The sequence below is a fragment of the Prunus avium genome, chromosome 2 (assembly GCF_965620075.1).
Source record: "Prunus avium chromosome 2, drPruAviu1.hap1.1, whole genome shotgun sequence".
Taxonomy (NCBI): domain Eukaryota; kingdom Viridiplantae; phylum Streptophyta; class Magnoliopsida; order Rosales; family Rosaceae; genus Prunus; species Prunus avium.
In genome coordinates this window covers 12761114-12832953 of record NC_142285.1, presented here as the reverse complement: position 1 = coordinate 12832953, position 71840 = coordinate 12761114, and the positions used below count along the sequence as shown (strand labels likewise).

Sequence of the window (71840 nt, the reverse complement as noted above, 5' to 3'; positions counted from 1 at the left end):
ATTCCTTTGACATGTGGCGCAATTTTGTAGGGTGAAAATCTTATCCGAAATTTGAAATTCAGATGAAATTTATCTGAAATTTGAAATTCAAATGAAAAGTTGAAATTCAAATGAAATTTATCTGAAATTTGAAATGCAGATGAAATTTATATGAAATTTATCTGAAATTTGAAACAAAAATTTATTTGAAATTTGAAATCTTATCCGAATATTTTATCACAAAATCTCATCCGAAAATATTATCCAAATTAATTGTTTAGGTAAACAAATTTGTGAAAAAAACAAAAAATTGAATAGTACTTACCCTTTACCATGGCAATTACTAGAAGTGCTTTTTACAAAGGAAGATACTATTTACGTGAATAGTATAGTGTCAGCCCTAAGCCCCCTTGCCATGGCAAGGGTTTGACTGATGGAAGTGCCCTGAGGATCTTGGTGTGTGTTTCTTAATTTCTGATTTTCGTTTTCTGGGCTTTACACAATTTCTTAAGAAAAAAAACCGACAAAACAGTGTTGGGGTGAGTTTTGGGTAGAGCAAAGATGGGTGTCGGCCTATCAGTTCTGATAGGGTTGAAAGCAGCAGTGCTCTTCTTCTTCTTCGCAAACCTGAGAAGGTTAGGTTTCACTCTGCTATCAATTCCATTTTTGTATGCCTCTTTGGTATCCATGTTGGTTTCCATAGCTTCTCACCCATCCATAGACCTTCCCATGCTGTTGGGCAAGAACCCAGATGGGAGTTTCCCAATTTGGTCAATCATTATGTTCAGCCCATATTTGTATTTTGTCCGATTCTTCTCGGCATTGCGAAGATTGCTCAGTGGAGAGGCTCCTTATAGTGAAATTTGCGAGGGTTTGTATGTCGGCGGATGGCCTTCTTCCCCTGATAAACTGCCACCAGATGACCCTGCCATTGTTGATTGCACCTGTGAGTTGCCAAGAAGGCCGGAGTTTTCAGGGCATTCTTATTTGTGTGTCCCGACATGGGACACAAGGGCTCCTCAGCCGGCCGCCATTGAATCCGCTGTCAAATGGGCTTGTCGAAAGAGGGACCAGAAAAGGCCTGTTTTGGTCCACTGTGCATACGGTATGCTGCAAAATGAGTTCATTTTTGTTAATATATCATGCTGATGATGAGAGCAACTTGTTGTTGCAATGCATATTTGATAATTCTACTTCATTCTGAGCTCTTCTTGCTTTAGATATATTATATAAGAAGTGTCTGGTATTTTGGTTTTAGATATCTATATAGTTCAGAAGGGGTATTTGTGTTGCAATGCACATATAAGTTGGCCTTGGAATTAAGCCCTGAGGACACTGTCTTATCGTTTCAGTCACCTTCATTCAGCCAAGAATTTCTTGCCTTCTGATCAGCCACTGCTCCTGCAAGATAAGAAACGGGGAATAGTTTATGTACAAAGCTTTTTGAATTCCTTCACAACCTTCTCTTTTTGTGAGACAAATTACTCAACACCTCTTTCTCAATGGACTCTTAAGCTTCATTGAGCCCAACATCCCGACACTTAGGACACCCATCATCCACCAATATACCAAGGTTCTCATGTTTCATTCAAGTAGCTAAAACCTAAAATAATTAGGAATCTTAGCTGACTCCAAGAGAGACATAGGAGGACAATAATTTGACATAGTTTTGAACAGGTTTCTGATAATGTCTGATATAAACCCCATTGCATACCCATCTCCGTAACAACTCTTCCACCCTGTATCAATCATCTCCGTAACAACTCTTCCAGTTTCTCTGCCGTTGGACCTTGTGAACTTGGGTCCTGTGAATCCAAATTAATGATAGGCTCCCTATCAATCCATTGCCTAAAACCTTTCATTGTGCTTGTGGACACACCCCATTGTTCTCACTGCTAAAATGAATTCCATTAAAAGTATCCAGCCATCACCTAAAACAATGAATGGCTCTCAGAAGCCTCAACAAGGAACTTCCACAACCCAGTTCTTTAAGTAGGGCAGGGCTATCATGTGCAATGCAAAAAGCCAGTTCTTACCACTGCGTAAGCAGTGCTTACTGTGATGACATGTTCATTAGTAGTCATGATCTTAGTAGATACTCTTCTGACTTCCCATAATATCCAAATACGTCTTGCAAAACCACTGGCATCCTTTGCTTGAGCTTTGGGAAACTCCTACTTGTTGATCATTGTACCAGTTTTATCCTTACTTATCCAAGGTTCAAAAATAGCAAACACCTCCATTTCATAGTACTTGATCACCTCTCTACCAGAGGCCAGGAGCGTTTACTGCCAGCACAGCACCCTGCACATTCCTGCAAACTATGTTCCTAAAGACAAGGAAAGCCAACAGGGTAAAGACAAGGAATCTTATGCTTCAATCATGGCATATTTCCGAGTGGGGGCCTCATAATCATAGTCCTCATCATTTAGGTCCATATCAGTGTTGATTATCATGAGAAAAGAATGGCCCTGCGTCTTAACCTTCCAATTTGGAAAATTGTTTCTGTTGGTATCTTCTTCCACTGCCAAAGGGCACAGCCCCTCACCCAAAACTATGTTTGATGGTTCGTGCCCTTTCCTAGCAATCTCTTCCTCCATAGAATTGGAAGGACATTCATAGAGAACTTACCAGGGCTTTGTTTAATCATCTGAACTTTATTAGGCATATTATCCTGAACCCCCAGACTTCCTCTTCTCAACAGCTTTATCTGATATCCCTTAATTTCCATGGAAGGTTACTGAGGTGGGAAACTTGCACCTAATACAAAACATTTGTAACAGCATTGACAAAGTTCGTTGGTTTACCACTTTAACAAAAAGCTTAAGCTTTTATATTCTCTAATGGCCCCTCACATATGGGTCTGTCTCCACTGTCTGAGATCACTATGTGGACTCAAACTTATATAGGAACAATGCAATTGCAGGGATTCAAATTCAGGATCTCCTGCTCTCATACCACGATAAAGTTTCTAATTAGCACCCTTATTACTGTCGTTGAGCTAGAAGCCCTCTTCTAGCTCCTTGTACCTTGCTCCCTCTGGTACCTCATTCTACCTATCCAAACTCAAGCCACTAAGTTTCCAACCGAAGCAACCTCCCTGTTACCTCTTTGTAATTATCTTTCCTTCTTTAATAAAATTATGTTTCTTTGCCCAAAGAAAGAAAAAAAAACTAAAAAAACTCTATCCTCTATTGTTTACCACTTCCTCACTTCCCTCCCCAAACCCGATGGTATTCTAATAGCATAAGTTCCACCTCTATGCCAGCTATGTGAAATTTAATTTCCTTTGAAATGTTTATACAACGGAAGTGTTATAATCCACCCCTGTTCAAAAAGAGGGTGAAATGATTCACACTGCTTTGGGTTCTCGATACATCTTTGAAACGCTCGACGCTATGAACTTGTGTATTATCTTTTTAAAAAAATATAAAAAAGAAAACTTAATGGGCATATCATATCGTATACTTTTTTAATTCTAATTTCCTTTGAAACTATTGCGACTGTCTCTCTTTGAAGAGAGATACAACCTTGCCCAGTCATTTCTTTTCGGAAAAAATGTTGCCACAGCTTTTGGTTCTGCAGTACATGATGCAGGGCAGCTGCTATAAGCTACTGGTCAGTGACCCAAACATACCCAAAATACAGGGAATAGAAGGATAAAGCAATGAAATAGAAGAAGGAACGAAGATAATTGAGTTCTAGGGCAAAATCCCATTAGAAACTCTATAGACTTAAGTCTGAAATTATATTCATCAACAAAAACTGAATACAAGAGTCTCTTAATAGCCTATTTATACTAGAATACATAAAACCTAATTTACATAGGAAATTAAAAACCTAAACAGGAAATCAAGCCAAATCCTAGTTAGAATAGGAGAACAAAAGAAGAAACCAGAACCCTAGCCCAATTGACTAACGGCCCAAGTACTTTTAGAGAGCCTTGTAGATGCTCCTGCATCAGTACATCTCACACACACACTTATTAAATGTAATTTTTGTACTTTTAAGCATGTAATTGTGATTATAATGAATTGAATATACCCTGATATGGGCAGAGGACTATGCAAACACACAAACAGCTTTTTAATTTTTCAGCTTCTTGGTGAGGTCTTGTTTCATTAAGATATGGGTTATATAACCTGGTTATTCTAGTATAGTAATACTGGAAACGATGCAATTAGACTGAGATTTGAGAATAATTTGGCTAGAAAAACTCGAACAAGATGGAGCTTCCCAGATTTCTAGTATTTGGATCAGCCATTGCCAAACATGCTAAAGATGCCGAGGTTGGAGATTTGGGGTGATTTTGAGGGCTCGTCCCTACATTTAGTCCTTTAGACTGTAATCCCTAACTGTCTGGTTATAGAGTTTTTTGCAGTCAGGATGCTTCCATGTTCACCAAGGAGTCAATAAGAAAAAGAAATTCTGCAAACTGGATTGGTTTTTCTGGATTCTAATCAATCTAAATCCATTTCCCCCAGATGAACTGAAATCATTTTGAATTTTTCTTGTCCATCCATAACTAACAGTATCAAAACAGTCTTTTTATGTTCTTATATTATTTTATGTAAATACTTTAAAGTAAATTGTTATATCTAAGTCATTTGATTTAAATACACAAATCCAAATGGAACCCTAGTAAAATTTATGCAAACACCCATTCTCCAAGTGGTGGAGTTTGAAGATTCTTTTCTCAGAGAATCATTTATATTTCTCATAACAAATCCTTATGTGTTTGCTTTCTCTTAAATGATGTTTGATGGCTGATGGCTGATGGTAGTGAGTTGTAATTAGCAATTCTCTTTTATGTTGTCTGTTTTAGGTCATGGAAGAAGTGTGGCTGTCATGTGTGCACTATTAGTTGCTCTTGGGGTGGCAGAGGATTGGAAAAATGCTGAGAAATTAATTCGAGAAAAGCGTCCTTACATAAGGATGAATGCTCTACACCGCAGGGCTCTGGAAGAGTGGTCAAAACATCGGTTGTCTCCTTCTCAGAAGAAGGGATAAACGAATGTAACTTCAGCCATTGAATCTATTTTAGTGCAAGAAAAAAAAAACAGATTGATAAGACATAAGATGATTTCTTATTTCTACGTATTAAATTGCGCAATGATTGTTATTGTTTATCCCAGATTTCTGTCAGTCTTCTAACCCTCATCCTTTCCCTCTTTTGTTCGTTCCTGATTTCCTGGTCTGTTTGCATTGCTGTTGTCGTAAAAATTGGACATATGATGCACACCCATTTTGCTTCTCAGCTTCAGAAGAATTATTCATGCCCCCCCTACTCCATTCTGTTGATGACCTCTCTCCTCTCAAACACAGATTGCCACTGAGCTTTGCTGCATGGTATTAAATTTCCAAATTATTGGTGACTTGTTTTTCCGAAGATTGGGGAGTTTATTTTTTATTTTTTATTTTTTATAATGCTCTATGTTGGCAATAGTAAAGGACTTGTAGCTCAATTCGTTAAGAACATTTACCTATGCACCCAAACCCTATTAAGGGCCAAAAAATTTCGGGCCTATATCACGTGGGTCCTATTATGAAAAGAAAAAATTCGGCAGTAGTGAGGCAGGTAAATAGCTAAATTCTTTAATTTTTTATATATATATATTTTCATTTATAATATTTAATAATTAAATTTGTTATCTCTATTTTATTTGCATTAAGAAAATAAAAGCTCCATGTCGTCCATGTCATCAATTAACGGATTCTCTCATCATCAACCTCATGGTAGAACCACATTTTAATATTTTTTGAAAACACGAGTACTTAACTGTTGAAATTGAAAATATGTACACTAACATATCTTATGAATAAAAGTTCATAGTGCTACTAAACTGTAGTTAACTCAATAGATAATTTGGGATAAATTCAAGAGTGGTATCAATAGTTGGATGTAGTCCTTTTATTTTGGCTTTTTGATTTAAATCCTTTGACTACTTTGCCACATAAGATTACATTCCTCCTTTTATTTTGGCTTTTTGATTTAAATTCTTTGACTACTTTGCCACATAAGATTACATTCCTTTTGTAGTAGGCTCACTGGAAATTATTATTATTTTGTTCCCATACTACCCTTTTGGTTGAAAACGAGAGAGAATTGCTTATGACTATAATGATTTTTTATAATTCATTGTTTGTTTCTTTTTTAGTTTTTCCATTCAATTAATTGCATTCATGATCAAATTAATAACATTCTATGATCGTTTTGAATTAAGAGGAGGACTATATAACGTTGTCCTTTTTTTTTTTTCTTTAACCCAAAAAACTCGTTGGCTTTTTTTGGCCTTTGGGTTATTAAGATTGTAACCTGTACACAAGGTACATTATTTTGGTGTCAATTAATTTTGTTTGTTTGTTTTCTTCTTTGATAATACAATTCCTCACTTATATGCTAACATTGTTTTTATTTGTTATTAGGTTTGATTTTGTTTTTTCGTTGAGCTCACTTTTCCTTTTCACGTTTTTCTTGCTTGAAGTTCATACGGTCTAATGTTCTATCTCACTTTTACCAATGCAATTAACCACTACATAGGTTGTTATAGCTTTCTTCCCCACATCATTTGTGATTCGCTTATTTCTGCACGGACAATTATCTTTTAATTTTCCTCATTTTCCCTGTCTTTGTTGTTGCCTTCGTTATGGCTTGTTGGTTGTATTGATGAAAGATCGCATACCACCTGTTTATCATGTAAATTGAAAATAATACCTATATGTCAGATACATTATCTGTTAGGACCAATTTTCTGTTACAAAAACATAGGGTAGGTCTTTGCGTGTAACCTACAGTTTTCAAGTGCCGTTCTACTATCCTGGATCAGTGTGGCTCAGAGACAATGCCAAGGTATGTTTTGCATCCATGCATTCATATTTGCATATTTGTAAGGTCATCAAAAGTGGCTGTCAGATGTACAAGACTGATATATGGTTTCAGTCTTACATAATCTAGTGCCAGACATCAATCAGTTTTTAATGATGGTTTTATAATCTTTAGTTTGATGTTTATTTAAGCAAAAGGGTTCTTTTGTCTTTACCGTTGGGTTTTTAATTAAGTGGCTTTATTTGTTTTAAAGAAATAATTTATTTGTTAAAAAGCTCATTTTTGCTAAAAGCCTTTTTTGGTCTCTAACCTAGTTTTTAAGCGTGTAATTTAAGAAAGGAACTTAGCCGTTTTGTTTGGTGTGTCTGCAACGTTGAAAAAGAGAGAACGACAAAATATTTGCAGAGAGGTTTTTTGAGAGTTTATATTGAAAACTCATGTGGCCGTTCCTTGTTAGCCTCCATGAGTGATTAAATCATTATCTTTTCATATATGTGTGAGTTCATGAGCATTATGCATGTTGGTGATCAACAATCGTGCCTTGAGGTGTGAGCAGCCGAGATCAGAGTTGTGCCATCCCTTGTTGACGAAGGAAGACCAGATCGCTGATTGAGTTGAGTAGCAAAGGCCAGTAGGCAAGTCTGCCTTGTGAGCGTTAGTCTTGTGAGTTGAGACTTGTAAGACCTTTTTGTATTCTTTCTCATAGTGATTTGTTCTCCGGTATAGTGCCCGCAGTTGTTTTCCTCATCTTGAGGTTTTTTACTGCGTCAACATATCGTGTGTCCCTTGTGCAATTGTTTGCGTTTTTATTTGAATTTATTCCGCTGTGTATTCTGGAGTTTTTTTGTTTACAGGATTGTTGCAGTACTTCAATCCTGCTGTGGTGTTTGAGTATTAAGAAACAGATTGGTTGGCCATTCTAGGGAATTTCATTATCTCATATTACCTAATAGTCACGTATATTATTTCATGATTTCCTAATAATTAGGTATATTATTCTATATTTATCTACTAATGAGATACATAATCTCATATTTACCTAGTAATCAGATATCTATATATAGGGGGCGGATCCATGGCACCATATTTTTGACACAAGTTTTGACACAATTTTTGAGCCATTAGATTACTCCACTTTTAATGGTTGAGATTAAACCTGACATGGCAAAACAATTTTTTTTTCTTTAATTAATATTTATACATTGAGATTAAAATTCTGATACCATATTAATTAATAATTCATTCTCTCTCATCTCATTAATTATCTTTAATTAATTAATTCTTTCTCTTCTAAAGAGAATTGAAGCCTCCTCCTCTGCCTCTGCTTCTTCTTTCTCTCTCTCTCTCTCTCTCTCTCTCTCTCTCTCTCTCTCTCTCTCTCTCTCTCTCTCGTCCCATTCTAATCCCCAAAGCCACCCTCACCACCACCACCACTCCAACCCCTACCCTACCTAAACCACAAATCACAGGGACTCTCTCTCTCTCTCTCTCTCTCTCTCTCTCTCTCTCTCTCTCTCTCTCCGGTAACACCATCGCTTCTGGACAAGGAAAGAGGGATTTTGAAGATTGCTGATCTTGGACTCCATCGTGCCTTCACTATACCTCTGAAGAGTTACATGCACGAGACTGATTTAGCTGACTTTGTCTTTCTCAATTCCGTTATGAACTTTGTAGCCTAATAAAACAAATATTATAAATAAAAAAGTGCAAAACGATATGTTTTTCTCAATTCCTTTATGACTCAGTTTGGCTTCATGTCAGACTTCTGGCCAGGTTGCCCATTGCTGTTTGTGCCTGATAAATCACGGCCATAAGCTGGCCGAAGGAGCCCCTTCTCTCGGCCCTGGCACTTGTTCGTAGAAACTGAAATGCAGCGTTTCGCCAGGGTACTTTGCCTTCCTAAAGATAAAAGAAGAAATGCTAAGGCATGATCATCTCGGCCTCAAGCGCAGGCCGAGGCCGAACAAAATCGCGGCCAAGGCATTAAAGGCAAATCATCACGTGACAGCAGGGTCCCAGGCTTCATTTAATGAAGTAGTGCCTGTTTAATGCAGCAAACTCATTGGCCACAAAAAAGCATTTAATGCATGAGGGAAGGTGGGAAGTGACTGAAGTCAGGATTTGGTGATGAGGATCAGAGTGATTAGACGTGGACATTCTCACAAAAATTCTGACAGCCTGAGATATTGGTTCAACAGCTATCCAGGCCATAAATGCGTCTCCATGGCCAGAAGCTCAGAACCCACGATCAAGAGCGGCGGCCGAGCTTCACCGGGATTTCTGGGGTCACACCACCATACTTCACGATCCCAAATGTCGATTGGACACCCACTTGCGCTAATCAGACTCCACTATGCGTAAATTCAGCCTCGATTACTCATCCAGGGACTCTTCCTATAAATACAAGAATCGAGCTACATTCAAAGGGTTCAACACCAAAACAAAGCCTCCCACGGAGCAACTTATTTTTTCCTGTAATGCACTTTCAATATCTTTACTTGCTTTCCTAGGAGTAGTGTTAGATTGTAAGGAAAATCCATTCATCAATATATCATACGACCCTTGATTTTCAAGGCGCCGGAGCACCATCCTTGTTGTTCGTTCACTCACCCCATATATCACACAACCGTCGCTCCCTGAGCAGCGCGCCGGAGTACTGCCCAAAACCCACCACCAACACCATCACTCAACGGCCTTGTAGTTCAGGCCGTGAACCTAACAGCCGAGACCAGTTCCTCTCTCGGCTACAATCGTTTGATTAGGAAGACGAGTTCAAACAGGCGTTGTTGCTTTGATTCAGCTGCATCAAAATGGATTCAGCTGCATCCTCAACTTGTGATACTCGCAAGTGCACGAGCCGTTTGGTAGTATAGCATATGTAAGTGCGAGGTCGATCCCACGAGGATTGGTGATTGAATGATCCAATTCATTTCCCCTACACAAAACAGAAATGAAAAAGAAAATAAATAAAACAAGAACAAAGGAAATAACTCAAGCAAATAAGTTCCCAAGTTCAATTAGATTAACGGATTGATTCTAGCTAAAGTATGATTAAGCCATGGTGTTTGGTCATAACCTTGTGTTCCTAATTCCCTAATTTGATCATTTGTTGTCTAACCTAAAATTAAGCATTAGGAACCCATTAAGCATAGAAGAACAATTTAAACAACCAAGCATGTATCTAATCCCTGTTGTCGAATGTCCATACATACTCTTCCTATTCATAGTTCAATTCGAATTAAAGCATGGTGTCTACTCTTAATTCAAACCAAGATAGCTAACATGCAAGCCTAAATGGTGATCAATCATTCAAACTAGCATATTAACTTATAAGCATAATGAATAAGAACAAAAACCATAATTGAAACTTGGAAACTAATTAAACTTGAATACTTAAGAAAGAATGTACATTACAAATAAAAGTAAAGTGGAACTAAGAAAACTTGAAGGAAAATTTAGTAAACTCATTTTGTTACAACAATTGACAAATTGAAAGGAAACTAAGAGAATTTGAGGGAGAGAAGGGAAGGGAGCTCTAGAGAAGTGTTTGAGAGCTCCCCCCCTTGGGGTGTGTTTTGAAGCTTGAAGGCTTCTCTATTTATAGGGCTAAGAGGGAGGAACAACATGATGAAATCCAACACCACCATTCCTCTTTTAATACAACCCATAACTCACACTTCATCTTGTCTATGTTAGTGTGGTTGGAATCAATCTCATCCCATACTTCTTTTGCTGCACCTCAAGCTTTCTTCACATGGGATCAAAGGTGATCAATTGTGGCTGCCTTTTCCTGCCAACCCATGTGGTCTTCTTTTGGTTGTTGAACAAAAACGAGTCTTCTGAACCAGACTTGGTGTAGGAAGGCCAGAGGTTTCAAAACCTATCCAATGGGGCTCAAATTTTGATATGTTATAGTAGACACCCATTGGAACAACTTCTATGAAGAAAGTATTCCTATAGGAGCAGTATAAGTGTGCGTTTTGGGCCTTGCAAGTTGGCAGCCGAACAGAGACTGGAATTGACTTCATTTCATTTCTTTGCTTTACATGCATGCACATGCTTTCTCTATAATAACTCCAGCATGTACCAACTTGCTCCTTTAGAATTTCATAGCTGGAATGCCTCCCCACTTCACTCATTATGTTGGATCCAAAGTCAGTTGCAGCATGGGTGAGGCACATGGCTTAAAGGAGGAGACAAGGCTCAAAGCTGGCAGCTACAAATCCTCCTGAGCATGGTTCAGTGTTGGACGGGCTAAGGACTCCACATATGTTCAATTGGGCTGAATTTTGGATATGTTATACTAGACACCCAATTGAACAACTTCTATGAAGAATGTCTCCTCATCCGAGTTGTGCAGATTGCTGAAATGAGACCTTCAAGGTGACTTACGAAACTGGACTGACAAGAAGTGTGGCCCAACTTTGGTTTTGTCTTTAAGCTCTTGCTCTTTGCCAATCAGCCCTTAACATGCATGGATTGCATCAAATGTGATCTCTTGCTATCTTAACCTACAAAACACACAAATAGAGGTAAGTGACTCAAAATAAAGAGAAACTAAGCAAAATCACTAAGTAAAGAAGGCAAGCAAGTGTATGAAATTATGGACTTATCAAAACAGAAAATGGATTAAAAGCACAAGTTTAACTCAATAACATAACCAAATCATAAGCTAGAAGGGTACAAAATGATATACAATTATGAACCGATCAGGCGCACCACTTATTCATCCAACACTCATCAACACATCGACGCACGGTAGACCATGCTGGCACGCCCGCGCACAACCGCACCTCACCCAAAAGCATGAAACCCCGTGTTAACGCACATCCCCTCGGCCCGGAACTCCAGGCCGTGAGATTTGCGCGGCAGACAATTGCACTGTAAATTTTACTTTTACTTTTTAATTCTTTCAAATCCTGTCCCTTAAAATAATTAGGCATGGATTTTATAATATTGGGAGGGATAGTTTGCATGGTAATATCAGCACGACTGGATGCTTAATTATCATGTTCTCAAAACTTTCTAGGAACTAATATGCTAGATGAATTGTACCTATATGGAGAGAGAGAGAGAGATTACCAAGAAAAAAAGATATTACCAAGAAGAGAGATTACATTTCCAAGAAAAAAGGGAGGAGAGAGAAAATAATTCTATTTTAGTTTTATGAGAGAGAAAATAAAATTAATTATTGCTTATTTAAAACATTAAAACTATTTCTCATGTCAGATTTAATCTCAACCATTAAAAGTAGAGTAATCTAATGCCCCAAAAATTGTGTCAAAACTTGTGTCAAAAATATGGTGCCACGGATCCGCCCCCTATATATATATATATATATCATTGAGCTTCTAAATTGAGTTTCCCATTAGCCCCCAATTTTTAGAGTTTGAGTTTTCTAAAAGGTGAAAAAGATGGGGTGGGAGGGAGCTACGAACTGGGCAAAAAATGAGTTATCTAAAGGTGATTGAAAAAAAAAAAAAAAAAGTGATTTTTAACTATAATTTTCAAAAATCAATGGAGTGTTAGTTGGATTGACCCAGGTTTTTATGTCCCAAGTAATCCTGAGTTCAAATCCTCATAATACTTGTGTGTGTGTCCTCCTCCCCTTCCTAACTTTGAAAAAACAACAAAAAAAGTATAATTTTCAAAATGTTTGGAGAGGAAAAAAAATTTAAAAGGTTTTTCTTTTAGGGAAGAGAGAGGAGACAAAACAGAAATTAGAATATAATGACTGCATTTAAGTAGGATGTTTCGAGTTCAATTTTCTTGTGCCCTCCTGTTTCTTTCTTAATATTTTGCCACATGTTCCCATGCTAAACCTAGAGATAACACCCGTTAATTCATGGTTCAAATTTCAAAACAACAAATATTAAAAATGAAAATAAAAAAAGTTTTTTATTTTTATTTTTTAAACTCTTTGCAGTTTCACAGGCTTATTGATCTTGTTTGGGTCTTCATTCACATTAACAATTTCCTTGGAAATTAGGTCTGTTTCTTTTCTTCCCTTTCTCCCAAATTCTAATTATCTTTGACTTGTTTTGTTATCGAGAAACACGAGGAACATAACAGAGTTGATTAATATTTTTTGGATTGATCTTTGAAGAATATGTTATGCGTTTCTTCAGCAACTAAAAGAATTACTAATTTATTTTGGATATTAGTTTAGGGATTGAGAGGGATCAAAGGGTTTAAGTGCTAGATTAACCCTTGAACCAGATGCGTAGGCTACAATCCCCTGAAGGTGGAGGTGAAGACATCGATATGGCGAGGGATCAAGACGATGGAAGAGTGCCAATTTGGGCTTTATTATTGTTTCAACTTCTGAAAGGATTGGGAGGTGTTTGAACTTTGATCGATGGGTTTTTCTCGTTGGATGGTTAGAAAGCCAGAGGAAGAAGATGAAGAGTACATTAAAAACAAAGTTTTCTTTTCAATCTTTGTTTTAGAGTGCTGCTAAACGAACTCTAAAATTAACTGAGTACACCCTACTATCAAACTATTTATTGAGTTACTAATTTACCCTAATATAAAATGACCAAAAAGAATATATTGAATTGTAAAACAAATGAAATTTTAATAAGTACACCCTACTCACCATATTCAACTCAACCTCTCCAAACCCTCCCCTCCTCCCCCTCCCATCCAAATTCTCTTTATGTGCTCTAAAAGGTTTGCAATGAGTCGGAATCTTCCATGTGTATGTTGCTTTGGTCCATTAGAGTTGGTTTTCCCAGAAAACGCATTCAACCCACTCAAAACAATAATCATTTTATGTTCATCTACGGTGTTGGTGGTTTCAATACAATCTATTTCTTCTTTGAATTAGATACCTTGGGGTTGGATAGCAACCTCAACAGTCTAAGAAACAGTGCCGGTCCTGAACTTTTCAGGGCCCAGGGCAAAATTAAAAATTAAGCCTATATATATTTAAACTTAATGGTAAAATTAGGCCCCAATTTTAATACTTGAAAGAATAAGAACAGCTTAATCTGGAATTTGAGAAATCCCTCTTTGAGAAATCCCCCTCCACGGAAACAAACTTGATATTTCCAAATTTGCAATCAATTAGAACTTAAAAGAATTCCTGCAAAGAGAATATGTAATTGCATGAGTTCACAAATCTACAAACAAACCAAAAAAAAGATAAATTCATATTTCCCTTTTCAATTGATATCAAATCATAAAAAATTACCTTCAATTGATATCTACAAGGACCAATTTTGCACTGAATAAAAGCCCACACTTTGGATTTTGGAATCTCCCCAATCTACCAATAGAAATAATTTTAACCTGTAACTAAAAGAAGATGATTCACAAAGACCAACTTAGATGGAGGCTTAGGATTTTGGATTCACAAATCACAAGGACCAGCTTAGATGAGGCTTAGGAGAGGATTCAAAACTCTGTAGAAGAAGAGAAAGAAGAAAAAAAGACGAAGAAGAAGAGAAAGAAGAAAAAAAAGACGAAGAAGAAGAAGAAGTAAAAGCGACCTGGAGGAGTGGAACAGGAACAGGCGCACAAAAGCATTCTTCTTCTTGAGAAGTGGAACAGACCAGATTGTTGGTCTTTTTTTTTCCTCTTCAAAATATTAAATAAGTTAATAGTTATAATAATATAATATAATACTTACTAAAAAAAATATTTGGGCCCCCCTGAATGATGGGCCCAGGGCAGTCGCACTGACTGCCCCTGGTCAGGGGCGGGCCTGCTAAGAAACGAACCCAATTTGGCATTTTCCTTCGTCCACCAGTTGAAGGGAGATGGGTTCCAACATGATATTCTGCGCTTATTAGAATCTTATGTTCGTGGGGTCTGGGTTGGCTGTCGGTAAGCAAGGGAAGGGTGAAGTTGGGCTGTGTTAGAGAGAGAGAGAGAGAGAGGGAGAAGGGTGGAGTTGTGTATAGAATGTATTAGGGTGTACTAGGGGTATTTTTGGTAGTTAAATAGGGTGTACTTAGTTAATTTTACATTTTAATTTAAATATTAGGGTGCACTTAGATTATAGGGTATACTAAGTTAATTTTAGGGTTCGTTTAGCAACACTCTTGTTTTATTATTCAATATCAATTCGAGTTAACCTTCGTGATCTCTCTGTTAAGTATGGGACAGGTGGCGAAATATTAAGAAAGAAACAGGAAGGCACAGGGAAATTGGGCACAGGAAAATTGAACTCGGATGTTCACAACGTAGACATTATAAGATGCAATCTCAACCGTTGTTTTAATCTAATGGTCTACAAAGTGTGTTGTAATGTGTGTCAAAAATGTATGTCCCCCGATCCTGCACCTGCGTCTTCCGAAGATTGCATCACATCTGCACCTGCGTTTTCCGAAGAGTATCACATCTGCGAGAATGAGGAAAAACCAAAAGAACTTTAGTTTCCGAACTTATATACAACATATGCATTTCCTGACTTATACACAACAGATGCAACAGCAAACAAATGTATCAAGTAATTTGTTTCTTTTCCTAATGAGAATTGCAAGACAATTGAAGTTGCTCAAGAAATGCAAGCAAAGGTGATCCAGACGTTTCTCAAACATCATATATTTTGGCCTATAACACGTCATTGTTTCAGAATCAACAAACTAAGGGCAGAAACTTCTGAACTGTTTCCGGAAATAGAATTCTAATCGACAGTCCTTCAAAGGAATTTCAGTTCACAGCTCCTGATTCGCTCCACAATCACAGTTGCAGTTGTTTACTGAAAGTCCTATTGATCAAGTATCTTAAACGCTACAATGTGACAGTTTCAGTGACTTCCCATGGGGCAGGCAGATTTGGTTTTCCTCTCACTAGACTTCTATTTTTCAATGACTTCCCATTCTTTTTTAGGTGAGACCCAAGGGTATCCACCGCCGACAGCAGTGACTAATCCCTTTCGCCACGGGAGCTCTCCCAATGGAGGTAAACGGCTGGCCACGAAATGCACTCCATTCCCATGGGCGGGGATCGAACCCCCAACCTCATGGTTAAAGAATGAGGTGAGCTACCACCACACCACATCTCATGGTTATGACTTCCCATTCTTTACTCACTCCTTTCCCCAATCTCCAAACAACTTCACATACATACATTCATTCTAGGTCTGAATTGGCAAGTGTGTTAAATTGAATTGGGGTATTGATTGATTGATTTATTATTATTATTATTATTATTATTTTACTTTGGGCTTGGCAAGTGTGTTAAATTGAATTGGGGTATTGATTGATTGATTTATTATTATTATTATTATTATTTTACTTTGGGCATCTGATGATTCTCAATCACCAACATTACAAAAGGGAAGTTGTAACTTGCAATCTCTGTATGTTTTTTCGGCTCGATGATTTACTATCAAAGAGTTGTTTATTTTTGGCAGAGATCATGCTATATATTGTACGGTTTCAGTCGTTGATTAGATGCTATATGATTCTAATTTATTGGCAAATAACACAAATTTTAGGATACAACCTACTGAGTTCGGGAGCATTTTTGCTTACCACTTTAACCCAAGGTGTACCTGCACCGCCCTTCTCAACACTTACACATGTCCATTGACATAACCATAGTTTCATAAATACAAAGCAAAGAGTTAACTATGATTATATCAATGGACAAATGTCATGTGTTGAAAATGATGGTGATGGTATACCTTGAGTTAGAGTACCGAGCAAAAATATTTCCATTGACTTCTAACCTATTTTTAATTCTCATGCTTGTAAAATGGTTTGTTCTACTAATAGATGTATTCTGTTTCTCCCTTTAAAAGCATGTAGGGGTAGTTACCATCGTTTTCCCTCAAGGGTACCATGAAGGGTCACGAATAATGCATTAGAAAACACTATGGATCATTGTTGCAATAGGTCCACATGATACCGGAGGCTCAGACGGAAGCACAAAGTTATACTAACCACCCAAGAAACGCCAATGGAGACCATCAAGGAGATAGAGAGTTTAAGAAAACTCACAACCCAATGGAGAGGCCACCAAGGAGATACGAAGTTTAGGGATAAAAGTTCATAACTTTCATTCCAATGCTCAATGCCCCAGCAGAAACAAAATGGGGTGTTTTAAAAGCAATAGATCCTTGGAACAACCCTCCAAGATAGGTGGCTTTCGGCATTCCAAGACAATGATAACTGAGAAATATGCAAATGGGAAGACTCTTTTTCTGGACTCTCGTGTGCGTCCAGACAGCATGCAATACCTTCACTTAAATGACGACAAATTCTTTTAGAAAATTCCAAATGGGGCTCCGTAAAAAAACTATTTCTAGACAGACTTGGCTTCCAAATTAATCATGTTGGCAATTAAATTTCAGCATCATAATCCCTGCTTTAACTTCAAAATTCGGACCCTGGTACAACCCCTTGAGATTGAGTGATTAATGTAAGAACTTGGAATTCCTTTGGGGCTGAAATTAGGAGCTGGTTTCCACAAATTCCGGTGTCACCACATCTACAATACTAACCTTGGCGGTTGCACTAGATTATTAGTACAGATGTAATATTCCCATAACCTTGACATCAATGTAAAAGACTGTCAAAGTTCATTCGCAAACGACTGTCAAAGTTCATTCGCAAACGTCATATGTAATATTCCGACAACAATTTCAGAGGAAAATCACATGCTAAGCAAGAGCTGGTGTGCAATATCGAGACTACCAAAAAATATAAGAGGTAGAATAGTACAAGCATACAGAAAAACAGAGCAAAACTTCAAAGACCCCAAATCAAGGGCAAAAGGTTCCCTCCATTTGGATGAGGGAAAATAACTCGGAATTTAGCTAAAAGTCGGGAATTAAAGAGGAGAAATTGACAAGTCCCTTGTTTGGCAACTTAAGCGTGGAATTTATTAAATGACGCGCGGAAAAAATAGTGGAAATTGGGGCATCAAATTCCCAAGTTTAATTTCCACCAAAATATGAATTATTTCACAATTTCCATAGTGCCATTCACAAAATTCTGTCATTTACAAAATTTGACATACATAAATCCAAACACTGAAATTGAAATTATGGAAATCTAAATTCCGTCATTTTAGAATTTTATGTAATTTTCAATTCCTTCATCCAAACGGACCTAAATGGAGTTTTACACCTAAATAGCAGTCATCATCAATCAGTAACAACATGAGCTTTTCTAAACCCAACTTTTTTTTTTTTTTCTACCTTCAACAACTGAAATGGACAAATTCCTGACTCAAGTACAATAGGTTGCAAAGTTTCACTAAATAAGTCAGATAAAACTGACTCTGATTTTTATTTAAATACTATAGATACTTTGAGTTTTAAGAGAGAGAAAGAGATAGCAATACCTTTTTGCATGTTGTTAAGCTGCAGAAATTGCTTTGTACCCTTCCTTTTCTAGTACCTCTGCTAAGGAGATGTTGCCTGTCTTCACAATTTTCCCATCCTCCTATGAAATCAATCATTTAAACAATTAAATCCAAACTGAAAGTGAATCTAGATAGCAGATGTTTATTTATTATTCTGTATAATTTCTTGGCAGTCAACCATATTGAGTACCTTTTCTACGCCTTCTAAAACATTAAACTTTTCATTTAACAAAAGAAATAGATTTTGTTTTTCCAATTCTAGTAAAGTAAGAGCATGTAGCTCCAAAGTTACGCTCATTTTATATATTTCCTACGCTACAAGCATCTGGGGCTTTTATAATAAAACTCTCTAATTTTGCCCTGTTTACTAATTGATAAAAATAAAAATGAGAGGCAACTCACAGGGAGGCATTAACCAAGCCCTATTTGTCAAAAAAGAAAGCCACTAAAAAATTCCCCAGCATATTATAGGGCAAATTATGTGTTCTTCTTTCCTGGGGGAAATAATAATGGCGTCCATTATTGTATCAGGGGCATCTGACGGCATTCTATCCACTCGACCTATAGCGCATTTGCTTACAAGGAGCCATAACCATTCAGATAGCAAAGCAAAAATCTAAACCATGTGTTTAAGTAGTCCTAGATGATTCACAATGTCATACCTACTTTAAGGAATTCCTTTTTACTTGTTCCTTTTGTTTTCTAATTTCATGCAACAAAAAACATGAACTAAGACCCAAACCTTTCTCATCCATTTATGTTTTTATTTCTTCCAATGACTTACCATAATATGGATGCACGTTGGCTTTATAAATTCTAGAAGTCGTAGATAATGAGTAATCATCAATACAGAATTTCGTGGAGTCAGTAACCCATTCACTGCCTTTGCTACATCTCGAAGTGCATCAACATCCAACCCAGAATCAATTTCATCCAATATAGCCAATTCTGCCCCCAAAACCTGCATTAAGACGACGCATATGAATACGGTAAAGACATGCAATGAAGAAAGTACAGCTTAAAGAAATGTGAAGGGATGACAACCTATTAAAATCTTACTACTATATTTTCCAAGAAATACAAATATCGTAACTGCACTACATATGCAATAAGCACTAGGCATTTTCTTAAGAATAAACTTTTGTTTTATCAAAATCACGTAAGCAAGAAGATTAACTACGAATGATAGCCATACCGCCAGTTGTAAAATCTCATTGCGCTTCTTTTCACCTCCACTAAAGCCTTCATTAACATTTCTATTGAGGAAGTCGGTCTTCATGTTCACAAGATCAAGTTTGGGAAAGATATAAGCATAGAACTGCAATGAGGATAAACAAAGACATGAATGAACATAAACAAGATCAAGTTTAGGAAAGAAATAAGCATTCGAACTACAATGACATAAACAAAAATATGAAAGAAGCCTTAAACCACCAGAGTCAGCTGGTTTGAAAACAGTGAATGTTTTAGCTACCTCAATTGGTCCAAGCTCAGGCAGTCCTAATTTTTTTCTGCGGGCATTGTAAGCCATGTTGAGAAAATCAATGTTGGTGACACCAGGGATCTCAACTGGAGACTGGAAACTCATAAAAAGCCCAGAAAGTGACCGGTCTTCTGCTGCCATTTCCAGCAAGTTTTCCCCTTTAAACACCACACTGCCTCCTGTAACTTCGTATTCCGGATGCCCAGCCAGAACCTGAACTAGTGAATCAATGAATGAATGTACGGATGCACATTTTCATTTTCTTAATTTTATCTTTTATATGAATTAATTGATTAATTGTTCCGAATTAATTCCAAACAAGACAAAGACAAGGCAGGGCTAATAGGTACCTTGGCAAAAGTGCTCTTCCCTGAACCATTCTTTCCCATTATGGCATGAACCTCTCCTTGGTAGACGGTGAGGTTAACGCCCTTGAGAATCTCCTGTTTCGATTCGGTAATCACCGCCGTTAAATCCTTGACTTGGAGTAGCAGCTTCTTCTCTCCTTCCTCAACTTGAATGCTATTGCCTGAACCTGAAGTTTCCACGGCGGAGGAGAGGCTGCCCGTCACCTTCACAGGCGTCAGAGACCGGAGCTGGTGGTTGTGCTGGTGGTGGTTTGAGCACCAACGGAGAGGGCGGAGGAGGACAGAACTTGTAAATACTGGAGAATTGGAGGGCAAATTATATCTAATAAGAAAAGAAGGAGAAGAAGAACAAGAAGAAGAAGATTGTGGTGGTGGTGAGGGAAGAGTGCAAGAAGGGTGATTAAATGGCAACAGAGCCATCGAGTTGCTTATCACTGCAAGTGCAAACCCTAATTCAAATTCTCTCTCTGAAAGTGGAAGCCTGGAAATTATGAAGATTGGACTTTGGAGGGAGTGACGATAACTATTAATATATATATAAATACTCCTCAACTCGACCCCATTCAACTGAACCCACCGAACTAAAAAATCAGTAAATTTAGCAAACCTATCAAAATAGTCAATTTGGCTCTTATCGTTAAGTTTTTCAAATTTCATCCAATTTTCCATTTATAATAAAGGTAAATTTGTAATTTTGACTAAAATAAAAGTCAAATACATAAAACTAAATAAATTTTTTTTTTTTTAAAAAGTTAAAATAATAAAAACCCAGCCCACATCCCAAAACCTTCCTCCTTCAACCATCGATCCTAAGGAGAGAGGTTACAACAGCTTCATTGCAAATGAGCAATTTCAGTTATTGTTTACCCCGAAAAGGACCCGTCGGCCATTCGCGTGGTGTTTGGCCGTGGAGTTTGCTTGTTGCGATTGCAAAGGCGTGCCACTGTTGGCAGTGAAGAATTCCAACAGACTGAAAATGATAAGATTGGAAAATGCGCACCGATATCGACTTTAATCAATCGATTGTGGATTGGGTGGGGAACTGACCCAATACAAGGTTCTTTTCTATGCCTCAATTAAGAGGACTTCAATATTCATCCAGTGCGAAAATAATAACTAACAGAAGTTGAAATTGAACGGTAATGGAAATGACAGAAGTTTTGGAACCCTTTACTTTGTTTAGCATCTTTTCTCTTCCCTTTTGCAGAGAATTCCTACGCCCCATTCATCAATTGCATCTGCTCAACTCCAACTCCAACTTCCCCATAGCTGTGTGAGCTCCTCCATAGCCAGTTAATCCATTAACAGGTAACTTACTATCACATGCCAAATTCTTTATCATACTTAAATTTAAACTGATAACAACAGGCCAATTGATGGCCTTTGAATTATTTTCAGATTTTAATGCATTTTTTCCTCTCACAGCCATGGTCTGCATATATATATATATATATATATATATATATATATATATATATATATATATGTAAAACTTAAACAAATGGCAATAGGCCAATTAGTGGCCTCTCAGTCATCTTCAGCAAAATCTTCACGCCATTGACATCATGTACTGGGATATTTCTGGATATAAAGGCAACCCATTGAGTGCATTTATATAAATGCATTAGTTGAGGCTAACAAACAATTCTATCATATGCAACTTGATCTGATGTGCCTTCTGCATGAATAGATATGAATAAATATATTGGTGCACCATATTGTTGAAGCTCAATTATGTATTGTTGAAAGGGGCACCAATATGTATTTATTCATATCCGATGTACAACAATTAAATAGATGCATTTATATTGTTGAAAGCATTCTTATGGGTTATAATTAATTGCTGTGAATTTTCAACCACACTCAAACATTGCCCCCTCGATTTCTTAGCCTTTAGTTGACAAAAGGGGAAAGGAATCGAAAGTCAGGAATTAGATGTTGGTCTTCATGGATTTATGCCAATCTCTGGCATATTTTTATCTTGGATTGAGTTAGATTCTAGGGAGGCACTACCCATCAATCTTGAAGGAACTCTTTAGCTCCTAACTTTAGGAAACCCAAGGTATTATACATACCGGTTTGCCTTCAAACATTCAATTCCCAGTCAAAACTTCTGAAAGCCCGAGTAATTCCAGTGTTCTTAGCAATTTTCGTGTTTGCCATTATATGCTTTCTGATCTAGGTATTCTTGATGTTTGTAGGAGGATTATGGCGCCAGACCCAGTCACATCTCATTTGGCCAAATTGAAGAAAGCCATGGATGAAAGTCAAAACCAACCCAAGGAATCATTTGCCGTCCGACACCAAGAAAACTTATTTGTTTTGGGCCCTCTTTACTTACTTCAACCGCCGGATGATGTGGTGGTGATTTGGGCTGAACAACATGACGACCAGCCACCCTATAAAATGAAATTTGAATGGTCGAAGACTTGGGAGAAAATTCGACCTATCAAAGGTTGGCCAAATGTGCCGATCTCTAATGCCGTCACCACTGCTGGAACAAAGTCTAAGGTAAAGAAAAATAATCCAGGCGGCGATCCCAAAAGAGATTGGTATGATTGGTTCAAAGCTCTGGAGCCAAAACTGAAAACCTTCTGGCATAAGATTGGGATTTATGATGCCTTGGTTCTGTGCGCCACCGGGACTTTTCCTTGTGACCACTCCCTTCTCATAGCAAGTTTATGCTTTTGGTCATGCTCCACCAACTGCATGAGGCTCCGATTTGGGATGATGACTCCTACTTTACTTGATTTAGCCGCAATTGCCGGCCTCCGACCACATGGAAAGGATTATTCAGCAGCTGGCCTTCCAAAATCTACTTCGAAGCTATCCTATAGTAGGACCAACAAATATTTCAGCAACTGGGTCGAAACTTATTTTCGCTTTGCCAAGTCCTCATCCGGAGCTCCGAGGAATGGGGTATCTTATGAGGAACATGTGGCCTTTCTACAGATGTGGTTGTGCAAGTTCTTGACTTGTTCGAAATCTGGCCAAATTACCCAAGAAGTTCAATCTTTGGCTGAAGTTCTTGCAAATGGCGAAACAGTGGCCTTGGGTCCCATCTTCCTGGCATATCTCTATAGAGGCCTTCACCAAATGGTGTCGCCTAACCCCGTGTCATGCAATGTTTCAGGTCCAATATGGCTTTTTCAATTATGGCTCCATATTTATTTTCCGGAATTGGGACCATCTGAGGTCACATTCCAGAGCGACACACTTCTAGGCTTGCCAATAGCTCAACTTCCTTTACAGAAGCATCACGTCGAGGATTGCTTCTATGAATGTTCAGAAAGGTCACCTAATGTTTTTTCCATCGGTCTTGATCGTCGTTACCCAAGCTATTTGGCCATGGATCTTGCCACCCCAGCTACTTTGGAGAACAGAAAAGAACGGCAAGAGCTTTGGGCTAGCATTCTCATCAACCGAGACCTTCCTTATGGTCTTGTGGTAGGCGAAGGAAGCCAATATCATTGCGGTTGCGAGATCTACTACCCTGCCGCTGTTGGCCGCCAATTAGGTTTTATCCAGGGCGTTCCAGCTCCCATGATTGACTCTCTCAACCATTTCTCTTCGTGGAGAGTATCTTTCAAGAAAAAGGATGAGGTGACTTCCTTGGTGAATGATAATCGTGAGTTAGCCGCACCTTTTGTCTTTCCAACTAGGGACCCTCAATTTGGTTTTACTGATTTCTTCAAGCCCTGGTGGGAGAGGATGTCATCCACCTGGTTCTCGCTACCCTTCAAAGCTGATACTGCAGGGATCTTCCAAGGTTGTCCTTGTTCATCCTCCTACAACCAGTGGAAGACAGGTAAACTTTTAATCTTCGCTCAATTTCTCTTATATTGACTATAAGTCTTATCGATACTTTGTATCTTTTGCAGCTAGAGCTAGAGAGATGGGGTCGATAGCTCTTGCCGACTCCAGTTCCAATCAAGGCGAGAAGAGGGCACTTTCTTCTGACAGTGGTAAGCCGATTTCTGTTGAATTTTAGCCCTTTTATTTATTTTTTATACCTCCTATATCTTTCAGGGACAGCGGAAGATGGGCACCTCTCCAACCATGATATTGAGTTTCCACCAGCCGACAATATTTCACTCGCTCGACCGCGAAAAACCAGAAAGAACCCACATCCTATAGGCTTGGGTGTTGAAGACTCAATAAGGTTGGTGGAACTACCCAACCAATTTCATTCGACTGTGATTGCTCAATCAGCTGTTTCCTCTTCAATTGCTCCAGTGAGTTCATCTCTTTCCTCGTGTTTCCTATTTAATTTTTTAGCAAGTTCCTTAACTTGTAGTTTAATATAGGATTCTCACGCTTCCACGCTTGAGCTTGATCTCGGTGGGCTGACTACGACTTCTAGTCATGGAATTGCGGTAAGTTTCCTTTTATCAGTTGGGCTTTTTATACTTTGCCTCATTCTTACATTCCGTGGTACTTTCAGAATGAGGTAGCTGTCGACGACATGGGAGGTGTGTGCGGGGCCGCCCTAACATTTGGACACTGCACTACTGAGGCCTATCATGAGGCCACTCAGGTAACCTTGAATTTGTAATTTTTCGATTCTTTTAAAATGTCTCCTGAACCTTTCACCAAAATCCTCGATTATTCAGGGTACAGGGTTTGGATGTGGCAACACCCCAACCGCTCAACCGGCTATTGAGATAGAACTTCCAGCTTCTTTGAATTCAATCTCAACCCCACAAAGAAACCCAACTGATTATTTCATGGAGACGGGGATAGAAGGTCGACCTCCTCAGGTTAGTCTCGACACCACTCCACTTGTCCTCTGATGATTTTGCATTCTTATGAACCACCTTTATATATATATATTGCAGGCCGTCGAGGATATCTTTGCCTATCTGGATCAATGGGCTGCCTCAACTTCCAAAAGTGATGCTTCCACCCGACTAGCTACCTCATCTTTAACTTTTGGGATGCTACGAGATCCTGGAGCTGAAGCTTTAGTTCGAGCCTACCTAGATCGGGATTATACTTCTTTTGCCGACGAGACTGAGCGAGCAAGACTCAAAACTTCTCTTGATAATTTGGCTGCTTCTGGCTTTTTTCCTGGTCGGATCACAACTAAAGCAATCACTCATCTCTTTGAAGAAGCAGAAAAGAAAATTGCCCGCTATTCTATCGCCCAAGCGGAACTAGAGGCAGGTCGAGCCCTGAAGCATAAGGTTTCTTCGGCCAGCGCCGTTATTATGCGGAGGGTCGAGTTGGGCCGAAAGAAGCAGCAAGAAGTTCTGAGTATTGATGGAGAGGTGGAACGATCTCGTGACAAAATTAAGCAACTCCAGGATCAAGTTGAGCAAATCCAAAAGCACATTGAGCAACTTGAGGAGAAGAGGAATGCTATCATCACTCAGGTTTCCGAGGATGTTCGGAATCATAGATCGCTTCAGGCTCAACTCCAACAGGATTCAGAAGTTGCAAGGTGGTTCGGGGAAGACGAGACGAGCTTGCTAGCCATCATAGCAGACGGGAACCGAGCGTGGGAGAACTTCACGGGCTCCCTCCGTGACTTTTTCCCTAATGTTTAGATTTATGTTAGGCTGCTAGCCGGCCTGTTTTATGCTTAGCTAGACTTGTCTTTATTGTCATGCCTTATTACACTGGTTTATGTAATTTGACGAACTCTTTGACCGTTGTTCGGCCTATCGTGTGATGACTCTATTTTGTAATGAATGTATATGATGTCTCTTGACAAATCTTTTCATTGGTCATACACATTTTCTCATCGTTAACATGACCGTGATGGATCATGTCCCCATCATCTCCCAAGAAGTAGGGTAATATTTTTTCAAAAAACGGCCATTGATGGGAGAATCATGGAGACGACCATTCTCATAACTCAACCTATATGCTCCTTTTCCTAAAACTTGGTTGATGAGGAAAGGTCCTTCCCAGGTTGGAGACCATTTACCAAAACTACGATCTCTCGTTCCTAATGGGAGAATAGTTTTCCATACTAAATCTCCAACTCCGAAACTTTTGGCCTTAGTCTTCTTATCATACGCCCTGGCCACCTTTTCTTTTTGGGCCTTTAATTTATCCAAAGCCTCAAGTCGGACTTCGTCAAGATCGTCTAGCTCTTGAGCCATCGCCTGATTATACTCATTCTCACTCCATTCAGCATGGCGAGTCACCCTTAAAGATTTTACAGAAATCTCGAGAGGTAAGACGGCGTCATGGCCGTATGTGAGTGCGAATCGCGTCGTCCCCGTGCCGGACCTTTTAGAGGAGTATGCCCAAAGGGTATTAGAGAGGAGAGAATACCATTCTTTAGGATTTTTCTCAATCATTTTTTCCAAAATCCCTTTTATTACTTTGTTGCTGGCCTCAGCTTGACCATTTGACAAAGGATTGTATGGGGTGGACTGAACCATCCTAACTCCCCAATTTTTTGCGGCTGCTTTGACAGCTTCTCCCACGAAAGCCGTTCCTCGGTCAGTCATGATAGACTCTGGTAATCCAAATCGATGGATGATAGACTTCTCAATAAACTCTATCACCTCAGCTTGGGTAACTTGCTTGAGTGGTACAGCCTCTACCCATTTTGTAAAGAAGTCCGTGGCCACTAAAATGAACTTGTGACCCTTAGATGATTTCGGGTGGATTTGGCCAATCACATCCATCGCCCAACCCTTGAAAGGCCAAGCCTTCACAATAGGATTCATGGGTCCGGCAGGAACATGTTGAACTGGACCATGCCTTTGACAACCTTGGCATCCTTTGGCGTAATCAATGCAATCCTTCAAGATGGTTGGCCAATAATACCCATGCCTCCTTAGCAACCATCTCATCTTGATGCCTGCTTGGTGAGCTCCGCATATTCCTTCATGAACCTCAGTCATAACCACCATCTGATCAATCTTTCCTAAACATTTCATGAGTAAGTCGTCAGAGCCAATACGAAAAAGTTCTTCATCCCTGAGCACATAACTTATGGCCCTTTGCCGAACCTGCCGGCAATGCGGATCACTTGGACATTTCAGATACTCTATGATGTCGTGTCTCCAGTCATCTGGAGTTACAGTCAATGCCATCACCTCCATTGGTATTCCTCTTTCAAAAACTGAGGGCAACGATCGTTTTTCAACTTTGAATAACTCCTCAGAAAGCCCTTCAGAAATCTGAACTCCATAGGCCAATTGGGCCATTGCATTGGCCTGTGAGTTGCGCTCCCTTGGTAGGTGAGTGAGTCTCACATCATCAAAACCTTCTATTAATTGGCTGGCCAAGGCATGATAGCCAAGCAATGCTTGGCTGGTTACCTTATAGTCGCCGGATAGTTGTTTCAGAACCAACATCGAATCTCCTATGATTGACACATTATTTATTCCAAGTTCTCTCAAAATCTCCAACCCAATGATCAAGGCCTCATATTCGGCCTGATTGTTGGTACAATTAAAGTCTAATTGAAATGAATAACGAGTTCGGAATCCTTGGGGTGATTCAATGATGACACCTGCTCCCCCCATATTTGATGTTCGAGATCCGTCGAAATAGAGACGCCATGGGAATAAACTTATCATGTCGACTTTGAAGAAGTCCATATCTTCTATTTCAACACAAGGGTGAGAGGCCAAGAAATCAGCCAAGGCTTGCCCCTTGACGGCCTGCTGAGGCACGTATCGGAAGGTGAATTCTGCTAATGCTATCGTCCATTTTCCAATCCGCCCTCTAATGATTGGGCGAGTGAGCATGTACTTGATCAAATCAGTCTTGGCGATTATATGCACCACGGAAGGCAACATATAGTGCCTTAACTTGATTGCGGTGAAGTATAAGGCTAAACAAAGTTTCTCCACCGGTGAATACTTTCTCTCGATGTCCGTTAAAATTCGGCTTAGGTAGTACACTGCTTGCTCCTTTTTCTCATCGTTGTCTTGGGCCAAAAGACTTCCGATGGAATTTTCTGCGGCCGAAATATATAACTTCAAAGGTCGGCCTCGCTTCGGCGGGATTAGCACAAGTGGCTTGGTCAAATACTCTTTGATGGAATCAAATGCCTTTTGGTGAGCTTCTTCCCATCGAAATTTCTCCTCATCCTTGAGTTTTAGCAAAGATGAAAAAGGCTCGACTTTCCCGGCAGAATTAGCTATAAACCTCCGGAGGAAATTTATTTGGCCTAGCAAACTTTGCAATCCTTTCTTGTTTTTCGGGGGCGGCGCCTCAATGATGGCCTTAGCCTTATTTTTATCAATTTCGATCCCCCTTTGATGTACCAAAAATCCTAGGAAATTCCCGGCGGAAACCCCAAAGGCACATTTCTTTGGATTCATCTTCAATTGATGCTTTCGCATTCTCTCGAAGGCTAACCGAAGGTCGTCCAAATGACCTGGTCTCGATTCCGACTTCACAACCACATCGTCGATATAAACTTCTAAGTTTCGACCGATCATGTCATGGAAGATGGCATTCATCGCCCATTGATATGTGGCTCCGGCATTCTTTAGGCCGAAAGGCATCACGACATACTCAAAGGTTCCAATGGAACCAGGACATCTAAAGGCTGTCTTGTGAATATCTTCTTCGGCTATGAAAATTTGGTTATAGCCAGAGTGTCCATCCATGAAGGATAAAATTTCATGCTTGGCCGCCCCATCAACTAAGAGGCCCGCCATAGGCATGGGATATTCATCTTTGGGAGTTGCGAGATTAAGGTTACGAAAATCAACACAAATTCTTATTGCTCCCGTTTTCTTCTTTACAGGTACAATATTAGAAAGCCACTCCACATATCTTGCTGGCCTAATAAATTTGGCTTTAACAAGCCTTACAATTTCTTCCTTGACCTGTAATTCTACTTCCGCCGACATTCGGCGAGGTGGCTGCTTGAAGGGCTTGAAATCCTCCGTTGTTGGCAGACGGTGCTCGACCAAGTCACGACTTAGTCCAGGCATCTCAGTGTAATCCCAAGCAAAGCAATCCTTGAACTCTTTTAAAAGCTCTTCCATCTTGGCCCGAAGTTCTGGCTCCATCAGACCACTGATGTAGATTGGCCGACGATTGTCTTCCGTCCCCAAGTTGATTTCCAACAAAGGGTCTTGGACTTCCGCCTTCGAATCATCCATCTGAGTTGGTGCCAACTCCACTTCCTCAATTTCAAGTGCATCATCTTCAGGGCCTTCGTGGAGGAATTCCACCAAATGAGCGGTAGACCCATGCTCGGCCGCTCTCTCGGCCCAAAAACCATATAGCCGTCTCAAGGTGTCTTCCACCGTGGCTCTATTCTCTTCTTTCGTGGTTGTATCAATCATTAAGAGAGAAAAAATCAGACATCGTGGGGCGCTCCCCATCTTCTTGGGCATCGTGTGCCCCCAAGTCTATCAACTTCTTGGCCGAGACTCCCGTAGGTCGGCCGTTCATATCTGACCCTATAAAATAAAGAGGACCAAGATCATCCTCGTAGAACCTGGCCTCCACCGCGTTGGCTGAAGCCATGAAAGGCCGTGAGTCGGCCTGAACCAATTCCACGCTCCCATCCTCATGCCAAAACTGTAGAGTTTGATGGAGCGAGGAAGGGACACACATATTTCCATGAATCCAATCTCGACCTAACAACGCGGTAAAGTGAGCCGTTGTTTCCACCACAAAGAAAGCTGTTGCCCTGACCTTTTCTCCTACTCTGACTTGGAGTGGGATGATTCCTTTTGATATTGTGGTGTCTCCCACAAAGCCACTGACCGTTGTCTCAGTTGGAATTAGTTCCTCCGAACTTTTCTTCAATTTCCTCATCACTGAAGCTGGGAGGATATTCACCGTGGCTCCCGTATCAACTAGAACTCTGCTCACTGGAACCCCATCAAAGTGAGCATTTACGTATAAAGGTTTAAGGTGGGAAGACATCTTCTTGGTAGGCATTTCAAAGCACACTTTCTCTGGCATTTCCTTCTCCGCACTTGGCATCACAATTTGAGGTTGAGTTACCTCTACCTTCGGAATTTCCCGAATTGCCTCGATTTCCTTTGGTTCTCCCATCTGAACCATGGATTCGACATCATCAAAAACATCTCCCTCCATGGAGTTTGGTTGACCTGGTGATCGGTTCATAATTGTATATCATTTTGTACCCTTCTAGCTTATGATTTGGTTATGTTTTTGAGTTAAACTTGTGCTTTTAATCCTTTTTGTGTTTATCTTTCAGTTCATTGAGCTTTAGGTAATAATGAGGGCTTTGGATAGTAAATGATGCAATCCATGCATGTTAGGGCCTAATTTGGATGAATGGATGAAGAGCTTAAAGACAAACTCAATTTTGGCTACAGCCCCCTGCCAGTCCAGTTTCGTAGGTCATATTGCAAGCTTTGTTTCAGCAACCTACATAGCTCGGATGATGCAACATTCTTCATGAAAGTTGTTCCAATGGGTATGTACTATAACATATCCAAAATTCAGCCCCATTGGATAAATATGGAGTCTGTTACCTAGCAAACACAGTGCCATGCTCAGGATGGATTTTATCAGCGCGCAAAATGAGTTAGCAATTTGTTTTGGCCTTAACTTCCTCCTCCGACCTTGGATTGGCCCAAATGATATATGGCTGGAAAGAAGACATTCTGAACTTCAATTTCGAGTGCTTAAAGTCCTAATTTGATTAAGATAAGCCCAAGTTGTAAGCCCTTGAAGTTTCTGGTCATGCTGACCTCAGCATGTGCTGGTTGGATGCTTGGTCATGGTGAGCTAGGTATGAGCTATCATTTCTGGTTGGAAGCTTGGTCATGGTGACATGAAGATGAGCTAGGGCTACTGGTGGGATTTATTAGTGAAGTGCATCAACCATTTCAGATTTTATAATGGAAGTGTTGTATGCATTAGTGAAGTGCATCAACCATTTCAGATTTTATAAAACAAGTGTTGTATGCATTAGCCATACTTAATTCAGATTTTCAGCTTCCTTAGGCCTATATATAGTGAGGTTTCCCAAGCTTGTAAACACACCCCAAGGGGGGGAGCTCTCAAACACTTCTCTAGAGCTCCCTTCCCTTCTCTCCCTCAAATTCTCTTAGTTTTGCTTTCTAGTTCTCAATTCTAGCTTTCTTTAATGTTTTCTTAGTTGTAATTTATTTTTCTTTTAATGTACATTCTTTTCTTTAGTTTCAAGTTTGATTAGTTTCCAAGTTTCAATTATGGTTTTTGTTCTTATTCATTATGCTTATAAGTTAATATGCTAGTTTGAATGATTGATCACCATTTAGGCTTGCATGTTAGCTATCTTGGTTTGAATTAAGAGTAGACACCATGCTTTAATTCGAATTGAACTATGAATAGGAAGAGTATGTATGGACATTCGACAACAGGGATTAGATACATGCTTGGTTGTTTAAATTGTTCTTCTATGCTTAATGGGTTCCTAATGCTTAATTTTAGGTTAGACAACAAATGATCAAATTAGGGAATTAGGAACACAAGGTTATGACCAAACACCATGGCTTAATCATACTTTAGCTAGAATCAATCCATTAATCTAATTGAACTTGGGAACTTATCTGCTTGAGTTAGTTATTTCTTTCTTCCTTGTTTTATTTATTTCCTTTCTTTTTCATTTCTGTTTTGTGTAGGAAAAATGAATTGGATCATTCAATCACCAATCCTCGTGGGATCGACCTCGCACTTACATATGCTATACTACCAAACGGCTCGTGCACTTGCGAGTATCACAAGTTGAGGATGCAACTGAATCCATTTTGGTGCAGCTGTATCTACACAACAAGTTTTTGGCGCCGTTGCCGGGGATTGGCAACATAGTTTGGTTCTATTTCTTTTCCCTACTTGTTTTATTTTTATTTTTCATTTTCATGTTTTTCTAGACAATTTCAAGTTTTAAAGTTAATGACGTTAATGGACAAGTTGTGTTTGTAGTCCAACAGAAAAGGACAATTGCCCAACAAGAAAGAGAACTGGGTTTAAGTCCCAGCTTACACAAACCATTGGTGCTTGTTGCTTTGAAGCATGGAATTGGATGTGTGTTAATTTTCCTTTTCATTTTAGTTTTTATTTCCTAATCCTTTTAATTCCATTTCAAGTTTGTGTGTTTGTTTTAGCAATTTATGATAGCTTAATAAAAATGGAGAGAGATGGCAACCTCAATCATAAGAATGGGAAGTGTGGAGCAATGGGAGAAGTCGCGACCTCCAAGTGCATCACATTCGACCTAATCGCTTCAAGGGGGAGCATTTCAATCCTTTCTCTTCTTTGAATTATGTTTATTTACGTCATTGTTTTTACCTTTTGGTCCACGTTGAGTTCTTTGTTTTTCTGTGCTGAATCCAACCATATAAAGAACGTGAAATTTGGACTTACGGTTGGAAAGTTATAGCCTAAAAACTGAACACAGGTCGAAGCTGAAAAACAGAGAAACGAATCTGTCCAAATGGTGATAAACGGGTGATAGAAAGTGCTGTTTGTGTTTTTCTTTGGTTTATTGGTTTGTTTCTTTTAGTACAACAATTTATGTTGTTTGTTTGAATTTGTTTAGAGTACTTAGTTCATTTTCGTTTATGGTTTGTTGTTCCATTTTATCTTAATTTGTTTTTGTTTCTTATCTTAAAAATTTTAAAAAGATTTTTCATATGAGCTGACTTATGGTAACTCCAGTGAGCACTTCCGTCAATACAGTGTCTAGGAGTTCTATAGGCGACACCTTCGGTGTCTAAGAAGTTTGGGTTTTAAGCGGGACCATTGTGACCCCTCCAACCTTCCCGGATCCCCTGGCTGTGTTTTCTGAGGCCCTTAACTGGTCATCCGTGAGTTGCTTGTATATTCGTGTGTTTTTAAATTAAGTTTATTTTTATTTTCTTTGTTTTCTTTTCTGTTGAGTCTTTGTTTTTGATTTGTTTTTGTTTTTGTTTCGTTAAGTTAGTTTATGTTTTTATTTACGTGGTTTGGTTGGTTAGTTTATTTCTGAGTGTTAAAACACATTTTTATTTCAAACATTGCATAAAAAAAAAAAAAACAACAAAAAAAAAAACAACAAAACAACAAAAACAAAATAATAAAAAAAACAATAAAAAAAACAAAACAAAACAAAACAAAAAAAAGAAATATTCTTCATCTTCTTCATCATCATGGCTTGCCTCTATTTTCTCGCACTTGTAGAATCTGCAGCAGCTCCACATGGTCCTCATTTTTTCTTTGCAGTGCTTCCACGTGCTGATTGGCACAGTAGAGCCGCTTCTGCAAGTCCGCCACCATAGCCTTCAAGGAAGCTATTTCCTCGCTCATCGCGGCACACTCCCTTGTCCTCGCTAGTAGGCGCATGCCCAAATTGGTAGCGGAGACCGCGTGGAGCACAGTTAAATTGTGGGACTCCTCTACCGCTGCCTTGTCAGACCTCTGTGCCACATGCAGATGATCTGTCGGAGTGAGCTTGCTGCTAATCATGCCTCCTAGCAGCACTGCTCTGTTCGGCAGTGCCTCAGAAAAGTTCGGTATTGCCTCAGCAAAGTTTGAGGCCGTACCGTGATGATATATGGAGTTTGGGAAGACACGGTTTGGAGGAGCCCTTATCTGGGCATTCGGAGGTGCAAGGGACAGCTCAAGGTCGAGATCATCAAGGTGAGTGCATGAGGATGCCATTTTTTTGTTTCTGGATTTTTTGATGTTTTTCCTTGAGTTTGCAGGAAGAAATGCTGGGTATCATCCGCTTGTAGAGGCGTGCTTTAAATAGACATATGCTGATGAAGGTGCCAACACCATTTCGGATTTCCCGGGCATGCTCGACCTAATCGCTTCAAGGGGGAGCACCTTTACTTTCACTTTACTTTTCTTTTTTCCGTGTTTTCTGGTGTTTTATTGTTTTGCCCGTTACTTTCATTTTCTAGAGCTTTGTGTTTTTGCCTTTCCCTTTCGGCTATCATCTTTATTTTATTTTAGTTAGGGAACTGTGCTTCCATTTCCGTTTGTCGTCTTCGTTTGATTTAAGTTTGGAAAGTGTGCTTTCTTTTCCGTTTTCTTTTTCCTTCTGCAAATTTACTCTTTTATTTCCAAAACAAAATAAAGACAAAAACAACCAAAAAAAATAAATTAAATTAAAATAAAAACATCAATAATGCAGTAGAAGTCATTTCTTCACAGTGCTCGGTGTCTCGACCATTGGAGCTTTGAGTTTGGCCCTCTGGCTGTCCTCTTCCTGGGCTTCATGCACAGCCTCTTGGGGCTCACCACTTGAGCTCCCAAAGATCGCAATCTTAGCTTGAGCGTAACTACTCTCACGATCTGCTTGCTTGCGTTTACCCGGTCGGTCTAGGTCTTCCAGTTGTTTTCGCATGTCGCGAGAGTACAACTCTACCATCTTTGATAGGTTTCTATTCTCGTCCCGCAATACTTCTAGCTGGTGTCGATTCACCTCCACTATCCTTGACCTCTCCCTTTTCAAGCTTTTTATAGCAGTCTGACACTCTTCAACCATACTTCGCTCCGCCGCCAACTGAGCTTTAAGCACCTCTACCTCATGGGACTTCGCAAGTAGGCGATGACCCAAACTTGCGACACATGCTGTACTCTGCACGCTCAGTGCCAGGGCATCACTCGTGACCTGGTTGTCATCCCTTGTCCTGAACACATGTATATCTTTGGGAGTCACTAAATTTCTGCCAACTCCAATGGCAACATCGTTGTCCAGGAGTATTGAGTCATTGACAGTCACATGCCCCCGTGAGGAGGCAAAGTAGGGCATCCATACTGGTGCTGCTGCTTGGCCACGTGTTTGAGTCGGTGGAGCTAGGTTGAGATCCAACGAAAAGGGGTAGGAAGAGGCCATTTGATTTCTCACTTCTTATCTTCTTTCTTTCTTTTCTCTTTTGTGTGTTTCTGAGTTTGTATTTTTTACCCTTTCTTTTTTTTACCTTTTATAGACTTAGTTTTTGCTAACCCTAGCCATTGCGGTTCTGAGTTCTGTGCGGCCCTTACGGCTTATCTCTATATGTCGCCGCACCCGTTTCCCAACCCCCTTAATTGCATTTTCACCTTTCACCACCTTCAAGTGAAAAAGTCGTTGCGCCTTCCTACGAGTCTAATAATTCTAGCTTGGGGGATGTGAAAAGCGGCCTCTGCACGCCGACACGTCCCTCACCTATTTTCCCCGTGACTTCCCAGGAACCAAGGCATCAAGGACCACACTTTTTCTGTTTCGTAAATACCCGCCTTCGCACTCCCAATTCACGTTTCATTAAATTAAAATAAATTAATAATAACATGTGGGCTTCGGACTTCATTGTGGGCTTCGGGTTTTCACCGTTGTTAGGTTTCAAAGTGTGTTAACTTCTTTTGGGTTGGGCTTTCAATCATTTGGGTTTTGGTTTGTGTAAGACTGTTTGTTTTCTGTTTCGAGTGTTTTACTGTTTCGTTATTTTTATTTTTATTTTTTTTGTTTGTTTGTAATTTTTATTTTGTAATTATTTTATTTCAATTCTTGTGTGTTTTGTGATTTTATATTTACTTTAGTACCTTTCATTTCTTGTTATGACATTGCTTGTTCCTAATTTTTAAACATTGAGGACAATGTTCATATCTAGGTTTGGGGGTATTGGAGTTTACCAAGTAAATTTAGTTTCTCTTATTTAAAAAAATATATATATTTCTTGCTTGTTTTTTTTTTTTTTTTTTCTTTTTCTATATTTTGAGTCTTGTTTTGTTTTGAGTCACTTTCCGAACACATTTGATGAGATTGTGATAAATGTTTGCATGACTTAAATGAAAATTGAATTTTATTTATTTATTATTATTATTTTTTTTTATTTTTTTTTTGTTCCTTGTAAATTCTTCTTGTAAAATAAAAAAAAAATAAAATAATTAATTAATTAATTAATTTGGCATCGTTCTAGCATGATATGTTCGAAACCTTCTCTGCACTTGCCATTTGTTTCATAATTTTCCAATTAAAGGATTTGCATGACCCAAAGAATTGTATCAAGCATAAATTAGACTTATATAACCATATAATGTGAGCTTTTGAGCCTTGTGCTTCATTTCATGAGTGTTATACACATACTCTTATTTTCTTGTCATCAAAGTTGTTGTTTGATCTCATTATTCATTGATTTGGTTGAACACTTAAAAGTCATTCATTCTTATGCAATTTGATTTCATGACATTTAAAGAAATGATATTAAGGCCTTCTTTGGATCGTTTGTGCCTTTCAAGCTAACCTTATGCATGCTTAAGCATGATTTTCCATTGTTAACCATTTTGAGCCTACATGTAAACCTTTTCTTTCATTTTACCAATTATATTTCCTCGCCTTAGCCCGAAAAATAAATATTTACCTTTCTAAGGAACTCATGAGCTCTAATTCGGATGTGTTTTTCATGCTAAGTTTGGGAAGGGATATTACATAGAAGAAAAAAAAAGAAAATCACACAATTGGTGAAAGAAAAGAAAAGAAAAAAGTTATGATTAAATGGTAGTTGAATGAAATTTTGTTTTTGGGTTTCATTGGTGTTTGGAAAGGAGTTTAAATCATTGTAAATGAAGGTATAAGGAGTTTTGATCATGTAAAAGAAAAAAAATCTAATCGTGATGATTCGAAGTCTTCTAAACAATTTTTTTTATGCTCTTACATTGTGAGTTCCTTGGACTTTGTATTATCCATACCTTTCATTTCTCACTCACCTTACACCCTTGGCCCCATTACAACCTATAATAAAGACCTAAATTGATCTTAAATGTCATGTGGTTGAATTGCATTCATTTTTCTACTTTTAAGTGTTTGGCCTCCTTCTTGAGATCATATTAATGCAAGTTCTTCATCTTCCTATTTTTGAGTTAAGTACCTTATGATTTAACTCTAATCCCATGTCTATAACTGAGTGTTGCATTGTAGCCCTCTTCTGAGTGATTCATTTGTGAGAGGACAACTTTGGTGAGATTTGAAGTTGCATTTGTGCTTGGTATGGTTTTTGAAATTGTGTGGAAACTAAGATTGGGGAATTTGTTGCATTTGGCTATCACACTACTACACTTTGAGCATATTATGTTTTGAACTTTGCCGCTTTGTGAATAATGTCTAAAATTGAGCTTTTATTGTCAAAACGTTTAAGTCATGTGCATGAGTCATTTCTCTTCACAAAATGTTCGGAAAGATTGTTTTGAGTTTTTATTTTGATTTTGTTTTTTTTGTGTTTTGTGTTTTGTTTTTATTTTTATGTTTGTTTTTGGTTTTGGTTTTGCTTAAGAACTAACAAATCTAATAAGTTTTCTAACCATTTTGTTTTGTAGAGTTAGAAAAACGTTTGTGGGTATCGTAACTGTTAAACCCTCAGGAGACACAACTCCTCCTACTAGGGATGCCTAGAGGTTTAAAGGCTTGTTGCATTCGCTCAATGCAATCGAGTTACCTACGAAAGTGGTCTAGTTAACTTCTTGTTTTGTTTTTAACTTTGTTTTGTGTTGTTTTGCTCGAGGACTAGCAAAATCTAGGTTTGGGGGTATTTGATCGGTTCATAATTGTATATCATTTTGTACCCTTCTAGCTTATGATTTGGTTATGTTTTTGAGTTAAACTTGTGCTTTTAATCCTTTTTGTGTTTATCTTTCAGTTCATTGAGCTTTAGGTAATAATGAGGGCTTTGGATAGTAAATGATGCAATCCATGCATGTTAGGGCCTAATTTGGATGAATGGATGAAGAGCTTAAAGACAAACTCAATTTTGGCTACAGCCCCCTGCCAGTCCAGTTTCGTAGGTCATATTGCAAGCTTTGTTTCAGCAACCTACATAGCTCGGATGATGCAACATTCTTCATGAAAGTTGTTCCAATGGGTGTGTACTATAACATATCCAAAATTCAGCCCCATTGGATAAATATGGAGTCTGTTACCTAGCAAACACAGTGCCATGCTCAGGATGGATTTTATCAGCGCGCAAAATGAGTTAGCAATTTGTTTTGGCCTTAACTTCCTCCTCCGACCTTGGATTGGCCCAAATGATATATGGCTGGAAAGAAGACATTCTGAACTTCAATTTCGAGTGCTTAAAGTCCTAATTTGATTAAGAGAAGCCCAAGTTGTAAGCCCTTGAAGTTTCTGGTCATGCTGACCTCAGCATGTGCTGGTTGGATGCTTGGTCATGGTGAGCTAGGTATGAGCTATCATTTCTGGTTGGAAGCTTGGTCATGGTGACATGAAGATGAGCTAGGGCTGCTGGTGGGATTTATTAGTGAAGTGCATCAACCATTTCAGATTTTATAATGGAAGTGTTGTATGCATTAGTGAAGTGCATCAACCATTTCAGATTTTATAAAACAAGTGTTGTATGCATTAGCCATACTTAATTCAGATTTTCAGCTTCCTTAGGCCTATATATAGTGAGGTTTCCCAAGCTTGTAAACACACCCCAAGGGGGGGAGCTCTCAAACACTTCTCTAGAGCTCCCTTCCCTTCTCTCCCTCAAATTCTCTTAGTTTTGCTTTCTAGTTCTCAATTCTAGCTTTCTTTAATGTTTTCTTAGTTGTAATTTATTTTTCTTTTAATGTACATTCTTTTCTTTAGTTTCAAGTTTGATTAGTTTCCAAGTTTCAATTATGGTTTTTGTTCTTATTCATTATGCTTATAAGTTAATATGCTAGTTTGAATGATTGATCACCATTTAGGCTTGCATGTTAGCTATCTTGGTTTGAATTAAGAGTAGACACCATGCTTTAATTCGAATTGAACTATGAATAGGAAGAGTATGTATGGACATTCGACAACAGGGATTAGATACATGCTTGGTTGTTTAAATTGTTCTTCTATGCTTAATGGGTTCCTAATGCTTAATTTTAGGTTAGACAACAAATGATCAAATTAGGGAATTAGGAACACAAGGTTATGACCAAACACCATGGCTTAATCATACTTTAGCTAGAATCAATCCATTAATCTAATTGAACTTGGGAACTTATCTGCTTGAGTTAGTTATTTCTTTCTTCCTTGTTTTATTTATTTCCTTTCTTTTTCATTTCTGTTTTGTGTAGGAAAAATGAATTGGATCATTCAATCACCAATCCTCGTGGGATCGACCTCGCACTTACATATGCTATACTACCAAACGGCTCGTGCACTTGCGAGTATCACAAGTTGAGGATGCAACTGAATCCATTTTGGTGCAGCTGTATCTACACAACACCTGGCTGAGCTTCGAAAAAAAGTGGAAGTGTGACCACCACAACATCGACCTTGTCGAAGTCCCCAAACCTCACCTTGGTCTTACTTGTCTTCAATTCACTCTCTAACTTGGTAATCTCTTCCCTACAGTCATTAGCTAGTTGCTCCATAGCTTCTTCTGGGAGGTCTTCAAAATACTCGTCATCACCATACTCTTCATTCTCCCCATAAAGTTCATCATCATTGGCCAAAGCGCCCCCTAGGTTTTCTGAATTCTCTTCGGTCTCTACGTCGGCCGTTGGTTCGGCCTTTTCTTCCACTACGGATGTTTGGACATCGACCATGACTTGGTCCTCCTCCGCCGTCAGCTTCTCTTCTGTCATCTGGGGCTTTCCTCTGACATCCTCGACCATTTCATGGTTATTTTCTTTTTTCTCCTCGGCCACGGGTGGTGATACCACTTTAATTGGTGTCTGCCTCCTGGAGGTCGAAGGATTGGCCTTGGGCTGATTCTTTTTAAACCTCTCAACTTTTGATGGCCCGTCGTCCAACACCTTCATTGGCTTGCTAGATTCCGCCTTGAGATTGTTTGCTTCAAAGGCTCCGGTCAAATGAGCCTCCAACTCCAACATCGGCTCATCTAAGGCTGTCACCACAACTTGACCATTCACCCATTGTCGATGTATTTTCATCCCCTTGGCCGCTGCTGCCTCTAACGAAGCCACAGCATCAGCTTTGGCGAACTCCAACTCTTCCAGTCGAAGCTTCTCTCGAAGGTCGACTAATCGGTTAAGCTGGGCTTGCCTCTCGTCCGCCCACTCAAGCTCTGCTTTACAAGTGGCAGCATATTGTCTCTGAGCCCTTCTTGTTTGAGTTTTGCTCAAGGGTATTGGAGGCAATTTCGAACCTCTACTCCTATACCATTGTCCTGCCTTGGTGTTTGGCATCTTGAAAATTGGGACACCAGTACCATCAGATGGGCGAGGTCTTGATACATAGGCCACATCTCGACTCTTTCCTTCTCCCACCGAAACCCACATGCTTCTATTTTTACCTTGGCTTGGGTTCAGCAGATCAACATCTTCATACTTTAGTGGCATCTGATGACTTCTCTTGGGCTGATATCGTGGCCTCTCGTACCTATCTTGGTATTCATGTAATGGCCGTTTGTTTGCCCTAGTCTCCATCATGCCCCTTGGGCTATATAGACCGTAATTCCCGGCCGAACTTTTAATCATATTTTTCCCAGCACTTTTTGGTCTACCTGTCTGGGCTTGATCCTTGATTGTCTCCTTAGTCGGTTCCCTAGCTGGCTCCTTGGGTTTTGGTAGAACTACCTCCAATGAGATCTCACATTGACATCGGCTACATAGCACAATAGCCTTGGGAGGTTCTTTCATAATTGGAATTTTCTCATCTAGAGCCTTTATCACTTCTGGGTACATTTTGGCCTTACCCTTTGCCTCAGGATCTATCAGGTTCTCCCTTGCTCTTCTCTCAGCTGCTGCTTTACCGGAGCCACCCAAGTCTAATCTTGGTCGAGGTTGATTTGGCCTTGGGAAGTTGGCATTCACCATGTTGGCCTGAGTACTTGGGAATGGATTCTGATCAACACCCATTGTAGCTTTCTCTGGAAATTTCAAGATTTTTCTATCAATGAGATCCTGCACGACATTCCGAAAAACAAGGCAATTGTTAGTTGCATGAGACCATACACCATGCCATTTGCAAAAAGTCTTGTTTCTAAGTTCATTAGCCGACAGAATATCATGACCATTTGGCAATTTTATCATCTTTTCTTTTAAAAGTTGGTCGAAGATTAGTTCGGCTTTCAAAATGTCAAAGGTATAGGACTTGGTTCCGACTCCCTTTTGAGAAGTTCCACTAAACTTAGAAATCTGGACCGTTGTCGGCCTCTGATCCTTGGAGGCTTTGGACAAAGCCTTGCATACGTGTGGTTCACTGACCACGATTTCAGCCAAGTTTATCCCCGCGGATTCTTCTTCTTCTGCTAGGAAGATTTCCTCATCTGCCTCCTTTGAATTCACATCTTCGACATCCACCGCATGGACAGCCATGGTTCTAGATGTGGAAGGTTTTGGTAGTTCTCTATAGAAAGTCGGTCGAGATGTCGGCCGATTCTTTTGTTGTTCCTCCTTTAAAAAAGCTTCATATCGATCCACCCGAAGTAGGAGGTCATAAATATCATGAAACTCAATACCCTCAAACTTCTTCCGAAGATCGAGCAATAACCCACCTTGAGCCAACTTTCCAAACTCATGTTCAGGCATGTTGACCGTACATCTAGCCCTTGCTTCTCTGAACTTCCCCAAGTATTCTTGGACTGACTCGTTTGGTCCTTGGCGCATCTTGGCCAAGTCGGCCATTGACACATCTGGCTCTGGCCGATAAAATTGTTCGTGGAAGATTTGCTCCATAGTCTGCCAATTTGGAACAGAGTTCTGAGGAAGTTTGACATACCATGAAAAAGCAGCCCCTGTGAGGGTGCTTGGGAATAGCCTTAATTTCAAGACCTCACGATGTCCAATTTCGGCACATTGAGCAGTGAATCGACCAATATGCTCCACGGTCGACTGGAGTCCATCTCCTGAAAATAATGCAAAATCCAGAACTTTGAATCCTCGTGGAAATTCCTCTTGATCAAAATGCTCCGGATATGGCCTCCGGTAGACGGGTCTACCAATTCTTCTAGCATGGGGCACCATATCTTGGATCATCTGCTCAACCGCTCCTCGGTCGATTGCTTGATTTCCTAGTAATGGATTATTCCCACCAAGATTATTCCATCCACCGACTCCGGCAAATTGGTTTATATGAGGCCCAGCAAAATTTGCCCCTGCCCCCTGGTGAACTTGTGGGCGGAATTGGTTGAACTGCGGGAGTCCTTGGAATTGATTGGCCGCCGCATATGGGTTATTACCCATCGGCAGAACATTGACCGCTGGAGCTGGGTTGCCCCCAGCCGGTGCATTTGGTTGAGGCGGATTCACCCCAAAAATGTTTGGTTGGGCCTCCACTTGAAGCCTTGCCACTAGCACTCCATTTGCTGCCTGATTTTCATTTTGGCCATTTTGTTGGCCTAACAATCGATTAAACCTCTCATTGATCTGAGCATTTTGAGTGGCCATGGTTTGAGCCAAGGTTTGAGCTACGGTTTGAGCAATAGTTTGAGCTGCCTCCTGCATTCTTTGATTGCTCGACATTTCCATCGTACGGAAGAGTTGTTGGAGTTCCAACGATGTGGCCAAACTTGGTCTCAAGACCGGTCCTTCGGCGGCTTCCATAACATCTTCGACCACCACTTGGTCGAGATCGACGGCCGCATTTCGGCCAAGGCCATTTTGGCCTTGCTGATTATTCGGAATATCTTGTGGCTGAGAATTTGTAGGAAGTGAACCAGCCATGCTCGACTCTGATTCCAAATGAAGTCTAGACTCTTCAAATTCTTGATCTCTTCTAGGATTCCTCCTAGTGTTTACAACCATACAATTCTTTTCTAGTCCCACCGGGCGTGCCAAATTATGTTTCCCTCTTTTCGGCCGGGTAGGCCAATGGAAGGAGTTTTTGGTCCTTCTTCTCTTGAGATGCGTAGGCGTGCCACCACCAAACCACTTGATGGCTTGGATGGAAAGATTGTGTGAGTGTGTTTGCGCTTCTGATTTCTTAATCAAATGATTGATCGACCAAGCAAGGAACCTCCTCTTGGTCTAGGTTCTTTTTCCTCCTAGAGGTCAAGGATGATTGAGCTTTGTATGACTATTTTTAGGATTTTTGTGATAAGTGCAACGAATGTAAATGCAGTAAACGAAATGACAGAAATGTAAATGCGATTAAGTAGATTAAAGCGATAAAGACTTGAATTAAACTTGAATGTAAAGACAATTGAAATTAAATTGCAAGAATGTAAAGCTTACAGTAGGAAAACGAAGAACTTGGATAATCTGAAAAGCTTGAAAGATAAAATCCTAGACTATGAATTGAAATGTACAGGATAAAAAGATAGGTTTTGTGTGTTCAGTTGGCGGTCCTCTTCTTTTCTTCTGACGATCAATTTATAGAGCTTCCTTCAGCTCATGGGTTTGCCATTAAATGGCCTCAACTAACTTTCATTGAAAATCCTTTCAAAATTAATGTCTTCCGGAGCTCTAGACATTTAATGAGAATTTTCCAACCATCATCGACTCCTATGGTTGGTCAGTAAAATGAGATCAGGATAGTAGGGTGGCTACAAATCTTCCCAAAATTAATGCCTTCCGGAGCTCTAGGCGTGAACTTCCTGACAATTTGCTTCTCTCACACCCTTGCTCAAACACCTTGGAGAACTCAATCTACCCTTGGTATTTCATGCACTCACTAGTTTCCAGCTACTTTACCTCTCTCTCACGGCTGCACTCTTGCCTCTATCTTAGCTTAGCTATATCTTCGACCAAAGATGAGAACATCTTGAACCAAGTCCTCAAATTAGGCTTCCATGTTTCCTGCAGGTTGTTCTCTCCTTTACCAATCAAAAGCAACTTAAAACAAAAGCCCTGCATGGAAAAACACCCAAGGAACCCAAAGAGAGAGGTTAAAAACATGTGGAAAAAATAGAACAGCAGAAACTAGACGGCCGGTTGCTTTTCTTCAATTTCTTGTGTCTTTTAGTTGGGCCAAATTCCTCCAACGGATTTTTCCATCCAACCGCGGATCTTTGAGTTCGACGGAGGATTTTTCCACTGGACGAAGGATTTTTCCATCCAACCACGGATCTTTAAGTTCGACGGAGGATTTTTTATGAAGTCGACGGAGGATTTCTTATGTAGTCGACGGAGGATTTTGCCAAATAATTGGTGGGTGGGTCTAATAATACCAATCATGACATATACATATATATATATAACTTAAACAAAAAGCAATAGGCCAATTGGTGGCCTCTGAGTCATCTTCAGAAAATTCCCACGCCATTTTCATATATATATGTATAAAAAGTGATTGTAATCATGCAAACACTAAAGCAAAGCTTTAGCCTTCCCGTCACTTTCTCCCACCAACGCATAGTTTTATATTGAAAAGTTGGAACCCTTTACTTTGTTTAGCATCTTTTCTCTTCCCTTTTGCAGAGAATTCCTACGCCCCATTCATCAATTGCATCTGCTCAACTCCAACTCCAACTTCCCCATAGCTGTGTGAGCTCCTCCATAGCCAGTTAATCCATTAACAGGTAACTTACTATCACATGCCAAATTCTTTATCATACTTAAATTTAAACTGATAACAACAGGCCAATTGATGGCCTTTGAATTATTTTCAGATTTTAATGCATTTTTTCCTCTCACAGCCATGGTCTGCATATATATATATATATATATATATATGTAAAACTTAAACAAATGGCAATAGGCCAATTAGTGGCCTCTCAGTCATCTTCAGCAAAATCTTCACGCCATTGACATCATGTACTGGGATATTTCTGGATATAAAGGCAACCCATTGAGTGCATTTATATAAATGCATTAGTTGAGGCTAACAAACAATTCTATCATATGCAACTTGATCTGATGTGCCTTCTGCATGAATAGATATGAATAAATATATTGGTGCACCATATTGTTGAAGCTCAATTATGTATTGTTGAAAGGGGCACCAATATGTATTTATTCATATCCGATGTACAACAATTAAATAGATGCATTTATATTGTTGAAAGCATTCTTATGGGTTATAATTAATTGCTGTGAATTTTCAACCACACTCAAACAGAACTAAGAAAAACTTAGGGAGAATTTCAGCACAAAGATTTCATTACAACAATTGAAAACTAGAAAGAGAAACTAAGAGAATTTGAGGGAGAGAAGGGAGGGGAGCTCTAGAGAAGTGTTTGAGAGCTCCCCCCCTTGGGGGTGTGTTTTGAAGCTTGAAGACTTCTCTATTTATAGGGCTAAGAGGGAGGAACATCATGATGAATTCCAACACCACCATTCCTCTTTTAATACAATCCATAACTCCCACTTCATCTTGTCTATGTTAGTGTGGTTGGAATCAATTCCATCCCATACTTCTTTTGTTGCATCTCAAGCTTTCTTCACATGGGTTTGCTGGTTTCTTTTTTTAGCATGGAGGTCTGGCTCTTTATTTGCTGCCAACCCATGTGCTGCTAGTCTTTGTTGCTGGCTAATAAAGTTCTTTTGTTGTTGCACATGTGTTGCTGGAAAAACGAATTTATCTGAACCAGGCTTGGTGTAGGAAGGCCTGAGGTTTCAATATGTATCCAATGGGGCTCAAATTTGGATATGTCATAATAGACACCCATTGGAACAACCTTTATGAAGAATGAATTCCCATCTGAGCAGTACAAGTGTACAGTTTGGGCCTTGCAAGTTGACTGCCGAAAATAGACTGGAATTGACTTCATTGCGGTCAGCTTGTGGGCTTGTTTTGGGCTTGATCTTCCCTCCTACAAAATCTGGAGAAATCTGGATCTTCAAACCCTTTGAATTATCTTTCCAAGCATATGCAGCCCAGCTCAAGGCAAAATCAGAAAGCCCTTCAAATGTGATATTCGGCCCAGTAACGCAGATGCTGCCGAATTTGACCTTAAGTTGCCAAAACTTGTATAACTTTCTCTAGAAGACTCGGAATCATAAACCGTAAAATTCTCCAAAAACTAGACTTCCGCATCTTTCCAATGATGTATGGCTCATCATCTGGTTCTTCTTGAGCAAGTATAGTCCAATCCGTGAAGTTGAGTGATCTGGCTTGACGTTAGTGCGTAGCTAGTAGCATCGAGACTGCTGCCTTCTCGGTAGGGCTCGACCCTCTTGGGGTGTTGCCCGCTTTGTCTGGCCCTGTGGGGCATCAAAGGTGAGGTAACTGGCATTCTCTCTTGAAAAAACGCTCGCAAGTCTGACGAAATTTTATCCATTGCGTCCATAAAGGATGTTTCTATCATGTAGGCCTGCCTAGCCATCAGATCTTCCATCTAGGATCGCGCTGGTATGAATTCAGCCACACAGGCCATCGTCATTGAGAGGCTAGCCGAAGTGTTGACCGGTTGCTCGGTGTCGGCGGCCATTATTGGTGAAGTTGACTCAGGAGTACTGGAAGTCATTTTGATTCTTTTGTTCTTGAGCTTTGTTTGTGACCTAATTTCCACCAAAAGGTTTTGACAATATGTCCCACCGGGCGTGCCAAAAATGTTGATGGCTTCGAATCTCGCGGCCTGGTGCTCTGGGCCGAGGGGATCCGCATCAACACGGGTCATCCTTCTTTGGTGCAGTGTAGTTGTGCACGGGCATGCCAGCACGGTTTACCGTGCGTTCGAGGATGATACGAGTGGATGAATGGATGGATTGCGCGTCTGTTTGAGTCTGACCTCAAATCAGAGCGACTGTGACCGAGAGAGGAACTGATCTCGGCCGTCAGGTTCACGGCCTGAGCTACAAGGCCGTTAACGATGTTGCTAATGGTGGATTTGTAGGTGGTGCTCCGGCGCATTGCTGGATTGCAACGGTCGTATGATATGTGGAAAGAACGGAAAAGTAACAAGGATGGTGCTCCAGCGCCCTGAAAAATCAAGGGTCGTTTGATATATTGATGAACGGATTTTCTTACAATCTGTCACTACTCCTAGGAAAGCAAGTAAAGGTATTGAAAGTGCACTACAGAAAGATAAATGACAAGAAAGTATAATTTGCTCCGTGGGATGGGAGGCTTGTGTTTTTGGTGTCAACCCTGTAAATGTAGGTGGAGCCTGGTATTTATAGAAGAGACTCTGGGAGGAAAGTGAAGCTGATATCTGCATGACGTGGTTGATCAAAACTAGTGGGTAATCTGGACAACATTTGACGTGAAGCATGGTGGTGTGACCCCCATAAATCTCGGTCGCCGCCCTGATCGTCGGCTCTGCGTCTTGGGCCTTGGAGGAGCATTTAATGCTCTAGTATGATAGTTGGTGACTTAGTCTTACAAGTCACAAGATCTCGCGCCTAATCATCCTGATTTTACTCACCATATACTGTCTCCAATCACTTCCCTTCTTCCCTTACGCATTAAATGCTTTTGCACAGATCGTAGGTCCTCAGCTGCAGTTAGGAGCATCACCTCATTAAATGAAGCGTGGGACCTCAATGACATGCGGCAACGCCCTTGACTTTTCCCCTTTAGCCGTGTATTTGGGGGATTACTATTTTCTTCGTTCAAAGCTCACCGTGGCCGTGATGATTTCGCCTTCATAAATCTCCCCTTTTTTACGAGGAAGAGCGGATGACAACCTTTTGGGCAGGCACCTTAGCCGAGAGGCTGTTTCTTCGGTCGGCCTCACAGGCCGAGAATTTTTAGGTACAAACAGCCTTATTGAAACTGGTGAGTTCATACTCCATTGATACGCAGACAAGGCTTGACATGCTGCAGATTTCTAATGAAAAGATTCTGGGAGACCACGAGAGGCTCATGGCTAAGCTTAAGAGGTGTCGTCCTCTTCCTACAGAGGCTTCCAAAACATAATGGAAGTTTATGGATTTTACAGTGCCTGCTCCTTCCTTGCAGGTGAAGAGAATCTATCTATTGTATGCTCATTTTCTGTTATAATAATTGGGCAAATTCTTAAACTTGCACCTATGGTTTTCACGTCTTTTCAAAATCACGGTTTGAACCTTGTGCTTTATAGGTTCAAATAACCATAACAAATCTCTCAAATTACATATTTCAATGCATGTGAGTCCGAAACTTATGGCCTGGGCTAAAACACGACCTCATAATTTATTTGTCCTTTTCAAATGGGCATGAAATATAAATTGAGTAAAGGCCATGATAACATTGCAATATAGTCACTACTACAATTTTCCCTTATCCTGGCAACTCTCTATGGTCAGTACAAACCCCATTATTGGCGGAAATTCGTCAGTAATAGCTTCCTGACGAGTGCGGCGACGAAAATGAGGGTCATCAGTAAAAGTCCTGTCAGTACTACTAATACTGACGAAACAAATGGCCATTATTAAATTATTTTTTTCTCAAGATTATTGTTTTAGGATTGGATAGTAGTGGCCAAACATTTGTCAGGATTGTTCTTAACCAAAACAAAACAAAAATAAAAATTGATTGTTTGCCAATTTCTTTGTGTGCTGATGCACCATTAAATCTCTTTCTTTCAAATGCCTTTTGTTTTGTAATATAATCTGCATATTTTTCGTTCTTAAAAAAATAAATTGATACTGAAAATGTAATAACAATTATAAAGTACACTAATATAAATACTCAAAGATTTATCGATATACAACCACCATCCTTATAAAATATAAAGTACCAATGTTGATTACAATAGCCAAATATACAAAGGTCTGCCTACATCAGTAGAGTTCAAAAAGTTTTGTTGCCCAACCTATTCAAAATATGCCATGCCAAATGTTCTATCTCTGACACTACAAAAGTATGCATACTGTGACTCAAGGTGACGTAGTTGTGTCCTCGCAATATCTTGGATGACCCTGCCTTCGTCTGAATCCAAGGCACCTGATGTGGTTTAACCCCAAGTCCTTCACCAAATGACTCAAGAAATGCAATGCCAGAGGGTATGGACTATTCCAAGAAAAGAAGGATCATCCTTGCCTACCTTTTAAGTGCTTTTATTCTCGAACTCAACCAATAACGTTCCTACATGTCACACTGATGTGTGGATCACATACCAGAACATAAGAATATGGTTTTATCAAAGATTAGCAAAACAAGAAATATTGCATCAGCTTGCCTTTTAGAAAATAACCTAAGCCTTTGTCTATCTACATTATCATACCACAAATAAAGTGGATTGAAGGAGCAAGGTAGATTCAAATTTTAAAAAAACCAAAGCCTGAGTCATGTTTCACATAATTGGAGGTTCTAAAAATTAAAAATATTGACAAAAACCATAATTGAAAGAAACAATGACTAACATAAAGAAAGTAGATACAGAACATGTGGCTGACTGTTATTTCTAGCAATTGCCAATGATGCGACCACCTCTGCAGACAGAACATATATAGGACCATAAGCATGCGAAAGTATTCATTCCCAATTAGATGTCTTGATTTCTCATACCTGAATAATAAATTAATGGATGGATTCATAAATAAAAAAAGAAAAAGAAAGAATCAGACAATCACAAAGGTAAAAGCTCTGATAACAATTTTAAAACCCATATACCATTTCATTTTAGGGTCAGTGATTACTAGTCCTTTCTTCATGCATCCAATGTAGGTTTGTGAATGTGTTCTCTCCGTGGCTTGAAGTGTTGCTAGTTGATCTGACAAACCTAAAAGTTCAACCAGTAGCTTGCTCCAATCTACAAGAGAATGGTTTGAAAAAAGAACCATTAAAACCGCAACAAAAAGATCAACATGGCATTTTCATCAAAGCCAGATATTGTTGATCTTAATCTAGATGAGCTGTAAACATCATAGCTAAGCTAATAAGGATCAACCTCAGCAACTGATCATGGTAAGCAAACCCAGAAGTGATATCAAACAAGTGCATCATATAACAATATAAAAATACAATCTGGTCAAAACCAACATCAGAAAGAGGACAAAAAGCCCCCAGCAAACCACCAAAACCCCAACAAAAAACGAAAACAGAACCACAACCTAAACAAGCCCCAAACTACAAGAAAATCTTATTCAAAGAACAACAATATCATAGAAAAAGGTAAAGGGAAACACACCAGGATTCTAAGTTTTCAAAAAACATTCAACAATCCTGCAATAGATAAATACATGCATACCCACAAATCAGACTTCATCAACAAATAATAAAATATTGAAACAAGAGCTTTAAAAAATCAAAGGATATAACCAGGCTTCACATCTACAACTCAACTAGTCATCGTCCATGTCTACATCATAAAATTTGTTTTCTAATTTTTATAACTAATCAGAAGGATTCATGGGTCATTTACCCATACTCAAATACCTTAAAAAATAAAAGAAATAGGAAACAAAAATCTCACCAGAATAGGGGCCCTCTTTAAAGAAGAAGAACCAAATCAGACCCATTTGAAAAGAGCAAAGAAAACCCCCAAATTTAATCTCCCTGTTAATCTGAACTAGTAGATAAAAAAATCACAACCACATGATTCCTCGAACTCCAACAACTCTAAGGAAGAAAACAATTTCTTCTTCAATGGAAAAAAAAAAGAGAGGAAGAGGGAGGAGGGGTGAGTGAGTGACAGAGAGCAAAACCCAAAAACAAAAGAAAAAAAGAGAGAGAAGAGATGGTCTTTTTTGCTCAATGAGAGAGAGAGAGAGTCGGTTTGGAGGTAGTAGAGAGAAAGTTTAAGTAAAAAAATTATATTTAAGTCTAGTACTGGCAAACCAACTCATCAGTGCAAAAATTTGGCTTACAAATTTGGGTGCTTAATATTTTGGCTTCGCGCCATTGAAGGGGCTGGTGTTGTGGCAAACCACTTTACTAGTATTATTTAGTAGGGACAAACCACTTTACTTGTCAGTAATGGGTCCTAGAACTGGCTAAACTGCTTCTTCGTCAGTAATAGGTTGTTGGTATAAGCTAAAATTGTAGTAGTGAGTAGTGAAGAACATTAACTACTATATACCCAAAACTTTAGATTAAGGATCTCTCATATATTTGGATTCATGGGCTTCCAGCCTATATCATATAACAAAATATGTGGGAGCCTCAATTCATCCTTTGAGGTTTATCCTGATATTACCCATTTCACGATGTATTCTTAACAACCGAAATTCACAAAATATATTTCTTCGTTGAGGTGTCGATTGTAACAGAATCGAACTTTATTAAATTCATCATTTTCTTATGCCAAAGAAAGATGTGGTGTACCACAATTTGCAATAATACCTCAAGGGTTGTCCATTTAACTGTTGGAACTTCAGGTTCTCAATATTGCCAGATTTTGAACTTCATGCCAAAATCGCATATTTTCATGGTATGGACATTCAATACTCTTAGATTTTGAACTTCGGGCCAAAATCACATATTCTCATGGTATGGACATTTTTATAATTTCTTGTACATATTTCGGGACTTCAGGTCCTTACATAATTGTCCATGTTTTGAGGAACTTCTGGCATCTCATTTAATTGCTCATCCATGAGTTTAAGGAACTGCAGGTTCCCTTTTGTATATAGTGACGGTTTACCCAAAATGGTTAATATTTATGTATGCGTCACTATTCATGTATATGGTACTATTTATCAGGTCATGAATACGTGTCTATTCATGTGTACAGTACATTTGCCAATACAGTTATGATTCATGTGTACTGTACTATTAACCAATACGATACTATTACATTATTAAGGAACTCCAGGTCCTTATTTACATGTCAAGGATCAAGGATCTTCAAGTCCGATCTCTTGCTTACAAATATAGTACTGGAGAGACTGCCAGCTCTCATATCATTATCATCATCAAGGATCTTCAGGTCCTGATGTAGTTGTATGATGAGGATCAAGGAACTTCTGGTCCTGATCTTTGTATGCTGTAAAAAAACCCATCATACCACACAATTAATTCATAAAATAAATTGCTTGTAAATAAATTGCTGGTATGGACGATAAACCCGCACCATACTTTAAATAAATGTACGATAAAATAAATTCATAAAGTACATTGCTTGCTGTATGGGGGTTAATTCCGCACCATACTTTAAATAATAAAGTAAATGTGCGATAAAGTAAATGTGCTTACTTGGGCATTAATTCTACTCCATACTTTTAAATAAAAAGTAAAGGCAGTTGTGTGGACGATAAACATACGCCACACTTTTAAATAAATACTGTTGTATGGGTAATAAACCTACACCATACTGTAAATAAAGTGACTGTGGGGATAAAACCACCACTAAAAATATAGGAGGTGAAACCGTCCATTCAAAGTATAATATATATATATATATATATATATATATATTATATCACCATTATAATATGTTCTACTAAACCAAAACAGCTCTCTTATTAATATTATATATTATCACATTAAAGTGATTTTTCCACAGGTTTGAATCCCCACCTCCTGCTTTTCCACTGTCACAACACATCTGCACTAAGAGCACTTCCAGCAAGGAGGCTAGGGGGAGGGTTGGGGGGTTTGGGCCAAAATCTGTTTCCAGCAACAAAAAATGGCCCGGCCAAAGTGTGGGACCTAGCAACCTGGGCTGGCCTGAGTTTTGGGATGACGTCAGACCTGGCGTCCAAAATTTTTTTATCGTTGGCGCGTGCCCGCTACAGTACCCCCAACGGCTAGCTTCCACGTGTTGGCGCCTGGGCTCTCCGATCTGATTTTTTCCTCCAATCCAACGGCAGCCAATTTTTGTGCAATAAAAAAATTAAAAAAATACCCAAAAATTCTGAAATTTTTTTCTATAAATACCTACCAAAACTCTGCACTTTCAACACCAAATCCTCATACATTTTCTTCTACTTCTACTATTATTCACTTTTTACTCAACATTTTATTCACTTCCAAATTGTATATTTATTTATCATCTTATGGCTTCTTCTACCGACGGCAGTGGGGCATGGAGCATCATGGAAAATGTTTTGTTGTGTGAGTGTTGGGTCCAAATTTGTCATTATTCCGTCTCGGGCAATGAGATGAAATTTTGTCATATGTGGAAAAAAATTCATGAAGAATTTTGTGGAAGATCGAGTTCAACCCTTACGGAAATGTTATTATCTAGTAGGTGGAAAATTCTCAATAAAGAGTTGGGGAAATGGAGAGATGCCTTGGCAAAAGCGATGGACAACCATAGGAGCGGGAAAAATCTTACCAATGAGTTAAATTATTTGTAATTTTCATTTTATTAATTTTAATGTCCTAGTAATTTTTTTTTAAATGTTTCTTGCAATTTATATATTTTGTTAATATTTCTTGTATTTCCAATATTTATTTAAATGTTTCTTGCATTTCCAATATGTTGTTAATATGTCTTGATTTTCCAATCATTTTTAAATATTTCTTGCATTTCCATTATTTTGTTTATATTTGTTGCATTGCCAATATTTTTTTAAGTTTCTTGCATTTCCAATATAGTTTTTTTATATAGATTTTGCAAGCACAAATGTGGTATGGTGCTACTGGTCAAGGCAAAAAAAGTATCAACCATAACCAATGTTGGGAGGTGGTGAAGAATTGTCCGAGATTCCGAATTATTCCAACGGGTCCAACTGTGGTATTGAACGAGACGCCACTCCATGATTCACCGGCATTGGATTCGCCTATGGATTCCCCGATCAGTCAAGACTCACCCATCCAAAGAGAGCCGAGGCCTATTGGGAGGAAGGTGGCGAAGGCGAAGGCGAAGAGAGTGAGTAATTCTACTAGTAATGCATCTAAATTTTTGGAGGAAATTGCAAGGCAAAGAGCCATGAGACTTGAAATAGACAAGAAAACCCAAGAAGATGAGAGGGCATTTCAAGTGGAATATACAAAAGAAAGGGAGTATGCACGCAACCAAAACATTGAGAAGAAGGATCGGGAAACCATGGCCATGGATACAAGCCACATGTCCCCTGAAACAAAACAATTTTGGAAGCTAGAACGAAGGGATGTTATGAAACGAAGACTTTTTCGTGATGATGGACCTAGCAACACAGATTGGTTAAATGATGAAAACCATTAAGTTAGTTTGCTTGCCTTTTATTTCATTGTATTTTAATGTTTTGTTTTCAAAATTAGTTGTAATTCATGTATTTTATTTCATTAGTAGTATTGGTTTTATTTGAGTGAATAAAGAAAGCATTCAATAAAATACCTTTTTATTCAAGACATTTCATACATAAAAAACAAATCACAAACAAAGCATTAAAAAAACAAAGCATACCTAAAAATAAAATATAAACATAATAAATATAAATAAACTTCTTCGTACTTCACTTCATTCACCGTCATTGCCTTTCACCGCCCATAAATGCTCCATCAAGTCAACTTGACATCGTTCATGAATACAAGACGATTGCATCTCCGTATATCGATCAATCATACGGGCCATTACACGACCGTCCCTAAGCAATGGTTCATGCTGCGCTAGTTCTCCATTTGGCCCCATGGGTTTTTCATAAATTCTTATCATTGCAGTGTTCATTGGATCCGGTTCGTACACGTCTGCAGACTCGTAATCATACTCATCCTCCACAATCATGTTATGGAGGATGATGCATGTCATCATTATGCTCCTCAGCACCTCCTCATCAAACAGACGTGCCGCACCCCTAATAATAGCCCACCGAGCTTGGAGGATACCAAAGCACCTCTCCACATCTTTTCTGTACCCCTCTTGATGGGCAGCAAATAACTTTTGCTTCTAGGATCGCGGATGCGGAATTGATTTCACAAATGTGCTCCACCTCGGGTAGATGTCGTCAGCTAGATAATACCCATTTTGGTAGACGGTATTATTGATGTCATAGGTGACATTCGGGGCTTCACCTCTCAAAACGTCGTTGAACATCGGGGATTGACCCAGGACGTTCAAGTCGTTTTGAGATCCAACGACTCCGAAGAAAGCATGCCAAACCCATGTATCAAATCCAACAACGGCTTCAAGGATGATACTTTTTTGTCCTTTTCGATTCCCATAATCTCATTGCTAAGCAGTTGGGCAATTCTTCCACTGCCAGTGCATGCAGTCGATTCTACCAACCATTCTTGGAAATCCTCAAGCTTCGGCTTTTTGTAAAAGCCGTTGCAGGTCCCTGGGGGTAGGTCTGCGCAAGTAGTCCCTGGTGTACAGAGTTTCGACTGCATCACAAAATCTCACCAAGCTCTCCAAAGAAATGGACTTCCCCCCCATCCGGGCAATCTCATCCACCTAACCAGCAGATGACCCATACACCAATATTCGTATAACAGTTGTGAACTTTTGCTCGGGAAGAAGTCCCAAATTTCCAGCACAATTTTTCTTTTGAACAAAGTATTCACAAGAAGTCCCGTGGATGTGCAATAATGTCTTCCAATATGTGGATTCCACTTTCACAAGATTGATGTTTTTCATTATTTCCAAATGTGTGGGCTCCACTCAAGACTTTACAACAACTTTTTTTTAAAATTTCCCTCATTTTAGTTTTTCCTTCAGACCAGAACATTCTCATCACTTCTCTCTCGCTCTCCCTCTCCCTCTCTCACATTTTTAGGATTCTCTCTCACTGGACCTTTCAAGAGCTCCAGCTCCTTGTTCGCTAGAAGACTATTGCTCGAGCCCTATTACTTCAAAGTTGAATGCTCAGTGACAGTCCCAAGGTGCGATTCTCTAAAGCCCTAACCCTCAATGCTTGATTATGAGTTTTCTTATAGTTTAGAATCATGTTCCCTACTGCATTCATGTGGTTATAGGCCTCATTGTCTTCAATTCTTGATTTATACGGCACATTATTTTCGTTTAAATTCAGAAAGATTGATATCGTTAACTATTTTCCTCGATTTATTTAAATATTCATTCTTTCAAGCTCGATCTCTGTACGTCTTGGATTCAGTGTTCAGTTCTGAATCGGATTTCAATTTTCTTTTCGTATATTTAAAATTGTGTTTGATTTGCTCTGTTTTTCTTAATAAAAAAAACTCCAGAAATATATGAGTATCTCTTCGTTTAAGTAATTCAGTTAGATTTCTCGGTGAGATCGAACTAGTTTTCCCCGATTCTGTAGACGTAAGTTTTGAGCGAATTTTGCTTCAAAACTGAGGAATCGAATTTCGAATAGATGTAATAGATGTATTCTGGTGTAGTGAGTGGAGCTCCTGTAGAAACTGATGTGAAAAAAGAGTAAACTGTAATATTTTGAACTGTAGCCTCTCTCTCTCTCTCCCCCTTTCTCCCTTTCCTTTTTATTTCTTTGTTCCCATTTACCTTTTAACATAAAACTTTTAGAATTCTTATTCAAGAACTCTTGGTATACTATGATATGATCAGGTAGTGTATCTGGAGAATTTAGAGGAAATATGGAAATGTGGAAATGCTACTGAATCATTATTACATAAGAAAAGTAATCGAGACATTGAATGAAGTGTAAAGTTTAGAAACTTCAATGGTTATGGCCTACCCTTTCAAGGAGTTATATGGTGATAGATTACATAACGCATAGCTCTTATTCAGTTTTAACTGCTCTCCTGTAAATTCCGATATATTTTTGTAACCACAAAAAAAAGTATTCGATATATTTCTTCTTGCTTTTTGGTTTCTAGGTTTTGGCTTTTCATTTATTGTGTTGGGAGCTGCTGTTTGGTAGATCTTTGGAGGTACGCTTTCCAAGTTACGAACTCTTTTACACATTTGTATTGAAATTGGATGTTGTATTCAGTTGGTTGATGCAGGGATATATAATGTAATGGTGGATGGGTTTTGTTGTTGGGAATATTTGGAGGTGGAGTTGTAGTTTTGGACAGGTTTTACTGATAGCGTTGTCTTGGTCATTAATTAGAATTGTTATCAAGTTCAATTATATTATGGTGTAAATGGAATAAAATTTACCGCATACTGTTTTTTCCATGTTTTGATGGTGTATGGAATCTTGAATTATGCATGTTAGTATAACTAAGTTGGTATGCTTAGCTGTTGCTTCAGTGAAACTCTACTTCTCTGTTCAAGTTTAGTTGTGTTAGAAATTATATTAATAATATTGTATTAGAGGATGTGCCTTCTGTCTTCTTCTTTTTTTCTTTGGTAGAGGTTGCTTCCTCACAAATATTTTGCTACTCATCCTTCATAAGTGATAACAACAATAGACATAGGAGTGTCCTACTTTACATAGTACTTCTTACAATGTTTTTATATGCCTTGAAATTTGTTTTCTTCTTCTAATTCTAATAGTGTAGATGTGATGAGAATTGATAAATCTCATACCTTCATAAAGAATTTACTCTTTTATCAGCTTATTCATCAGTTATTGATTTTCTATAAGCCCAAATTTTAATTCACAAAAGGAGATGAAAGTGTTTATCTGCTGGCATTTATATTTCCTAACAGCGTATTTGTCTGTGTTCGTTACAGAAATCTAGGGAGAGAAATCAAAGGCTAGTTACATGGTAGTCACCACAATGTTGACATATATTTTCCCACCACCTCCTTCTCTTTTCATCACAGCAATGTCAGTGATTAGCTTCACATCATTAGCTAGTCTTGGGCTTTCAGAGCTAAGGGGAAAGCACTTACAATATTCGAAGTTCTGGAATTCCGGTTCTAAAACCTCTGCTGCAAAGAAAATTAAACTATCTAGTAGAACAGGCATGCTAATAGCTTATAATCCGGCATTTCTTGCTGGTGTCGCATCACTTGTGCTTTATCCTCAAGAGAATATCAGAATCTTATTGCTTTGTTCAGCTCTAACCATTCATTTTTTCAAAAGGATTTTTGAGGTACGACTCTACCCTCATCTTTTCTCTGATTTCTTGAGTATGTATTCTTCAGTGATCTTCAAATTGGAACTAGTTGCCATCTATTTACTATCTGGTTATACCAACCAATTAGTGATTTTGCTTACTGAGCATTTCTACAAGTTTAATCACTTGACTATTCAAATTCTAAAACCTCTTACTGGGCATATGTAAACTGCTAAGCTGATGGGCTTTTCCTTTATATCCATTTTCATGATAGAGATTTACTTTTATGTGTTTTAATTCAAATAAATAAGTAAGATAGAAAACAAGAACATTTCAACGGGGGAAGGTTTAAGCAACTACATGCAAACAACAGTTACTCTATGATTCAAATTCAGAATTTTGTTAATTTTTCTGATGCTTCTCATTCGAAAATATGTTTTTCCATGCTTCATAGGTTCTGTTTGTTCACAACTATAGTGGAGGGATGATTCTTGATAGTGTGTTGCCCATCTCTCTGAGTTATTTTCTGTCTACCGCAACTGTGACTTACGCTCAATACTTAACGCAAGGGTTTCCAGAGCCATCAGTTGATTTGAAGTACCTTGGATGTCTGCTGTTCCTAATAGGGATCTCTGGCAATTTCTATCATCACTACCTTCTTTCTAAAATTCGGTCAAAGGGTGACAAGGATTATATGATTCCCAAAGGCGGTTTGTTTGGACTAGTGATATGCCCCCACTATCTTTTTGAAATCTTAGGATTTGTGGGGATTTCTCTTATTTCTCAAACTCTGTATGCATTCTCCTTCACCATAGGGTCAGCTTTATACTTGATTGGAAGGAGCTGTGCTACGAGAAGATGGTATCTTTCCAAGTTTGATCATTTTCCCAAAAATGTCAAGGCTCTCATTCCATTTGTTTTATAGATGTTTTGAATTCAAAAGTATACTACAGATTATGTATAATCAGTCTAGTGAGCATGTGCTGAGTAACCCAAGGCACTTCTACTTAGCTACTGGATCTTTAAACTTTTCTCACTCTGAGTGATCCACAAGTATTTTGATTATTCTGCTTATTTCTGAATGTGGTTCATACAACAATGATCAAATATACATTTAATGTAGTGTGGTACTCAGTGGATATTTTTACAATATTTATAATGATCTATGACTTGGGGCTAGTAAAGAATTTTCAGAATTTAGTTTACAAATGTCAAATAATTAGTCACAAAATTACAGGACTAATTTCTTGATTACAAGGATGTCGTTGGATCTAATCTAACGACTCTAAGAAGACCACTTGTAAGTTAAAGACTTGTACTGGAATCATCCTCTCACCTTGCTCAGTAAGTCTCTCTCCCTCCACCCAAAGCAAGTTCTTCTCTTTCATGAAGTGCACATCTCCCATTCCCCTTCCTGTTTCATTTTTCTAGTTTGAACATTCAGTCCTCCCCTGTGAGATGAGCATTATATACCAAAAAAATAAAATCCATGAGCAAACTCGAAATTGGCTACATTACTTCAATCTTCTCCTTCAAGAAGCTCCAAATTTTTGGTGTTGAGGTCGAAATTCTTGAGTTTGAACTCAAAATCGTCGACATTGTCATATTTGTTGAAATACGAAGTGATTACTTACGAGTTGATCCTCTATTTCTGGATTTGATTATTGCATCGAATTGTTTCACTATGTATGTAGGCAAGACTTTAGAATGTTTCACTAGAGCCTCACCGCCTAGAATAACTCTAACTAAATCCAAAATAGTTTCACTAAGTATAGAAAAATCTTTGACGAAGTATATGGGTTATAGGTTCCATTAAGGCTCAGTCAATTTTTCAATTAAAGGCCATTAGATATTTATCGAACTTCTAAAATACGCTTTCCTCAATAGCCAATAGGTCGTGGTGATGTTTCAACAAGGTCACTAAATCTGCACTAATGCTTCACCAAAAATATATTAAAGCGTGTGCCAATATTATTAGGATAGTTCTTATGTGGTTTGAAGTTCATGTGATATTCTTGGTTATACTACAAGTTTTGGGAAATAGAGGTATGATGGAGAGGTGGAGAACCATGTTGATAGGCCCCAGGGCAGGGAGATAGTAAATCTTTGACTGTATATTATATTGTTGGGGTCAACCCTAGGTTCGACTTAAGATATCGTCAGGGTCTTCGATAAGTTTATAGAGGCATGTAAGTGTACAACAAGAAAGCTCGACTTCCAATGAAGGAAGAGAATATTCTAAGATATGATTCCGGGAATCTTCGACTAGAGTTAGAGCTCAATAGATAGAAGACTTTCTAATTGTGCTCAAATTAAATCAGATAACCAAGAATGATCACGTTAGGGGATATGACATGAATTCCGTATCCTATTAATGAGATCAAGAACATTGATGAAAGAGAATGATCAAATTGTATTGTAATTCCAATTGAATCGGTTCTCTAACCACAAACTATTTAGCTTGGGTAACCATGACATATTGCTAAATTGTTAGATTTCTAGTGTACATGATCTTCCACACAATCTGAAATATATATATATAAGACATACCTGGCTGCTCGAGACGACAAGGGAATTAAACTAGGTCCAAAACCAGTCACTGCTCATGTGTCACCATGCGCCATTGCCAATGCTGGGTGTCTTGAGTCATTTTTCGACCATAGGAAAACTCCAAATCACCGGTTGATATGTTAGAAATATGTCCTTAAAGTCAACTAATTATGTAATAATTAGAGTTAAGGACATCTTTGATAAATAAAAAAACATATTATGTTATTAATGGGCAAGAAATGTTGTTTTATACATTAAATCATCCTATATTATCTTTCAATATGTAGAACAACCATAGTTCAAGGAATACATGAGTGGATATGAGAGCTATGTAATGAGATTGCATATATGGACACTTCTCATTATCCCTAAATCCTGAATATGTTCCTGGTCATAGGAATATTGATTGGGCCTCAATATTCCGCAAAAACCAGTACACACAATATCGTCTCTATATGTAGGGAATGGCAAGGTCTCAAGTCATTAAGTGTAGAGACACATCGATATGTGTGTAGGTGCTTGTAGAAGAACAAGTACACTGAACGCGATCCAACACATGAGTTACAGCTTGGAAGTCTTTACTCACATGTCAAGCTGGAACTCATAAATTGCAATAGTGCAAACTAATCCTTAGACCTGAGGCATCATAGATGTTTTGTGGCCATGTTATTAATCTTTGAGGGCACTATACGGTTATGCTAAATTAAGCATAACTTAAAGGTGCTCATCAGGATTCTCAATAGACTCATGGAAGCAAATGAATGTACAACAAGGAATCTCTACTCTCAGTAAAAGAGAGAGAATACTCCAAGATATGTTTGGTCAAATCTCTGTGTAGAGTAGTCGATAAGACTTAAAAGAAGAAGTCTTCAAGTCTTACCAGAATAATCATATAAAGGGAATGATTCACATTAAGATATTGACAATCGGATTCCATGATCTAATAATGTGAATAAGGACTATTGACATAAGAGAATGATTCAATTGCACGGTCATTCCAATTTGAATAGGTTCTTTCACAACGTCTCATTTAGCTCGGATAACCGTGACTTGCTGCTAGGCGACAACCATGGTTTGTGGATGTCCTAAAAGGTTTCAATTAATCTTTATTATTAGGAAGAATTAAATTGTGGAATTGAATTCGTTTATCATCTCTGAGGAGTTGAGTCAACCCACTACTTTGCTAAAGGGAACTTACGGATCTACACACCCAAAGAATGTGATTAGAGGTACAAATGAGGAGAAATGAAATGGGGAGACACAAGTCAATGGTTGATAATCAAATGTTAAATGTCAATAGTCAAAAGTCAACATGTTGACTGGAGCAATTGACCAAAGTCAAATAGATCGACCGGGTCAATAGCATAAGACTATAATTATAATTTAATAGTTAAATTATAATTAAAAGATTAATTATGGAATTAATATTGACATATAGAAAAATTGAATTGGGCTTTTAAATATGATTTAAAAAGGAAATGGACAAAATAGCCCAAAAAGGCTATTGGGCCCAAGGGATAAAGTGACAAAAGATGACATGACCCATGGACCAAATGGAGCCCCAATACCCACCCAAATTTGTGTCATCTTATATAAGCTAAGTGTTGGAGAAAACCTAGCTAAGGTTTTTGGTTTCCTACTTTGGTTGATGAGTGATCATCTTTGTATCTCATCTTCCATAAACCAAAAATTGGTCCAATCAAGAAGTAGACTAGCATCCATACTTCTTGATTGTCTTCTCTTCATCTCTAGGAGCATTTGGTGTGGTGAGGTAGAGGACTCCAATCTTGGAGCCTTAAGGTGAAAGAGTCAAAATCAAGAGAAAGAAAAGGCCTTTCCAACTAAGGTGTTTATTCTTGAGAAATCAAGAAAAGGTCATCAAGGGTAAAGATCTATTCCCTTTTTCCCATTTCTATTTGTATTCAAAGAGACTAGGCTAAGATACTTGGTCTAAAATGAAAATGGTTTAGCTCAACTAATATAAACAAAATGAATCCGCCATTTAGAATGTGTTGAGGCCCAAAAAATTCATAGTTGGGCCCGAATAAATTTCCTGCCTAATGCAGCGCCTTATTAAGAAAAGGCACAGGTTGGAACACATGAAAGCCCGTCACACGCAAGCCACAGTCCACGTGCCATGCCAAGTAAATAATTTGTCATGCTAAGATAAGGTAATAAAATACACCGGCTTTACAAGCCCACGCTAATTAAGCATCGTGTCCCTCTTCAATGACGATAAAATTGAAGCACGCCAAGCGACATGCCATGCCAAGAAATTATTATTTCACACCCAATCACACTACAAGCGTAAGTGGGCCCAAGCCACTCAAATACCCGGGGCTTGCTTGAGTGGGTTGTGGTATGGATGGTAATAAATTGCCATGAGGCCCATTGATGGGCGGAGAAATGGAAGTCCCGGGTTGCTTGGGAGCCTCGGGACTCAAGCCCATTTCTTAGGCCCAAACGTGGGTAAGCACAAGGGAGAAGGTAGCCTATTACTTCAACCAAAATAGCCCAACCATAAAATAGCCCATTACTTCAACCCAAAATGGCCCAACACTTGATAAGATTAGCCCATTTATTTAATAAATCATATTATTGTCCTAGAAAGCCCATATAACTAAAATAGAGACCTGCAAAAGCTTCAGCACCTAGCTGAAAAACAAAAGCCACGAAGGGGGCAAGGATGTGCATGTACGCAGAGCTCCTGGAAGCTCCAGCACATGATGGGGAACAAATTTCAAGCAAGGGCATTCAAAGGACCAGGGGGTTTTAGCGCGAAGGCTGCCAGGAAGAGTGGCACCCTTCGAACCAGCATGTATGCCCATTTCTTTCCTTCATCAGATCTGGCCATGAAAGAAGGGAGGAAAGAAAGAAAAGGGGATGGCTGAGAATAGAAGTTTTCCACTAAATTAGCCGCGAGAAGAGCATTGAGCTCCCAAAAATCCCTGATTTCGTGAGATTGGGCAGATAGGATTTTTACTAAGATAGGATGAGTCAAGGGTAGGGAGGAGAAAAGAAGGAAAAAGCTTGGCTAAATTGGATAGAAACCATTAAGGTTTCTTGAAGAAAGGGGGCTTCTAGCAGCTATAAAAGGGGCCATCTTCCACCCATCAAAACCAACCCACATCTGGAGAGCAAGCTTCCTCTCTTACCTGCAAAAACCCAACAAATTCATGCTTTATTCACCCTTTTCCCCATTTTCCCTCTTCTGGCAGACTATCATAGCATTTGACAGAGTCACTGTCAAGCTGCCAGAAGAAACCTTAAGCCACCCATTCCCATCTCTCTTCCTCATGCTTTGCCCAAACCTTCCTACAAACTCCTTCTCTTTTCCCCAGAAACACATAGCTTTCTCTTCAGTGCTAAACTCATGACAATTTTGCTTTCATGCCACAAGCCTCTCATGCCAAGCTAAAAAATCTATCTGTAAGTTGTTGTTATTTTCATTGGTGAAGGTAACCAAGGTATTTCCTAAGGCCTTACTACCCTTTCGAAACATTCTTAGGGCTTATTCTTCGAACTCAGACACAAGGGGATAATTCTACTAGATCGCTCCTTACGGCGGCCCAGCCCATTTGTAGCTGCCAGAAGAAAAAGACCCCTACAGAATGTTTTTGTTGTATAGGTTGTGGCTAAAGTTCATTTCCCAAGCATTAGATGCGTGTTTCCTTCATGATACATATACCAAAAGAACCAACACAACAAGGGGAATAATTTGTACCTTAGGTCGAAGTCTAATTCAACCATTAACAACCGCAAATCGCCAGTTTTCTCGTCGAAAAACTTGAAGGAGAGGAAGTAGAACAACTTTCATGAAGAGACCTCGACTGTTTGGTGGCCGGAAAGTGGTCAAAACTTGCCAGAAAGTGACGCCATCACTATTCACCCAAGAGAGAGAAAAAGTTGCGAGGAGAGAGAAAAGGAAAAGGAATATGACTTTCCAGCTAGGGTTTTGGGGCTTTAAACCAACTTCCAAAGTTGCCATTTTACCCAAAATGTTTTTAGACGATAACTTTCTCAACTTAACTTGGATTTGGGCCCTCCTCATATGGGAACCAAATTAAATCAAAACCCTAGGTTAAATATTTCCTTCCATTTGGGGATTATTTGACATAATTGGGAGTTACCTAATTTAATTGCGATTGATTTGATTCCTACCTTAATTAGGGATTTGATTTAAATCAAATAAATCAAATCCTTAATTAAGCCAATCTTGCCAAATTGAGGAGGAATAATTCATTTCCATCTACAAAATTATTCATCTGAAACCCTAGCCTCCGAGGCCTCCATAAATAGATGGCTACACACAAGGGTTGAGGTACGTCTAAATTCCTACTGAAACTTTGCAGAAATTATCCCTCACAAACCCTAGCAGCCATACTCTCTCTCCCTTTTACACAAGGCTCCAACCACCACACACAACTCTGGCCACCCGGTTCACACCATACATATAACTCCGTACCCATTTTTTTAGCTAGTGCTTTCCTACAAAACACTTGAACTAACTTAGGCATTGGAGGGCCTTTGCCCAATACCCCTTAAGTGTGGTCCTCTTATCCGATTTGTTTTGCAGGGAGAAAGAGGTGATGAAGAAGAAAAGGGGATCTTTCAATCAAATATTCTCGTGGGAAGAAATTGCTCACACAAATTGGTGCTTTCATTGAGAGCGCGAAATAATACTCAAAGCGTGCTCCAAATCCATTTTCCACACTTTGTTTCAAACAATCGTGGTTGATACAAGACATACGAAGAGCAACACCACCACAACAAGCCCGTCTCATGGTTTCGTGGTGGAAACCTTGCTGCAACCGCACGGAACCGTGGCTGCCAACACCTTGCTGTTTGTGCCTGATAAATCTCGGCCATGAGCTGGCCGAAGGAGCCCTTTCTCTCGGCCCTGGCACTTGTTTGCAGAGGCTGAAACGCAGCGTTTCGCCAGGGTATTTCGCCTTCCTAAAAATAAAAGAATGAAATGCTAAGGCATGATCATCTCGGCCTCAAGCATAGGCCGAGGCCGAGGCCGAACAAATTTGCGGCCAAGGCATTAAAGGCAAATCATCACGTGACAGCAGGGTCCCAGGCTTCATTTAATGAAGTAGTGCCTGTTTAATGCAGCAAACCCATTGGCCACAAAGTAGCATTTAATGCATGAGGAAAGGTGGGAAGTGACTGAAGTCAGGATTTGGTGATGAAGATCAGAGTGATTAGACGTGGACATTCTCACAAGAATTCTGACAGCTTGAGATGTTGGTTCACCAGCTATCCAGGCCATAAATGCGTCTCCACGGCCAGAGGTTCAGAACCCACGATCGAGAGCGGCGGCCGAGATTCACCGGGATTTCTGGAGTCTCACCACCATACTTCACGATCCCAAATGTCGATTGGACTGCCCACTTGCGCTAATCAGACTCCACTATGCGTAAATTCAGCCTCGATTACTCATCCAGGGACTCTTCCTATAAATACAAGACTCGAGCTACATTCAAAGGGTTCAAACACCAAAACAAGCCTCCCACGGAGCAACTTATTTTTTCCTGTAATGCACTTTCAATATCTTTACTTGCTTTCCTAGGAGTAGTGTTAGGTTGTAAGCAGAATCCATTCATCAATATATCATACAACCCTTGATTTTCAAGGCGCCGGAGCACCATCCTTGTTTGTTCGTTCATTCACCCCATATATCACACGACCGTCGCTCCCTGAGCAGTGCGCCGGAGCACCGCCCAAAATCCACCACCAACACCATCACTCGACGGCCTTGTAGTTCAGGCCGTGAACCTAACAGCCGAGACCAGTTCCTCTCTCAGCTACAATCGTTTGACCAGGAAGACAGATCAAACAGGCGCACCATTCATCCATCCAACACTCATCGAAACATCAACGCACGGTAAACCGTACTGGCACGCCCGCGCACAACCGCACCGCACCCAAAAGCAGGAAACCCCGTGTTAACACACATCCCCTCGGCCCGGAACTCCAGGCCGTGAGATTTGCGCGGCAGACACTTGCAACCGCCTCCTCACGCTGTGCAACCACCTCCATCTGCCGAAGTTGCAGAACAACCGCTGTAGAAAACTGTGGGAATTGCAGAACAGCCGCTGCAGACAACTGCTGGAATTGCATAACAACCGCTGCAAAATAGCCGCCACATGGCTCCATGACCTTCACAGCCTTGCAGCTGCACGCGATGGCTGTCGAAGCTGCCCTGCCGCAGCATCCTGTCGGAGTTTCTCTGCCGCGCCATTCTGCCGTCGGAGCACATAAGTAGCGGCACCACTTAGCTGCCGGATTTCCTGCACAGCCCCATGGCTACTCCAACGTCGTCCTAGTCTTGGAGCAGATCCATTATCTCCCTCCTCTGCAACCACACTTGACGTATGCACCCGTGTGCACATGTAACGGAGCCCTAGCCCATATGCCATTGGGCCCGGTCCACACCTCTCTACCTGACTTACGCAGTCAAGTGGGCCTTAATTCACGGGTTGATCAACTCGCGCAGAGGGTCGACGACCAAAACAATCTAATTGGCCCAACTACTCAGGCAAATCAACTTGAATCAAGGTGCTGACTTTGGAGCCCATGACGAGGAGAGAAGGATCCTCGAGCATACTGGCGAGCATTTTGAGGGATCCCAGACTAGTCAGTCAGAGACAAACTGGTAGGGGAGAGAACGAGATCGTGCTGACGAGATGCAGACATCTGCAAGCAGTACTCTGAGCCGGTCGACGATCCATTCAAGACTAGGCTCACAGGGGGCACGAGTCCGTGAATGATTGCATGACGAACACAACGACCGACGCTCACTAACCCACTCGAGAACCAACTCGCGGCGACAACTCGTGGAGGAATCTTCGCAAGCTCAATCCACCAATCTGCCTCACGGGCAGGGCAACCAAGGAGGTCAACTCTTCAAGTCGATGAGGAAGTCAACCATCCCCTCCTGAATCATGACGGTCGCCAATGTGATTGGCAAGCCATGCATGCGGAGGACATCGAGAAGCTCGTAAACGACCGACTTCGTAACTTAAAGATTGGCGGAAATTTCGAAGATGCTCTACGTAGGGAGGTGGACCAAGCAAACTCTACGTCGTTCACTGCCGAAATCGAGCAGGCTACTCCCCTAAAGAGCAGCCCAAGACTGGTTTCACACCCTGCCATCCGGGTCGATCAGTAGCTTCAAGGAGCTAGCTTACGCCTTCACCAAAGAATACACTTCTTATCGAGCGATCAAGAAGAACTCTGACCACTTGTTCAACCTGCACAAGAAGTACGATGAATCCCTCCGAGATTACATCAAGAGGTTCAAAGCAGAAAGGGCAAGCATTATTGCATGTGACGATCGAATCGTGCATCGGCCTTCAAGAGAGGCTTGCCAACTGAGTGTGAGCCGTATCGCGAGCTAACCATCTCTCCCTGCCAAACACTAGTAGAAGTTTTCGCACAGCAGAGCGCTACACACTTTGGGATGATGACCGGATCCCCGCAAAGAAGGCTGCCAAGCAAGCCGATCAACCGGTTGAGCATGCAAGCCAAAGGAACGGCATGATAAATGATAAGGATGGAGGCAAGTGCGGATTACAGCCTCAGGGAGGTGCTCTAGCAGCCGAGAGCTATACCAAGTTCACTATCCCGATACACCAGATCCTGGCCCAAGTAAAGAACATGCATTGGTTGAAGAAACCATCGCCTTTGAAGGGAAACCCAGCCAAGAAGGATACTAGTAGATACTGTGAATTCCAAGAAGGGCACAGTCATTACACAAATGACTGCTTCGTCTGGAAAAAGCACCTCGAAGAACTGGTCGGAGACGGCCATTGCACAGAATTGATCGTAAGAGGGGCTATCCAGCAAATCAAGGATCGTGATGCAGCTGCAAGTGAGCCTCCATGAAAAAAGTCATATGAATCAGCACGATCCTAGCCGACTCTAAGAGCCCGAGCTGACCACAGGGGAGCAGCAGAGAAAGATCAAGCAATCGACTTTTGTCTCCCAAGCCGTCACCAGCTACCTAGTCATGGAAAACGATCCTAGCATTATCTTTTAAGAGAAGGAAGTTCCAAGACAATGGAATGCCCATCATCTCCGAAGGTATTATCCACGAAGCTCCTCGTCTATCAGCTCGGCTCCGAGCAGGCAGCCAAGCCTCCTTCACCTCCATTGAAGACAAGTTACTTTTGATGTTACCCCTGCAACTCATCACTTTTGTTCAATAAAGCAATGTAGTCACATAGACATCAATACAAGTTCAAGATTTTCTTTCTAATGGAGTGTTCACAAATGCAATCGACACGCCTTCGGACATAGGCCAAACGGGCCACTCTCATCGACACGTCTCTGGACGTAGGCCAAACGGACGACTCTCATCGACACGTCTCCGGACGTAGGCCAAACGGGCCACACTCATCGACACGTCTCCGGACGTAGGCCAAACGGGCCACTCTCATCGACACGTCTCCGGACGTAGGCCAAACGGGCCAAACTCATCAACATGTGCCACTCTCATCGACACATCTCCAGATGTACGCCAAATGGGCCACACTCATTGACACATCTCCGGACGTAGGTCAAACGGGCCACTCTCATCGACATGTATTTGGAATAGGCAGAACATGCCCGGAATCCCTCAAGGGGGACCCTAGCACTTATAAATTTCCTAAGGGAGACACACAATCAAGATACTAGCTGGTTACTCAAGCAGTTCACAAGTCAATATGCAAATTGAAGTTGAAAAAATAACTGAAATTTCCATAGAAAAGTGACCAATCGACCAAGTTCAACAAAAAGAAGATGGTCAGACAAGACTAATTATTCTCAACAAAAAGCAGACTACAAAAGCTGAAAAGAAATAAAAGAGTCTTCATCTACTCCGAGACGCCAGCAGGAGATCCCTGATCTGCAGCCTCTTCAGCATCCACCTGATCAGCCGCGCTCTTAGCAACTCCACCTACCTAACCTATGACGTCTGCCACCACCTCATCAGCTGCATCCTCCTCTGCTATGGCCTCTTCAGCCGCCTGCTCTTCAGCTCATTCTATGTTCACAGCATTAACCTACCCACTTTGCATAGGGAGCAAATCAGAACAGAGCATCTCGATGTCTCCATCTCCAATAGCATAGAAGGGATCATTTCCATTTGAGCAGTCCAAGTAGCCCAACTTGTACACATTCATGGTAGCTTCAAACTTGGACTTTTCAGCAGACTTGTGATAAGCGCCAAATCTAGCCAGAAGCTTGTCATAACTAAAGGGGATGTCAGCATTCTTGCGCTCAAGACGGAAGTCGGCATCTTTTCGACTAACCAAGTCAGCAGCAGAAGAGGGGGCAACAGCAAACGAGTTTCGGATAATTTCAGCAGCAAAAACTACTCCTTCTTAAACCAGATGAAATGTTACTGCCATTTGTTTTTCCAAGGAAAGACTTGAGACTGTCTCAAGATCAACCAGCTTGAAGCAAGCAGACGGGCTTGACAGGAGGTTCATCTTCAGCAGATCAGACACGCCTGCATCCCCTGTAGGGCTGAACTTGTCCACCTTGGGATCAACCGCTGACGTTGTAGAAGAACCCTTCACCCGGACAGATGACTCTCTCACCTTCTCAACCGCAGTCATCCTCACCTCCAAAATAGTCGACGATGCTGAATCAACCCCACGCTTGACTGCTCGTGACTCAACAGCTGGATTGCGATAGTTGGGCAAATGAGCACATGTTGCGTAGATTCAGCTGCACCAAAATGGGTTCAACTGCATCCTCAACTTGTGATACTCGCAAGTGCACGAACCGTTGATAGTTTAGCGTATGTAAGTGCGAGGTCGATTCCACAGGGATTGGTGATTGAATGATCCAATTCAGTTTTCCTACACAAAACATAAATAAAAACAAAAGAAACAAAACAAGAAGAAAGAATGTACATTACAAGAAAAATAAATTACAACTACGAAAACATTAAGGAAATTAAGAGAACTTTGAGGAAGAGAAGAAAGTGTTGAGAACTTTGAGAGGGAGAAGAAAGTATTGAGAACTTGGAGGATTTTGGAAGAACATGTGTTTGAGAGCTTTGAGGATTTTGGAAAGGTTGAGACATGTGTTTGAGAGATTTGGAGACTTTTGGAAGAGAGGAGAGATGTGTTTGAGAAAGAGAAGGGAGGAGTGTTTGGGAACATTGAGAATTTGATGAAGGAATGGAAGAAGTGTTTGGAGAGTGTTTGAGAATATGTAGGCTTTTTGGAGAAGAAAGGAAAGTGGTGTTTGGGAACTTTGTGGATTTTGGAAACTTGGAAAATTTGAGAACGTAGAGACGGGAGGAGAAAGTGTTTGAGAAGTTTGGAGAATGTTTATGAACTTGGAGAATTTGAGAACTTAGGGAAGGGAGAGAAGGGTGTTTGAGAAGTTTAGAGAATTTGATGAAGGAATGGGAGAAGTGTTTGAGAACATGGGGAATTTGGAAGAGAATGGGAATTGTGTTTGGGAACTTTGTGGATTTTGGAAGAGAGAGTGTTTGGAAAATTGGAGAACTTTGAGAACTTTGGAAGGGAAGAGACATGTGTTTGAGGAATTGGAGAATGCTTGGAAGAGAATAGAGAAGTGTTTGGGAAGTGTTTGAAGATTTAGTAAAAGGATCATATTACAACAATTGAGAACTACAAAGGGAAATTAAGAGAATTTGAGGGAGATAAGGGAAGGGAGCTCTAGAGAAGTGCTTGAGAGCTCCCCCCCTTGGGGTGTTATTACAAGCTTAGAGAACTTCCCTATTTATAGGCCTAGGGGAAGTGAAAATCAGAATTCAATAAGACTAATGCATACAACACTTGAATTATAAAATCTGAAATGGTTGATGCACTTGTATTAGAAAATCTGAAATGGGTGATGCACTTGTATTAGAAAATCTTGAATTGGTTGATGCACTTCACCACTAAATCCCACCAGCAGCCCTAGCTCATCTTCATGTCACCATGACCAAGCTTCCAACCAGAAATGATAGCTCATACCTAGCTCACCATGACCAAGCATCCAACCAGCACATGCTGAGGTCAGCATGACCAGCAACTTCAAGGGCTTACAACTTGGGCTTCTCTTAATCAAATTAGGACTTTAAGCACTCTAAATTGAAGTTCAGAATGTCTTCTTTCCAGCCATATGTTATTTGGGCCAATCCAAGGTCGGAGGAAGAAGTTAAGGCCGAAACAAATTGCTAACTCATTTTCCGCGCTGATAAGATCCATCCTGAGCATGGTTCTGTGTTTGCTAGGTAACGGACTCCAGAGTTATCCAATGGGGCTGAATTTTGGATATGTTATAGTACACACCAATTGGAGAAACTTTCATGAAGAATGTGGCCTCATCCGAGCTATGTAGGTTGCTGAAACAAAGCTTGCAATATGACCTACGGAACTGGACTGGCAGGGGGCTGTAGCCATAATGAATTTGTCTTTAAGCTCTTCATCAATTCATCCAAATTAGGCCTTAACATGCTTGAATTGCATGAATTATGTTCTTCAAAGCCATCATTGTTACCTAAAGCTCAATTAACTGAAAGATAAACACAAAAAGGATTAAAAGCACAAGTTTAACTCAAAAACATAACCAAATCATAAGCTAGAAGGGTAAGAAATAATATACAATTATGAACCGATCAGCACACCTCCTAGTTCGATCTCCATCCCTTGACTGGTGCAGACAACTCGAACTTCGAAAAGGAATACCAACATCTCTTTGCTTCTCGGCAAGTGAACTAGTTCACGAGCGGACTACTTCATGGAGCAAATCACGGTTTCCAAACTTGTCCGTAGGAGGCTTGAGCGGAATGTCCCGAGTGTCTTGCATAGCACCAACCTTCTTGTTGTCTACGCCCAGAAGGGAGTCTGGCAGAACACTCCTCCTGCCCAACTGGAA

The 71840-nt window shown here is 39.8% G+C and overlaps 3 protein-coding genes and 1 long non-coding RNA gene across 11 annotated transcripts; 2 read left to right on the top strand and 2 right to left on the bottom strand.

The window, feature by feature from the left end:
• The first annotated feature begins 368 nt into the window (after positions 1-368).
• On the top strand, positions 369-5108 carry LOC110752272 (uncharacterized). Its single transcript, XM_021952890.2, has 2 exons — positions 369-1084; positions 4805-5108. Exons 1-2 carry the CDS (start codon positions 541-543, stop codon positions 4987-4989), a joined length of 729 nt encoding a protein of 242 aa, XP_021808582.1. The 5' UTR covers positions 369-540; the 3' UTR covers positions 4990-5108.
• A 9850-nt stretch (positions 5109-14958) lies between these two features.
• On the bottom strand, positions 14959-20538 carry NAP7 (non-intrinsic ABC protein 7). Of its 6 annotated transcripts, none has more exons than XM_021952886.2 (6): positions 19961-20538; positions 19602-19823; positions 19323-19445; positions 18912-19088; positions 18107-18207; positions 14959-15152 (listed from the first exon to the last, which is right to left on the bottom strand). In XM_021952886.2, the coding sequence occupies exons 1-5, from the start codon at positions 20396-20398 to the stop codon at positions 18121-18123; spliced, it is 1047 nt and encodes a 348-aa protein (XP_021808578.1). In that variant the 5' UTR covers positions 20399-20538; the 3' UTR covers positions 14959-15152; positions 18107-18120. The 6 variants fall into 6 exon arrangements, with proteins under 6 accessions (XP_021808578.1, XP_088105596.1, XP_088105595.1 ...); XM_088249470.1 differs by lacking the exon at positions 14959-15152 and adding an exon at positions 16843-17353; XM_088249469.1 differs by lacking the exon at positions 14959-15152 and adding an exon at positions 16843-17329.
• A 27757-nt stretch (positions 20539-48295) lies between these two features.
• On the bottom strand, positions 48296-50517 carry LOC110769974 (uncharacterized). The gene is made up of 3 exons (XR_002528659.2): positions 50053-50517; positions 49251-49389; positions 48296-48734 (listed from the first exon to the last, which is right to left on the bottom strand). It is a non-coding gene; the product is annotated as an uncharacterized LOC110769974 (long non-coding RNA).
• A 4625-nt stretch (positions 50518-55142) lies between these two features.
• LOC110769972 (uncharacterized) lies at positions 55143-58472 on the top strand. Of its 3 annotated transcripts, none has more exons than XM_021974039.2 (4): positions 55143-55325; positions 56265-56318; positions 57070-57434; positions 57853-58472. In XM_021974039.2, the coding sequence occupies exons 3-4, from the start codon at positions 57102-57104 to the stop codon at positions 58321-58323; spliced, it is 804 nt and encodes a 267-aa protein (XP_021829731.1). In that variant the 5' UTR covers positions 55143-55325; positions 56265-56318; positions 57070-57101; the 3' UTR covers positions 58324-58472. The 3 variants fall into 3 exon arrangements, with proteins under 3 accessions (XP_021829731.1, XP_021829732.1, XP_088103949.1); XM_021974040.2 differs by having other exon boundaries at positions 56265-56331; XM_088247823.1 differs by lacking the exon at positions 56265-56318.
• Positions 58473-71840: the final 13368 nt, after the last annotated feature.

Excerpts from the sequence above, each read along its gene's own strand:
- LOC110769972 (XM_088247823.1), top strand. The coding sequence starts at position 57,102 with ATGGTAGTCACCACAATGTTGACATATATTTTCCCACCACCTCCTTCT. Across the intron at positions 57,435-57,852 it reads TTTTCAAAAGGATTTTTGAG|GTTCTGTTTGTTCACAACTA; the intron begins GTACGACTCTAC and ends CATGCTTCATAG.
- LOC110752272 (XM_021952890.2), top strand. The coding sequence starts at position 541 with ATGGGTGTCGGCCTATCAGTTCTGATAGGGTTGAAAGCAGCAGTGCTC. Across the intron at positions 1,085-4,804 it reads TTTGGTCCACTGTGCATACG|GTCATGGAAGAAGTGTGGCT; the intron begins GTATGCTGCAAA and ends TGTCTGTTTTAG.
- NAP7 (XM_021952886.2), bottom strand. The coding sequence starts at position 20,398 with ATGGCTCTGTTGCCATTTAATCACCCTTCTTGCACTCTTCCCTCACCA. Across the intron at positions 19,089-19,322 it reads ATGAGATTTTACAACTGGCG|GTTTTGGGGGCAGAATTGGC; the intron begins GTATGGCTATCA and ends GTCTTAATGCAG. Across the intron at positions 18,208-18,911 it reads CAACGTGCATCCATATTATG|GAGGATGGGAAAATTGTGAA; the intron begins GTAAGTCATTGG and ends TTGATTTCATAG.